Source organism: Phodopus roborovskii, unplaced genomic scaffold (assembly GCF_943737965.1).
Source record: "Phodopus roborovskii unplaced genomic scaffold, PHOROB, whole genome shotgun sequence".
NCBI lineage: Eukaryota > Metazoa > Chordata > Mammalia > Rodentia > Cricetidae > Phodopus > Phodopus roborovskii.
Window position 1 is genome coordinate 27,796,007 of NW_026126558.1, and position 72,089 is coordinate 27,868,095.

Genomic DNA, 72,089 nt, shown 5'->3' on the forward strand with positions numbered 1-72,089 from the left:
AGAGAACAGGAATAATCCCTTGTATCTTATCAGAACACCATGCTTTAAAATTGGAATTCAGCAACAACACAAATAGCAGAAAACCTGCAAACTCACAGAAACTGAACAATGTGCAATTGCACCACACCTGGGTCAAAGAAGAAATAAAGAAAGAAATTAAGGACTTTCTAATATTCAACGAGAATGAGGACACAACACACCCGAATTTATGGGACACCTTGAAAGCAGTGCTATGAGGGAAGTTCATTGCACTAAGTGCCCATATGAAGAAAACAGAGGATAGTCACATAAGGGAATTAACAGCACAACTGAAAACTTTAGAACAGAGAGAAGTGAACTTACCCCCTAGGAGTAGATGCCAGGAAATAATCAACTTGAGGGCTGAAATCAACAAAATAGAAACCAGGAAAATAATACAAAAAATCAATGCAACAAAGAGTTAGTTTTTTGAGAAAATCAACAAGATAGACAAACCTTTATACAAATTAATGAAAGAGCAGAGAGGGAACATGCAAATTAATAAAATCAGAAATAAAAAGGGGACCATAATAACAGACACAGAGGAAATTCAAACAAAATCTCTATTCCACAAATATTGAAAATTGAAAGGAAAGGGACAAATTTCTGGATAACCATCACTTACCAAAATTAATCCAAAAACAAACAAACAACTTAAATAGACCTATAACCTGCATTGAAATAGAAGCAGTCACTGAAATCTTTCCAACCAAAAAAAGAAAAAAAAATCCAGGGCCAGATGGATTCAGCACAGAATTCTACCAGACATTCAAAGAAGAACTTATACCAATACTTCACAAACTCTTTATGAGGCCACAATACCCTTGGTACCCAAGCCTCACAAAAACACAACTAAGAAAGAAATCTACAAAACAATATCCCTGATGAACATTGATGCAAAAATACTCAATAAAATACTTTCAAACCGAATTCAAGAATACATCAGAGAAATCACCCACCATGACCAAGTAGGCTTCATGCCTAGATAGCAGGGATGGTTTAACATAAGAAAATCTATCAACATGATCTACCATATAAACAAACTGAAAAAAGAAAAATCATATGATAATTTCCCTAGATGCTGAAAAAGCCTTTGACAAAATTCAGCACCCTTTCATGATAAAGGTCTTGGAGAGATCAGGGATAACAGGAACATACCTAAACATAATAAGAGCAATATACCTTAAACCAACTGCCAACATCAAACTGGAGAGAAACTTAAGCCAATTCCTCTAAAATCAGGAACAAGACAAGGCTGCCCTCTCTCTCCATATCACTTCAATATTGTACTAGAAGTTCTAGCTAATGCTATAAGACCACAAAAGGAGATCAAGGGGGATCCAAATTGGAAAGAAAAAGTCAAACTGTCTCTCTTTGCAGACAATATGGTAGTTTATATAAGCGACCTAATAAACTCTACCAGGGAATTCCTACAGCTGATAAACACCTTTATCAAACTAGCAGGATACAAGATAAACTCAAAAAAATCAGTAGCCCTACTTTTTTCAGAAGACAAACAGACAGAGAATGAAATCAGAGAAACATCACCCTTCACAATAGCCACAAGCAACATAAAGTATCTTGGTGTAATGCTTACCAAACAAGTAAAAGACATATATAATAAGAACTTTGTGGCTCTAAAGAAAGAAACTAAAAAAGATACCAGAAAATGGATAGATCTCCCAATCTCTTGGATAGGTAGGATAAACATAGTAAAAATGGCAATCTTGCCAATAGCAATCTACAGATTCAATGGAATACCCATTAAAATGTCACCACAATTCTTCACCGACCTTGAAAGAATAATAATCAACTTTATATGGAAAAACAAAAGACCCAGGATAGCAGAAATAACCCTATACAATAAAAGAACTTCAGGAGGCATCACCATTCCTGACTTTAAACACTACTACAGAGCATTGTTCTGAAAATAGCCTGGTACTGGCATAAAAATAGACAGGTCGACCAATGGAATTGAATTGAAAATCCTGATATTAACCCAGGCACCTAGGAACACCTGATTTTCGACAAAACAGCTAAAATTATACAATGGGGCGAGGACAGCATCTTCAACAAATGGTGCTGGCACAATTGGATGAGGGTGTGTATAAGACTGCATATAGACCCATGTCTGTCGCCATGCACAAAACTCAAGTCCAAATGGATCAAAGACCTCAACATCAATCCAGCCACATTGTATCTCTTAGAAGAGAAAGTAGGAGTTACCCTTGAACAAATTGATATAGGAGACCACTTCCTGAACATAATTCCAGGGGAACAGACACTGAGGACAAAAATTAATAACTGGGACCTCTTCAAACTTAGAAGCTTCTGTAAGGCAAAGGACACAGTGGACAAGACCGAAGGCAACCCACAGACTGGGAAACAATTTTCACCAATGCTACATCTGATAAAGGGCTGATCTCCAAAATATACAAAGAACACAAGAAACTAGTCAACAAAACCCTATTTAAAAATGGGGTACAGAACTGAAGAAAGAATTCTCAATAGAGGAGATCAAAGAGGCTGACAGACACTTAAGAAAAGGCTCTACATCCTTAGATATCAGGGAAATGCAAATCAAAACAACTTCGACATACCATCTTACTTCTGCCAGAATGGCTAAAATTAGAAACACCAATGATGACTCATGCTGGAGAGAATGTAGAGAAATGGGAACACTCCTCCACTGCTGGTGGGAGTGCAAACTCATACAGCCATTTTTGAGATCAGTATGGCGGTTCCTCAGGAAAATGGGAATTAGTTTACCACAGGACCCGGCAATCCCCCTCTTAGGCATCTACCCAAATGATCCACATCCATGCAACAAAGACATCTACTCAACTATGATCATAGCAGCATTATTCGTAATAACAAGAACCTGGAAGCAATCTAGATGCCCCTCAACTGAAGAATGGTTAATGAAGATGTGGCACATCTACACAATGGAATACTACTCTGCAGAAAAAAATAATTCACAGGCAAGTGGATGGCACTTGAAGAAACCATCCTGAATGAGGTAACCCAATCACAAAAAGAGGAACTCAGTATGTACTCACTCATGTATGGATTTTAGACCTAGATCAAAGGATCACCAGCCTATAATGCACACCACCAGAGGAACTAGGATACAAGGTGTATTCTAAGAGATGTATGTAAAGTCCCTCACAGAACCAGGAAGGGAGAAGTCCCCCAGAGCACAGGGGTAGTGGGGGGGGCCAGCGGATGGAGAGAGAAGTAGGAGAAAACGAGGGGGAGGAAAGGAAAACATGTGGACCAGGAAGATTGAGCCTGGTTAGGAATAGAAGACAGGAAAGAGAGAGAGGGAGACACACACACACACACACACACACACACACACACACACACACGAGAGAGAGAGAGAGAGAGAGAGAGAGAGAGAGAGAGAGAGAGAGAGAGAGAGAGAGAGAATATAAAGGAGGGAGCCAGTATTGGTTTGAAGATAAAATTGAACACAAAGAAAGGTCTAGAGAACTGCAAGACTGCTCCCAACTAACAATTTGAGCTTCCGTGGAAAGGCTATCATAAATGCCCTTCCTGGAGAGTGAGATCAACAACTAACTTATCCATGGAGCCCTCAACTAATGCCTGTTGGAAACAGAAGCAAACACCCATACATAAACACTGAGTCGAAGTAGAACTCAGATGCAGAGGGAGAGGACAAGACCAGGAGGCAGAAACACATACAGACAGCTTACCTGGTTGAGACATTATTATCATTCAATTTTTATACTAATTTAATATAATAGCAATCTCTCTCAGTATCACAATATCTAGCATAGGAATTTTGTTTTACATGTATTCGGAAAAAAAACAAAAAAGAAATGGAAGGAGGAAGGAAGAAATGAAGAAAGAATTTACTCTGGCAGAAAAAAAGCTTCCTTGTCCAAAATAAAAACTTACAGTGTCTTCCTAAACACACACGATTATCACAAGAAAATATACATGTATTTTTAAATCCCTAGTTCTACAAAGCCATCTTTCTTGAGAAGAGAGCATATTTTGGGAGTCAAAGGATGCCTGTATGAATATCTACATTCACAGATTTCCATAATTTGAAAATCAAGTCAATTAACAAGAGGTGAATTTAAAATTTTTTAAAATGACATCTGACTTATTTATGGTTTCTTTTTCTGCGAAGAAATACCATGACCATGGTAACTCTTACATGAAAAGAAAATATTAATTGAGTGTCTTAGAGTTTCAGAGGTTAAGCCCTTTATCATCATAGCTAAAATTGGAGGGTAGCCTGCAGGCAGGCATGGTGCTAGGGGAGCTGAGAGTTCTACATCTTGATTCACAGGCAGCAACAGGGAATGCTGTGTATATGACTAGACATAGATGAAGCACCAAATAGGCCATACCCACTCCAAAAAGGCTATACTTGCTAATAGTGTTATTTCTTTTAGGCCAAACATTCAAATACAAGCGTTTGAATGGGCCAAACCTACTGAAACCACCACAACATCCAAACACTTTATCTTTTTTTATAACTTTATTAATGACAGCAAATTCAACAGTACCATTTCTTCTTTATACATATGTATGGATATTTTTACTTCTATATTTATATTTTCAATTTGTTACAAAATACCAATGAAAATACATATTCCACAAACTGTATCCAATAGCAGCATCTGCTGTAAGCAAATTTTAGTGAAAATGAGTTAAGAGTAGTTTTTAGATTATTTTGTGAAAAAAATAATAATCTTGGTTAAATCATGCACAAGACAAACTTTTTTTATAAAAATCAGTGTATAATTTAAAACACAAAATTTGATCTAAGTATTCATATCCTGTCCATGTATGACTCATTATTTTAAGGGAATGAAAATTGTTTACTTCTTTGCTACTGAGCAATGAAATGGGACTGTACTAAACAGTAAAACAAAGTCAGCATGTCAAATCACTTTATATAGAAAGAAAAGACACAGGGATTGCTTAAGGGATCAGATTCTGCTAAAATACACTCAAGGGCTAACAAAATAACATTGTGATTATGTGAACGCAATTTCTCATGGATATGTATCTCTGTGGAGTACAGCAAAGCACCTCTGCCTATTGCTTCTGATAAAGAAATTGTCTCACTAACGCGGTTTCCTCCTTCTCCTGGCTCACTGCCTCTGAAATCCCCTTTATCCTCCTCTGATAGACAGACATAAATTGAATTACTAAGAAAAAGTGTTGTTTCCTCTCCAGCCTAGACACAACTGTCCTGCCACCACACACTGTCTTTCCACTGCCATCTTGTGGGCAGGATGGTACCATGCAGCACTTTTTTCCTTTTTCTTTTTGGCAATATTAATGTGTATAAAGCAGGAATGAGTCACAAACTGGTAATAAACAGCTATTGTGAATGAGCAGCAAAGCCCTTTCATAAGTTTTATTCAGAGTTGCATTATGGGATTAATATGAACACACACACATACACACACACACACACTACAAATTAAGTTGCCTCTTTCTAAACCATGATGTAAAACGAAGTGAATAAGAGTCATCAATTATTTTTAAAAAATCTGGGCAGTCATACAGTCAATTATAGCTTATGAGCCTATAGGGGTTTTCAGATTTATAGTGGTACTGGTTTTTGTTCTGTAATTGAATCACTACCTCCCAATTTCTCATTACCTCAACTCTCACATTTTATTTAAATGACCGTAAATTACATATACATCAAGCAATTTAGGCTTAACAATCCAGGTTCCTAAGAATGTGGCCTTGCTGCAGTCTCTGTTGGAGCTGATACCTGTTATTATCTTTGTTGCTTCCTGGCATCTTAGGCATCATCAGGGAAGCAGTTACTCTGTCCAGGCTCTTCCACAATACTCAGCCTCAGCACAAAGCTGATAGCAACCAGAACAATAAACCTTGGACCCACATTTCTGAAAACCTGAGTCACATTAAACATCTCATCCTTATAGCTCTTTGTCTCAGTATTTTGTCACAGTGATGTAAAGTAACTGTGGTCTTGACAAATAGAAGATAAGTAAGTCCTGCTGTCCTTTGGCTAATTGAAGACATAGACCTAATTGTCCTGATTTTTTATTTTTTTTGGGGGTGGGTGGGTATACACAAACACTTTAATATCTCTTCTTTCTTATTTACATGTCGATCACAGTTCTCTCACCCTCCCTCCCGTGTCCCCCCACCCTCCCATTCCACCCCCACCCTCACCCTGACTCCACAGGGAGGGTGGTTGCCTTCAAGGAGGAATCAACAAAATCTGTCAAGTCATTTGGAGAAGGGACTAGGCCCTCCCTCCTGCCTCTAGGTTAGGGGAGTATCCCTCTATGGGGAATGTGCTCCATAAGTCCTTTCATGCAAAAGGGATACATCCTGGTTCGACTCTATGAAGACCCTTGGACTGCCCAAGCCTTCTCACTGAGACCCATGTTCAGGGGGTCTAAGTCGGTCCAATGCTGGTTTCCCAGCTATGAGTCTGGGGCACATTACCTCCTCCTTGTTCAGGTCAGCGGTCTCAATGTATTTCTGCAGCCAGGTTTTTCTTCCCTCTCTGCTTCTGCATTCCAGTTCTGCTCAGTGTTTAGTTGTGGGTGTCTGCTTCTGTTTCCATCAGCTACTAGATGAGGGCTCCATGATGGTGGATAAGTTAGTCATCGATCTCATTATTAGCAAAGGGCATTTATGGTAGCCTTTCCACTGTTGCTCAAATTGTTAGTTGGGGTCAGTCATATAGGTCTCCAGACATTTCTCGAGGTTCAGCTTTCTCTTTAAACCTATAATGGCTCCCTCTTTTATGCTCTCTCTCTTCTCTTGTCTATTCATCCTCCTACTCAATCTTCTTAGTCCCAAATGTTCTCCTTTCCTCCCCTTCTCTTTCTCCTAGTTCCCTTTCCACTCACGCCCCCTCCCCCCACTACCCCTGTGCTCTGAGACCTTGTTTCTTTCTCCTTCTGTGAGAATGGCTTCCTATTTTATGGTATCTTTTTTTCTCTCTCTCTTATCTATTCCTCCACTGACTCAATCTTCCTAGTCTCACATGCTCTCCTCTCCTCGTCTTTCTGCTAGCTCCCTCTCCACTCACTGCTCCTCCCTCACTCCCAATATGCTCAGGAGATCTTGTCCCTTCTGTGAGGGTCCTTGTATGAATCTCTTAGGTTCCTTCTTGTATCCCAGTTTCTCTGGTAGTGTGAAATATAGGGTGGTGATTCTTTGCTCTGTGTCTAAAATCCACATATAATTGAGTACATATCATGTTCCTCTTTGTGTTATTGTCCTGAATTTTGAAGTTCTAGACGTTGACTCAGGTCCAATTCACAGCTGGTGTACAAATCACCAGTGCTACATAAGAAAGCATTTCTCAAGCATACAAGTATTGACTATTTAGGGAGATAAGTCTGTGTTATGGCCTGTGTCCGTGACAGACCCTTCAGGTCACTTGATAGTATACTTAGCCTCCACCCACTAAATATTAGCTACACATCCATCTCAGTGAGGCAAGGAAGGTATTATCATGCCTTGTCACATACCATGGAGTCAGTAGTGTCACAGGGAGATGAATCATTCCTTGTTGAAAATCATTGCCCACAAAACCCAAACTTCTAGATATTTGTAAAATATGTCTTCTGTTCTTTTTCTTAAAAAATTTCCTAGTTGCTCAGTTCCAAACTTACTGAAGATATTCAAATGCCCATTTCTAAATGACAATCTGTTATTCCAGATTGTTGGTTCATCTTGAACTTTTTATCAGCTTTATTAGAATATAATTTTAGTATGATGACACTCTTCAGAGGGATACTTTTTTTTTTTTTAATTTTCTCTAAAACATAATTTTCCCAAATGAATTTTGCTAACAGCTATTTGGTCTATTTATAAATTGCTGTGTGTACAGTAGATGTATATATGTGTGTAAGTAATGCTTTTTGTCAAAGTTGGAAGAGTGGCAAACTATTCTCTACAAGAACATTCACAATCTACATTACTATCATGAACAGTAGATGCTTTCAATAAATACAAATATTATTAAAATATATTTTATTTCTCTCAAATATTTTGACTTTTAGCTCTTAGTGCATGATAAGGTAATTCTTTTGTTTAAGACTTCTGTTTTTTGTTTTTTTACTAACTTTTTCTACCTTTTAGCGTTTCAAATATTACATTTACTTATATCTGTTTTTTGTGTGTATACACATGCACATATGTGTATAGAAGCCAGAAGATGACTTCTAATTCCTCTAATACCATGGGACTTGGGACTCTAATTTACATAATCAGGGTTGGGAGGAAGTTCCTTCACCCACTAAATGATCACATTAGGCTGAGTGCTTTTTTATTTAGTATCTTATTAATTCTTGTTGGGTGGGGAAATATACTATTGATAAAAAAAAAGGCATTGTCATAAAATCTGGCCATTGGTCAAGTAGGCTGAGTTTCATGACCTTAGTGTGTAAAGAGGATACATACTGAGAAATGATTACAGGAAAAAAATAGTAATTTCTTTGTTAGAACAATGCCAGGAGACTTGGAATGGACCTCTTTTCATCTTTCAGTATTTATCTATCTCCATTTATCTCCATTTATGCAGGCCATGTCCATTTCTTAGCCAAACTTTTATATTTGGCTAATACTAAAGATAAAATTCAATAATGTTAGCTTAAAAGCTATGAACTTTAACCTGTAAGAGGATAACACTTCCATTGGACTCTCAGATTTTTTATTTAAAAAAAAAGTTTCATTTTACATATCAACTCCAGTTCTCCCTCCCTCATCATCTCCTACCCCCTGCCTTCCATCCTTCTGATGCCTGATCCAGTCCTCAGAGAGGGTAAAGCCTTCCTTGTGGAATCAACAAAGTTTGGCATATTCAGTAGAAGCAGGACAAAGCCATCTTCCTGTATCAAGACTGAGTCAGGACAGTGACTTAAGGTTAAGAAAAATTATACTCCATCTACTCATAGCAGGTAGTGTCTGTATACTTGTTTGTTCAATATGGAATGGTTCCCAATTTTACCCAGAGATTTAGGGAAAAGGACCATTTTGCATGCAATTATTATAATTATGGCAAACTACTGATAAGGCAACTCCATCTCCATAGAGGAATTTTAAATATAACTCAAGAACACATCACATCTTCATATTGATCTTATAAATTAATAAATGTATACACATGAATACAAAATGAAAATGTTCTCTATAAACAAACCATAAATGGCTATGCTCTGCAAACTAGCTCAGTGCAGATGAGAAAAGTGAGGAATCCTACGCTTGCAGGTGGCAGACAGGTTATTACTTCAAGGGCAGAAAATACACATGAAAGAGAAAGGAAGAACTATTTTAGAAGAAAAAGTACACATTCGTAAGGGAGATGGGGAAGTGGTTCAGTGTGGGTGAACACATTGGCCTGAGTGAATGCCAAATTTCTCATGTAACAAAGGTGAAAAAAATGTCTCAGACGAAGAAAACAGTTGCAATAATATTAAACATGTGAAAAGTAAGACTTCAAAGAAGAAAAGAACATTACTGCTAAAAGGCATAGGATTCAGAAAAGTGGGAAGTATATTTATCTTTAATATTCATGTTCTCTGTGATGTTTGCATCATTGAGATTCAGTGTTTCATGAAAACAATTTAATAGAGGAAAAACTGATTTTCTTTCACGAGTTGAGATAGATTTCAATCCATCATAGATAGCATCTATGGTGGCATGGTTGCTTTTTATGTTAACAGGACACGATTTGATCATATGGTAAGAGAAACCTCAATAGAGAAAATACCTACAGATCAGCCTGTAGACAAGTTTGTGCATCATATATATTTTTTTAATTAACAATCAAAGTAGGTGAATCCAACACCAGTTAGGTGGTGCTACCCCTGAGTAGGTTGTTCTGGATGCTATAAGAAAGCAGTTTGAGCAAGCCATTGGGAGCAAGCCAGTAAGCAAAACTTCTCTATAGCCATTGCATCAGCTACTGAGTCCAGGTTCTTGCCTTGAGTTCCTTCCCTGATTTCCATCCCTGCATGATGGACCTCAAGCTATAAGATGTAATAAACATTTTCCCCCCAAAATTGATTTTGAGCATGGTGTTTTATCACTGCTTTGGGTACCATCTTTCAACCTGCACTCCTAAAGATTTATATGTAGAGGATATCTTTAGATCACTGTCTCACTTTTTAGCTGTAATGAATCAGATCAGATGGACAGGAAAATGCAGAGCTATGTACTAGAATAAATTCTGGAGTAAACTCTACATCACCATTATCCAAAATAAATATAGTCAAGGATTTCAGTCATAAATGTACTTAAAATGTTCAGATTCATTAAAATAGTTGAAACTGAAATAAATAAATTAACATTGGAAATTTTTCCATAAAATACCAAGAGATCAGTTTTCTTCCTTAAGTTAACATGAGTTTATTTAGATATTTTGCTGTTTTTCAAATCATGCTATAGTTTAAGCTATCTCACTTCAACTTTTTTTTCTTAACTCATTTTGTTAAATCTCAGAACTTAAACATTTATGAGATCTGAAGCAATTTTCACAAAGCAAGTTTGTGATATTCTGTTTAATATACATTGTAGGCAGATTGGTACACTTTGAGTATTATACTGTGCAAATGATATTTAATCAGTTTCTCTTCCATGTTAATAGCCATATCTATTGCACATAATCGATGTTTGACTTTACTCCTTCATGTTGTTAAAATAATGAGTATTAATAAGAGAAAAAAAAGCCTTACTTTGATCATATTATAGATGAGTGTGACGTCTGATAAAATGAGAAGCACATGGGCAAAGATGGGTCAGTGGGTGAAAGGGCTTGCCACCAAGACTGAGAAGTTGAGTTCAGAACCTGGATCTGAAAGAATAGAAGATGAGAAATGACTGCAGCTGACATTCACATGTGCCCCTTTTCTCTCTCTATTTCTCTCTCACACACACAAATACACACACACACATACTTGAACTCAGTTCCCTTAGGTTTAAGGGTTGGGCAAAAAAGAAGGCATTTTAGCCAATTTCAATCCCTGTTTGCTTAAGGATTTGAAGTTACTAGATGACACTCTAATTCAAACTATTGAGTCATTCATATTGGTCATTGAATTTTTAAAAAAACATATTAATGGAGTTCAAATATTACTCTTAAATGCTTGCACACCCCATTCGGAAATAAGTATGTCATTTGAGCTTAGTCTCAAACAAGCTATGAGTTTTGAGAATGAAAGAGCATACACAGTAAACAAGCTTGTTTCACTTTTAAATTTTAAAAAATTATAAAAGAAAAAAAGGGCATACATAGTAGAGAAAGAATGTGGAAAGTATTTGAAATAAAACTTACCCATTTAAGAAAACTCCAGCAAATTAGAAATTTGATAGAATAAAATTGAATAATTAGGGGAAAATGTTCTCAAAGTGTATAAAGGGAAGCATTGAGCCCAGCCAATTTAGTGTGTGTGTGTGTGTGTGTGTGTGTGTGTGTGTGTGTGTGTGTGTGTGTGTGTGTTCATAAGACCTTTCATTTCTATACCAGCAACTATAACCATGGTTCTTACATTGTTAGAAGCACCAGATGTTCTCTCTTAATTTCTTATACTTAATTTCCTTCTTCTGAGCTCATCTTTCCATCAATATCCAGAGACTCTATCACCTTGGAACAGGCCCATCGAAAGCACCATTGGAAATGTCACTAGGACACTTTGCAACTTAATTAATCTATCTTTGTGGTGCTTCAAGCCCCCCCACCCTCCAACACACACACTATCTTAATTGCTACCACCTCACACCCACTGGGATCACAAGCAGAGAATAAGCAGATTCTGATGCCCCCTGCCACTACTGTATTAGCATCATTTACTGCAAGATTGATGAGAGAAGCTGAGGCAACCAGAGGGAAGCATAAAAGTATAGGTTTGGGCCTTAGAAAACTTCACAGGCCACTTAAATAGAGTAACATCCTATCAATACCAACAGTTTTTGATAATAATATGAGTTTTATATATTTTTTATGTTCTTAAGCTGTAATGCTCACTGTCAATGAGGTGTACAACTTGAAATGTGATATTAATAAAGCTAAATAAGAAACATGAAATGTGAAACTGTTTTAATTTTTAAAATGTAATTTTATATAAGGCAATCAAATTATGTTTTTATTCATTTTGTTAAGTATATAATTTATTATATTTGTATGTCAGACAAAGTGATTACTTGAAAATGAACTGTTAATATTTGCAACATATTTCAAGATAATTATAATAAAATTGACATTGCAAAGAACATAATTATGAGCCAGCCATAAAATTTATCCATGAATTTCATAAACACATGAATACAACAGAAGAGACAAATATACTTGTATGTTTGATTTCAAGTCCTGGATAATTTAAATTTTATGTATTAAATGTATTAAATTTGATCATATTATCTTTTCTGTATGTCATTATTGTGTTTTTTTATATGTGTGTGTTGTGTAAATCTGGAAATGTACATGCTATCTGAAGATATACCAGCTCACTCTTTTTGAAATAAAGCAATGAATTATTGTTTCATGAACCATATTCTTTGCAAAACTCCTACAAGGATGCCAATAGAATAATATTATATGAAAATGTCTAAAGTGTTTGATATGATGTAAACCTTTAAGTTATCTGCTGCTGTTGATCTTAAATTACTGATGTTTAGTGATCAGGCAGAAAATCTTGGTCTATTTCTGTTCCTCTTACCAGCTAAGCCATGTTGATACTGCAGGTTCAAATTGCTGAGCCATTTATTCTAGTCACATAATTCTAAATTTTTTTTGTTTAATATACCCAGAAAATCAGGCCACATGTATTAACATGGATCGCAATTTATAAATTGGCAGATATGTTTGCAATGGCCAAATTTAAGATGTTTATTGCTTTTAATTAAAATTTATGATTATTTATTAGCTATGTCTGTCACTTTTTTACTTATATGAGTAAATAGCAAGAAATCAGAGACAGCAGTGTAGAAACCTTGTCGATAAAGCAGAAATCAAAATGAATTATAAAATCTGATAATGAAAATGGTCACCTAGAAGGAAAGTGATTTTTTTTTATTTTAGTGTATGTATGCATGTTCAAAAACACACACATATAAAAAAATCATGTTTACCTGAACATAATTAAAGATGAATTAAATAAAGATAGTGATGTGAATAACATACATTAAGTACTTTTTTAGGAGGAAATTCATAGTACGGTAATTTTTCTCCTTTCTGTGACAAAACATCTCATCACCAATCCTACATCCAACAAAGAGATGATCTCCAAAATATACAAAGAACTCAAGAAACTAGTCAACAAAACACCAAATAACCCTATTAAAAATGGGTTATTTGAAACTGAAGAAAGAATTCTTAGTAGAAGAAATCGAAAAGTCTGAAAGACACTTAAGAAAGTTCTCAACACTGAGTCGAACTAGAATCCAGATGCAGAGGGAAAGGACAGTTGTAGAAACACATACAGACAGCTGACATGAATAAGGAAGAGCTAACAGGCCCCCAGACTGATAGATGAGAACCCAGCATGGGACTGACTCAGGCCCTCCTGAATGTGGGTCTCAGCCAGAAGGACTGAGGAGTCTAAGGGACCTCAGACAGTGGAACCAAGAAGTATTCCTGGTGCACAAAATGACCTTGAGGACACATACCCTATTGAGCAATACTGCTTTCACCTAGAGACAGGAGAGACATCCTAGTCCCTACTTCACATGACTTGACAGATGTACATGACTCCACTTGGATGGCATTGCCCTACATGTGGAATTGGGGTGAGGGGGATGTGAGCGGAGGGTAGTCAGGGTGCATGTGAGGGGTCAGAGAGGATAAGAGGGAGAGAGGGAAGGAAGGAGAAGGAACTGGGATCGACATGTAAAATAAAATAATAAAAAAAAAACAAAAAAACAAAAAAAACAAAAAGAAACTTGAGGATCCAGTTATACTAGCACGATTTTTGAAGATGCTTTCTTTTTTCCACTGTATAATTTTGTCTGCTTTGTAAACTCAGGTGTGTTCATAGGTGTGTGGGTTAATATCAGGGTTTTCAGTTAAATTCCATTGGTCTTCCTGTCTATTTTTTTGCCAATAGCAAGCACTTTTCAGGATTTTAGCCCTATAATACAGCTTGAAGTCAGGGATGGTGATGCCTCCGAAATTTCCTTTATTGTACAGAGTTGTTTTGGCAATCTTGGGTCTTTTTGTTTTTTGCATATAAAGTTGAGTATAGTTCTTTCAAGGTCTGTGAAGAATTGTGCCAGGATTTTTATGGGGATTGCATTGAATCTGTAGATTGCTTTTTGGCAAGATTGCCATTTTTACTTGTTGATCCTACCTGTCCAAGAGCATGGGAAAACTTTCCATTTTCTGGTATCTTCTTTAATTTCTTTAAAGACTTAAAGTTCTTATTATACAGGTCTTTCATTTGTTTGGTTAGCATTACCACAAGATATTTTATGTTGGTAGTAGATATTGGAAAGGGTAATATTTCTCTTATTTCTTTCTCAATGCGTTTATCATCTATATAGTAGTGCTGCTGATTTTTCCTTTCCTTTTCTTTTTTTCTTTCTTTCTTTCAGTCACTTTGCTGAAGGTGTTTAACAGGAGTTCACCGGTAGAGTTTTTTTTTCCTCAGGTCCCACAAACAGAGAGAGAGAGAGAGAGAGAGAGAGAGAGAGAGAGAGAGAGAGAGAGAGAGAGAGAGAGAGAGAAGGAGGGTGGGGAATTGGAGAGAAAAGGAGGTGAAGGGAGGGCAGGAAAGAGGGGAGGAGAGAAGGGGTACTGCTCTTGTCCTCAGCTAGCTTCCTCCTTTTATTCAGTTTCAGACGCTAGATCACAGAATGATGCTACATCAAATAACCTAATTCAGAAAGTCTCTCACACACATTCCTTAATTTATATCTTCTACGTGATTCTTGATTCTATCTACTTCAACATTTATGTTAACCATTACACACTCACAAATAACAGTAGAAAAGCTACAGTAGAGTACATTTTAGTGATTCTAAAGTGGGGGTGGCCATGTTTTGATAAATGAATTATAACATGTGTGTTTTACAGCATTGATGATATATTTTGGAATAGGCAAAGTGATTTATATGGCAACAATGAAGGACCTACAAGGATAAGTAAGATGGAACACAAAGCTTAAAAGATACAAGTCTTATGCTATATTCATTCAGTATTCTACTTAGAGTTCAGAGTAAGTGTTCATGCAGTGGAGTGTCATAACATGATCCCATTATTTGTTACTTTATTTCTTTTTGTGAGCAAATATCATACAAGTAACAAATTAAGAGAAAATTGATTAATATTTTTAATGGCCCATGATTTAAAGGAAGGCTTGTTTGTTGAGGAGCTTTTGATTATGGTGGCAAATGAAGAGACAGCTTTCTTTATCTGAGTGGATAAGGTAAAAGATAGTACAAGGAGACTAGTTTATTTCCCTCAAAGCTCAATCCAGGAATATAGTTACTTTAGTTAATTCCCACCATCTACATTCTTCAGCCTTGTAAGATAGCACCAACAGGTAGGGACCATGTGTTAAACCACCACAACCTGTTACAGAAATTTCTCATTCAGTTCATGACAATCATTTTTTTTTTTTTTACCAACAATATGGACAAAGACATTAGGTAAAGTCTCAGTTTATAGAAAATGTTGTTTATATTCTGAGTTGAGACACCATGGCCAAAAATATTAACTAAACAAGGTGTTTAATTTGAGCTTACATTTTCAGAATGTTAGAATTCATTATGTCACAGCAATAGCATAAAGAGTTGAGAATTTACATGTTGATGTGCAAGAAGGAGGCAGAGAGAATGAGGCACACAGGAAATATGTCAGTTCTTTTAAACCTCAAAATGGTTCCCAGTGGCATATGTCCTATAATTTGGCCACACCTCCCAATCCTTAACAAAGAGTTCCACCAGCTTGAGACCAAACATTGGCATATATGAGCCTTCCAGTCATTATCATTCAAACTACAAGTAATAAGAGGCCATTGTATATTACATTAGTTTAGGCAACAATGATATTTATCTTCTCAAAAAGTCAGTTGAGTGAAAAAATGCATACAAAGCAGCCTGATTCAGATAATAAATTAACACCAACTGCACCTTTGATTTGCAGATACTCCATCATAAAATTCCTCCAAAATAAACAAGGTTGTTTGAATTACAACACAAGATAACAAGATACACAAAATCTTCATGATAACCATTATTCACTTGATCCTTCTGGAAGTGTTTTTCCATTTTATAAGTGCAAATTCTAAGATGTTTCGTGTGAAAATTACTGACATGGGGTGAAGAGACCAGGAAATGATAAGTACTCTAAGCAGAAAAAAAGTTGAGCTTCATTTCTTTCTCTTTCTTTCTTTCTTTCTTTCTTTCTTTCTTTTTTTTTTTTTTCATTTACAATTCAGCAGCTTCTAAGCACGAAGGAAAATGATTGCATGCCCCACATAATGTGGGTGTTCTGATAGTACAGTCAAGTTAGATTAATTGTAATAAACAAAAATTGTCACTAAAGTTGCTAGCTTATGCCTCTAATGTTGTGTGAATACATTTTATTTCCTAAGATTATGAAACAGCCAAGAGTATAATAAATTACTTACCTAGGCCCTGTGAGGATTTCTGCATAATTTACCAAAACAAATTGATTTTAGTGGAAAAGCTGCTAATTTACATGGGTAGGAAGTGTTTTCCTTGGTGTGATGAATTTAATTTCAATTTCCCTGTTTACATGAATTCACTCCAGTAATTCATCACTGTTAGATTAAACTGCAACTATGTTTTACTTCAGAAGGACCCTAACATTCAATATATATGAATGAGAATAAATTGTATTCATGGTATGGCTGCATATTATATACAATACAAGATTGTTAATGTGTTTTAACAATAGAATTGATTTTTAAGATAGTAAACATTGCAATGTAAAAATTTTAAGTAGGAACAAAGCAAATTTGTGTTCTCATTAAATTATTTTCATAGGGTTTTATTTATGCTGGCTTTGAAATACAATTTTAAAAGAAAGAGAGGCACATTTTTAGGGCATTGAATACATAAGAGTTGAGCAGTAGTTGCATTATATATGTTTTGGTATTTTATCACTTGATATATTTATTTTTGTAATGCTTAGATAACAAGTAAGAGAAATAACTTTGGACCAGTTAAAACTGTTTTACACAGGTTTTGAAAAACTTTGAATTTGGTCATTGTTCACAGATTCTGAGTTATAATATCTCACAAGGTGTACCTGCTGGCTGGTGTTATAATCATCAGAAATTTTGAACTGAACTGAAATTATCTGCCAAGTTCTGTATGTGGTTTTGAAAAGTCTCTTTTCCTCACCAGTTTGGAATAAATATTTCACTTTGCTGCCATAAATATTTCTCCAAAGGTAATATACTCACAAAATAGAAATTTTGCTTTGTCCAGAGTAACCTGAGTTGGAGGAAAGAATGGGTAGCAAGATAACACTCAAGACAGAAATGCTACCTTTACATAGCCTGCATTAGAAGAATCTAAATCTGTTAGTTCTGCTGTATATCACAACTAACACAGTCCAACACATACAGCATGTAAGGAAACATTTAAAATATATGAATGATGGTATACAGTCATTGTCATGGAGTGGGGAGGGCACAAATACCAAATGTATGCATTTCTGTAGCAAAGCTGATCTGTCAAAGGCAATGTAGAAGAGTACAGAATGAGGGTAAATTTCACTTTGGAATAGTCTGTTTACTCTAAAAGATCTGTTTTCTAGAAGCTATATTAAAAAGTATCTGTGAAATATCATCCATATCAGTGTATTTAATAAACAGGAACTATTTTGCAATACTCTAATCACAAGACTTGGTTATCACAAAATCATCACGGGAATATAGGGAAAGATACTTTAATTTACTAGCATAAAAGTTGATGACAATATTAGCTTTAAGGGAGAGAAGTATGATCATTTATTTGAATTGAGCAGCAACTTTATGTAGAAATCTTCAGCTATTGAATATCCTCCCCATACTGTATACTCCTTTGTTCCAGCACTACAAACTATTTCTGGATTCACTATAGCTAGAAAGAGTAGATGGAGGGCCAGGCACAATGTTTGATATTATTAAATAAGCAAACATTTATTTTACTGTATTTTTAGTATGTGTCTGTGTGTGTTTGTATGTGAGTGCGCATGTGTGTGTGTAAGAAGGAGGTTGGGAGTGAGAAAGAAAGATAAGCATACACACAGCCACTTGTGTCATGGCATCTGGATGGAGGTCAGAGGTCACTTTCCAATTGTCTATTTTTTTCCTTCCAACATGGTTTTGGGAATTGGTTACATCAAATGAGATGGCCCGGTATACTGTTAAGGGATTTTTACCCTATCTTGCTCTCACATCAAATCTTTGTCTTTTATTAAACTTTATTAGTTTTTGAGAAATTTGGACAATATGTTTCAATTATATTCACCCCTCCATCCTCTAAGATTTAATCCCCATTGCTATTGACTCAGATGATTTTTTGTCCCCATAAATTCCATGTTGTGCTGCCCATATAGTTTTTGATATGTACCCTTCCACTGCAGTATTGTTGACTGTCCAGCATCAACACTCAAGCAAGCTAACTCTGCCTTCCCCAGAAGTTATCAATGGCCAATGGCTCCTCTCCTTGGGGTGGGAATCGTTTCTTAATGTCAGAGTTGAAAATTGATGCTAAATTTTCAATTGGAATTAACAACAAACAAAAATCATGGTTTATCTATAATAATAGATGCCATTAATTTCCTGAATATTTTATATCAAGTATTTTTATTATCTGATGTACTGAAACGCTGAGTTACTTAGGTGTATTATCGCTATTCAACAGAAGCAACTGAGAAGTAACAAAACTTTTTCTTCAAAAATTTGACAGGTAGTATATAGGAAAGATGAGATTTAAATTCATAGAAATTCCTCTAGAACCCACAAGAGAAGCAATAGTTATAGAAATGTATAATTAATTCCACTGGTTGGGTGATGGATTTGTGTGTACATACTTCTTCAGACAAGAGTGGAACTTTGTCTGATGGGGGTTACTGCCAGACACAGAGACATCTCTGATTATTAAAGGGAAGCAGAAATAGAATGAGGGGTATCAATTCAAAATCCTATAATCTATTCAGTTTCTGTTTAGATTTCCTCACACATAATGAAAAATTCCATTCTTGACATTTCATCATGTAATTCATACTTAGTTTATTTAATGTTCTTCAGGTTTGATGAAATCAAGATTTAAAATATTTAAATAATCATAGAAACACAAAATCAGAGAAAACAATATAAAGTTGTAGTCTAATAAGGTTTAGTTTATGTTCTTAAAGAAATAATTCTGTTAATTTGTCTTTTTGTGTAAGAAATAATTATTATGTTGATGACTAGAGTTTTGTTAAAATATTATTTTTTAAAACCATTTTCTATTTTTTAGGGTGTTCTTACTTGCTGTTGTTTTCCTTCATGTATTATAATTTTATCATTTAAAAATTAACTTTAAGTTATATGAGTGGGGCTCAGGCAAAAAAATAATATAGTAGATCTATTTTATACAGTAGTATATCTCTATCAGTCAGAAAATAAAGAAAATATATCTTGTTTAAGGAAAAAAGAATAATCTGGCAATGTAACTTCATTGACAAAGTGCTTTCATAGCATTTATAAAAGTCTGGATTCAATGCCAGAGACAAGAAGGGTACTGCATGCTTGTGATGCTAGCCCTTATTAGGTAGTGATTGGGGGATCAGAACTTCAACGTCATTCCATGGCTACATAGTAAGTTTTTCTGGGATCAACCAGAAAGAGAATGTCAGTTATAGATAGATAGATAGACAGACAGATAATATGTAAATGGTAACTGATGAGAGATGTCATTCTGTAAATATGTTTCTTGTATTGGTTAAAGAACAAAGCACTGTTTGCCAATAGGTAAGCAAGATAGGCAGGAATAGGAGTCAAGGAAGAGAGAAGAAGTAGTAGGGAGGAAATCCAAGATAGAAGAAGGAGAGAGAAGAATGCCAGGCCCTCTCTCCGGTAAGATGAGACCACGTGGAAGTACTTAGATTGGTGGAAATGGGTTAATAATTAAGACAGAGCTAGCCAATAAGAAAGTAGTAACTGGCCAACAGAATTATATCTAATACAGTGTCTCTGTATGTTATTTGGGGCTGGCACAGTTCTGGGACCAGGACTGGCAGGGGAAACCTACTCCTAACATAATGGCATCTGAAACATGGCTGATAAGAAATTCCACTTAAAACTTAAGAAAACCTTAAGAAAGGGATTTAGAAACAAAAGAACAAAGACATACAAGACTACTTGGTAACAGCGTCTTTCTCGGATAGACCTGTTTTGCTAGATTCAAGCAGAGATGTGCACACCTCCTTTAAGGGAGGTTTCCTGACTCAGGATAAGCAGCAAAAAACCACATGGTTTTAAAGAGCTCTGCCAACAAATGAATGGTGTATATGAGAGCTGGCAATGGCATTGACCACATCTCCAAGCTGGCAGCATGCTGCTGGATGGCAACATAGACCAAGGCAGTGAGCACAGCTCTCATTTCCGGTGGTAAAACTACCTGCAGCCATCTTGGATAGACTGTGGCTAATACAGCTGTGGCTTTCATTTTAGCAATGCTGTTTACCAGATAAAGACTCATGGCCTCAAAAAAGATAAAGGGTTACAGTAAAGACAGAGTCAGATTAAGAAAAAGCTCTAAAGGTTTACAATGTATTTTAAAATATACATAGACTTGGGAGAGCAAAAGAATAAAATGGTTTTATGTCGAGTGCTATCGCCTTGCCTGCAAGAACGACGCTCAACAACAGGATTCTTCTGCAGCTATGTTTATTGCGCGGCTTATTACAGCAAGTTGAGGGAAGACCCCGAGGAGGAAAAAGGGCTCTGCTTATATAGAGGAGCTGTGTCCGTTACTGACAGTTGCAGAGGAGCTGTGTCCATTACAGACAGTTGCAGAGGAGCTGTGTCGGTTGCTGACAGTTGCAGCCTGCCACGGTCGTAACGGTCACCCCATGACGTGGATCGCACATCCGCACCTTGCTGGCTTATGGACAGGAAACCGGTACCATCTTCAGGAATGGCACCGGTGGCTCTCTACAGTTTTAAAAAGACAGAGAATAGATGAGTGTGGTGACATACGCCTTTAATTCCAGCACTTGGGAGACAGAAGAAAGCAGATCTCTGTGATTTCAAAGTAAAACTGTTATACAGAGTTAATTCCAGGGCAGATAATAGTTCCACAGAGAAACCCTGTCTCAATTAAAAAAAAAAAAAAAAAAATGAAAAAATAGAAGTAGAAGAAATAGAGTAATAAAAATGCATAAAGATGGAAAGCACAGAGAAACTTGGGATACGTATGCTGTTCTGCTATCTTTGAATCATTTGACTGCTGAGGAAATAACAACTGTTAAAGGAAATGCATGCTCCTGGATTAATTCAATGTATTTATTTTAAAAATGCTTTGTCTCCAAAATTTAAGTCTAAGGACATGTTACTGGGGAAAAGGATTTCTATTTTTGTTTCCACAGAAAATGAAAAGCTATGGATTCCTTCCAGACTAACCTGGTTTGATCAAACAAGACCCCCTGAAACAGTGTTCCAGGTGATGCTATATTCAAAACAGTTGGGACTACAGCCAGGATTTCTGCATTTTCTTGGGATCCCCATGACAGCACCCCTCACCAACAGGAAGTAGTTTGGAAAGAACGACACCCAAATTCCCAAATATTGTTTATAAAAGTTTATTTTCACTTAAATGAGGTTGGTTATAAATGGTTAATGACCACAACCAATTTTTTTTAAAGGTAAAATAGGGGATTATGGTATAGATATGAATACTTTGTCTTGGAATAGATTTTCATTTATTGATACAAATTTAAGGTCAATTTTGTGATAAATATATTTGTTCTTTTGTTTAGGTATTGTGTTTATATAGCTCATTTAAAAATGTAATGTATAATTAGTATAGATTTTAGATAGTTATCTATGATAGTCAAAACTTATATCTAGTTGAGTTAGGTTTTCTAGATATATAGAGATGTATTTGAGATGAATAGGCATTCTTCAAAACTTTCAAAGACCTACAGAATATGGCATTTAAAATGGTTCAGGGGTTTTCTTAAAAGTGAGGCATAACTGTTTCTGGCACTGCCATCTGCCTAAGAAGGAAAGATGGGCATCAAAGAAACTTGTTATGGAGTTTGCTTTCAATATGGCAGACTAACCATTTGGACAAGATACTGCTCTTGTCTGGATAGTTTGACTTTATGCTGTATAAACTGAACAGGCAGGACCCACAAAGTGACTGCTGAGCAAGATGGACATTGCTACAGGGTTCCTACTTCATGGAAGAGTATGCCAGACATTCTGCAGGACACAGAGAAAATTGACTGACAAACTGCCAATACAGATGGACAGTTTAAATTTTCCTGCTTTGCTGAGGAGTCTGCCAGACACACTATGGCCTATAGGCTGAAGATGGAACATAACAGAAGAACTTTGGGTGACTGACCAGGCAGTGAGTTGTCTCTATCATTTCCAGAGTGTATATTTACCCTTTTATAGTCTTTGATGGAGTTGAAGACAGATGGTTATGGTTATAGTTTTCCTTAGTTAAGATTAAAGATAAGTTACATATAAGACTTTAGACTCACAAAGATAAAATAGATGATAGAATATTTTCTATAAGTTGAGCACCATTATATTATGCGCAGGTTTTTCCCTGACAGTCTGGACTCACCACCAAGCCAGCCCCAAATATCACACAGAGACTCTGTATTAAATATAAAGCTGTTGACCAGATTCTTGTTTCTTATCGGCTATCTCTTAATTATTAAGCCATTTCTTTTAATCTAAATACTTCCATGTCAACTTATCTTACCTGAGAGAGAGGCCAGTGTTCTGCTCTCTCCACTCCTCCATCTTGGATCTCCTCTCTACTACTTCCTCTCTCCTCCTTGTCTCCTCGTCCCACCTATCTTGCTTTTCTATTGGCCAGCATTGCTTTGTGCATTAACTAATACAAGAAACATATTTATAGAATGACATCTCCCATCAGGTGACTAACATAGAGTATTCATCTTCATGAGAAGTTATACACAAGCACATAATTTTATAACTATTTGTCTTCCAGTTGACATCATTTCAGACTATACTGTTCTAGGGAGCAAGCAGCTAGCTTTTTACTAATGTATCTTACAGGGCATTCTAAACCTAAACAATGGCAAATGGGAAAGGAAATCTCAATTATAGATTATAACAATGGCAGAAGATGAAGAGAGTATTCAATAGGGACTAGTGATACTGTTTTTGTTGAACTACTCAGTATTGGGATGTTGAAGAACATGAGGAAGAAGAAAAATGTCACATCACATGAAATGTGTCTCTTGTGTTACTTGTGCATAGTAACCCTAAGTAGCAGAAGTTTAACAAGGTTATCCTAAGTCCTGTTTATGTTTCCTTACCCCAGAATGTCATCTCTACTTGTACTTTACATCTAGAAAAACATTTTATATTGGCTTTTACATATTCAGATCAATCATTATTACAATAATATTTTAGAGATGGCAAAACATATTGATACAGTGCATCTACTTTCCTTCAACTCAATCACAACAACAGTTAGAAATAGCTAGCCACTGTGTAAGATGATCATTCACTCAAAGAGGAGAACTGAATGTTTATATAGAATAAAAATTTTAGAATTGTGAGTATGCTGACACACATATTTGTTTAAGAAAATGACAGAAACATTTTTAAATTAAATGAGCCCTCCTACCAGTCATTAATCTACAAAACACTTCTTCATGGGTATGTAATGAGATGCATACTTTCAGAATGCCAAGTTTATTTAACATTGACCTCATGAAGTAATAATCATTTGCATTTCTCTGTTAAATATTATACCAACATCTTTAATTAAAACTAGAAAGGGCATGGACAATATTTCATTCTCTTAATGAATGGGGAGACATACTATATAGTTCAGAATGTCTCTCTGCTTAATTTATATATTTTTTCTCTTCTCAAACTGTGTACCCTCTATAAATGTTGTCAATTAGGATAAAAAGAAGGAAAATTAAAGTCACACTTGAAATCACTTGTGTTTGCACATGGAATTTACATACATTCAGAAGGCAGTATTTGCATATTTTTTTTTGCTTAATTAAAACCAGAAAAAATAAACATTTGAGAGGTTAGACTGCATTCACCCTCTTACTAATGCATTCTTTTTTTAAATTTGGGATTTATATCAGAAATCATTGTATTTTCTACAAAAATGTTGGATTTTCCCCCCAAGACAAACTCTGTATTGATTATATATATACATATATATATATGTATGTGTGTGTGTATAATTTTTTATTTTACATATTGATCCCAGTTCCCTCTCCTCCCATGCCCCTGCCCCCCCATCTCACCAACCCCACTCCACAGGGAGAGTGATGCCTTTCAGGAGAGATCATCAAAATCTGTCAAATCATTGGGAATAAGATCTAGACCCTGCCCATTGCCTCTAGGCTAAGGGAGTATCCCTCCATGCAGAATTCGTGCTCCCAAAGTGCTTTCATGCTCTAGGGATACATCCTGGTTCCACTGTCAGAGGTCCCTTAAACTGCCCAGAACTTCCTGCTGAAACCCCTGTATAGGGGTCTGAAATCTGTCCAATACTGGTTTCCCAGCTATCAGTTTAGAGGTACTTGAGCTCCCCCCTTGTTCTAGTCAGCTGTCTCTGTGGGTATCTGTAGCCTGGTCTTGCCCCCATTTTCTTATCACTCTTCCCTCTCTACAACTGGATTCCAGCAGTTCAGCTCAGTGTTTAGCTGTAGGTGTCTGCTTCTGTTTCCATCAGGTACTAGATGAGGGCTCTATGATGGGAGATAAGCTAGTCATCGATCTCATTATCAGGGAAAGGCATTTAAGGTAGCCTTTCAAATGTTGCTCAGTTTGTTAGATGGGATCATCCTTATAGGTCTCTGGACATTTCTCTAGAGTCAGTTTTCTCTTCAAACCTATAATGGCTCCCTCTATTATGGTATCTCATTTTTGTTGTTGTTGTTCTCCTCTATTCGTCCCCCTTCTCAAAATCTTCCTGGTCCCACATGTTCTCCTCCCCTCCCCTTCTCTTTTTCTTAACTCACTCCCCCACTCCCAATATGCTCAGGAGATTTTGTTTGTTTCCCCTTCTGTGAGGGACCTTGTATGAATCTCTTAGGTTCCTCTTTGTATCCTAGCATTGTTTACTTTAAATTAAATCTGTGTACATTCAAATATTTGTGGACATATGTAATGTGAAATTGCTGAGATAATAAATGTGAGATACACTTGGTAAAAGCAAATGTAAACTGAAGTTGGAATCTCGAAAAAATGAATATCTCCCAACCCTTTTCTTATATTCATAAAAGGTTTCTATGAGCCACTGTTATACCATCAATAACATGAAAATAATATCTTATATGCTGTTGGCTGTCATAGCAATGGAGGGTGCCAAACATACATATTGTAAATTATTACATGTCAAATAAATATGAATGAAATCTTATTTTTATAAACTTAGAATATCTTAGACAGCAAAAAAAAAAAAACAAAAACAAAAACAAAAAAAAAACAAAAAACAAACAAAACAAAACATGGTGGTCATTATCCAAAACAGTCTCACAAATCTGGAACAAAAGTCAAATAAGTCAGCCACCATAATTGAATTGAAATTGAATATGTAATATGCTGGAGAAATAAAGCTAGCATATAAATATGAGAAATCTAGATACAGTCCATTGTGCTTTTCTGAGTATTCTTTTAAAAATAAGACTAAGGAGAATAGATTATGGCAGAGGAAGCAAAAGTCCAATGCTGGAATCAAAACTGGACATATTTTATGGAGTTAGAATTTCAATACACCCTTAAACAGAGAAAGGAAATGTTGCATTTTATTTCCTAAGGGGGGAAAATGTATTTCTGATTCACTAATTTCAAGTGCAGCATGTTGCTCCATGGTTGCTTTTGGTTAGTGTCATTACCCTTTGAAATTAGAGTTCAAGGTCAACCAGAAAATATTTTCAATGAAATCAACTAGAAATCAGTGATACTTAGATATCTGTGCCTCTTGCTATCTCTTTCACCTCTTATAACTTTCATTACCCTATATTTAGCACACCATGTATCAATTAATTAACAGAAATATAGAAAGCTTTCCTCAGGTTATATTTTATATTAGTTATAATCAATGAGCCTACCCTAATATACTATTTCAGTCACAATCCTTCACTTATATAAAGTTTTGATTTTGGGGTGTGTTTTCTATGGACTAGGGTGAACACAAAATGGCATGTACTTCCCATTTACAATATATCACACAGAATAAATTCAATATCCTAAAATCATCTGTATTCTTCCGCACATCATTTACTCTTTCTTGACTATTGAATATCACTTATTCTTTACTATTCGTGCTTCATAATTTTATCTTTTCCAGAATGTCATCTGATTTAAAACCACATAAATAAACCCTTTTCAGATAGGATTCATTAACTTAGTAATATAATTAATGTTTTTCTTATATCTTTTCATAGCTTAGAAGCTTATTTATTTTAAGGCAAAACAAAAACCCATTGAATGGATATACCAGAGTGGGTTTGTTCTTACACTTACTGACATTTTGTCTTGTACTGTATAGTTTGGAATATATATATATATATATATATATATATATATATATATATTCCTTATGGGCCTGTTTCTTTGGTAAATAATAAAGGATATGATTACTTTTGTATGAAACTATTAAGCTATTTCCAAACATTTCAACAGATACTTTGCCACTCATGACAATCAAAATTTTCTACTGCTGAGAATTTGCCCCAGCATTTTGTGTCACCAATGTTCTTCAGTTTGAAAATTCTAATTGTTGAGAAGATGGTTAGTTGGAATTTTCCTGGTGCTTTGCAATACAGAAAAACTCTTCATGTGTTTGTGACAATGTACTTGTCTTTGGTAAAAATTACATTTACATTTATATTATCTTGCAAGGGGTGGACATTTATGTACTTTTGGTCCACTTAACATTGACATATATGTTTACCTGGTAAGTTTTGTAAGTGGACTTTCATGTGTATGCTATCCTTTGTGAGATGGGCATTAGATATACAGTATTTTTAATTGAGTTGGTTGATTTAGTATTGTTGACTTTTGTCAGTTGATTGACTATACAAGTTGTTGACTTCCATATGTTTAGTACTTTTTTCTCTCAATATATAACTTCTCATTTCATTCTCATGTAATGTCTTTAAAAGAGGAAACATTTGCATTTTTTATTTTATTTATTATTTTTTCTTATTTTACATATTTATCCCAGTTCCCTCTCCCTTGCTCCCTCCCATGCCCCCGATTCCCCTTTCCACCCCATTCCCCACCCACTCCACAGGGAGGGTGATGCTTCCAGGAGGGTCAACAAAATCTGTCAAGTCATTTGGAGTAGGGTCTAGGCCCTCCTTCCTGCCTCTAGGCTAAGGGAGTAACCCTCCATGGGAGCATGGGGAACATGCTCCCAAAGTCCTTTTGTGCACCTGGAATACATCCTGGTTCCAATATCAGAGGTCCTTTAGACTGCCCAGGCCTTCTAACTGTGACCCATTTTCAGGGGATCTGAGTCATTCCAATGTTGGTTTCCCAGCTATCAGTCTGAGGGGGTCCATAAGCTCCCCCTTGTTCAGGTCAGCTGTCTCTGTGGGTTTCTATAGCCTGATCTTTACCCCTTTTCTTTTCTTTTTGTCTTCTTTTTTTTCATTTTTCTTATATTACTTATCACTCCTCCCTCTATGCACCTGGATTCCAGAAAGTATGGTTCAGTGTTTAGCTGTGGATGTCTGCTTCTGTTTCCATCAGTTACTAGATGAAGGTACTAGGGTGGCATATAAGTTAGTTATCAGTCTCATTTTTAGGGAAGGTCATTTAAGGTAGCCTTTCCATGGTTGACCAGATTGTTAATTGGGGTCATCCTTATAGGTCTCTGGAAATTTCTCTACAGTCAGTTTTCTCTTCAAACCCATAATGGCTCCCTCTATTGCGGTATATCTTTTTTCCAGTCTCATCTATTCCTCCCTCAACTCAATCTTCCTCATCCCACATGTTCTCCTCTCATTCCCTTCTCTTTCTCCTAATTTCCTCTCCACTCACTGCCCCATTTCCTGTTCCCAATATACTCAGGAGATCTTATCACTTTCCCCTTCTGTGAGGGATCTTGTATAAATTGCTTAGGGTCCTCCTTGTATCCTAGTTTCTCTGGATATGTGAATTGTAGGCTAGTGATCCTTTGCTTTATGTCTAAAATTCACATATGGGTGAGTAAATACCATGTTCCTCTTCTTTGTGACTGGGTTATGTCACTCAGGATGGTCCCTTCAAATTTCATCCATTTGCCTGCAAATTTCAAGATTCCATTTTTTTCTTTTTCTTTTTCTTTTCTTTCTTTTTTCTTTCTTTTTTTTTTTTTTTTTTTTTTTTTCAGCTGAGTAGTATTCCACTGTGGGGTTGATGAAGACTTTTGCCCAGTCTGTGGGCTGCTGTTTGTTCTTGTTGACTGTGACCTTTGCCTTATATGAGCTTCTCAGTTTCAGGAGGTCCCATTTATTAATTGCTAATATCAGTGTCTGTGCTAATAGTGTTATGTTCAGGAAGGCATGCTGTGGGTAGTGTATGTACAGAAGTATTCACGCCAAGGTTATAGGATGTGTGAGATGCAGAGCTAACCCAGGGAGTTCCCAGGAAGGGATGTGGGAGGATTAGGCCAGAACTGGTCCCAGATCACCTCAGGCAGAGGGCAGGTGATGGGGCCCAAAGGTAAGGTGAGTGCAGGCTCAAGGTGGTCCAGCATGGATAGGCAGGTCCAGTATTTGGGTTCAGCTAAGCCAGGAAGTGCCAAGGATATGGAGGGGGTGTTGGACCTGGGATCTGACCCAATATTCATCCCAAGCAGTGGGCTCAGCAGAGCAACATTTACAATTTTTACAATTTTGAGGAAGTTCACACTTACAAATACTCATTCAATGTGTCAGATTTTGATTTTATTTTGGAAAAAAATCATGACTACAATATATATATTTATTTCCCCTAAGCAATCTTGTAACATTTTCATAGTTTTGTATTTCCTTTTTAGTCTAGTCATCCATAATGAGTACATTTTGGAAATCCGTGTATGTTCTGTCTACATTCTGTTCTTAAAATGTGACTGTGTAGGTATTCCAGAATTTTTTTTTAAACTTAATACTGGAATATGAGTAGGTGATTAGCACTTAAGGACTGATGTGTAAGTATAGTTTCTTAGAACATAATATTGTTGATGATAGGAAAAGAAATGCCTGATGAGTTCCTTATCTCAGAATGCCATGCTATTGTCAATTACTGAAACCTGTAACATTTTAAGGAAATGTTAAAAGGAATTCATCTGTGTAAATAAAAGTATATTTCATTGAATTAAAATAACAAATTGAAATAGTGACAAAATAATACCATTATTTATAATTCTCAAATGTATCCACATTTTTTCTCAGTTGAAGTACACACAAAGCAACCCTTTTAGTAGAATATGCTATTCTTTGTTAGTATTAGAGATAAACAAAAACTTAGATTAGTTAACTGGTCTGTTCTGTTCATTACAAATTGGCACCAGCAAAATTTAAATATGTTTAGACTAATTCTATTCATTATTGTACCATACATGGTCAACTGAAGATACCATAAACAAGTCAGTGAATTCCTAAGAGCCAACAAGGGCATAGAATTATTTTTATTGGTGTCATTATGCATTTTCTGTGCATAAACATCTTACTTTTATGTAAATTTCATATGGGAATTATGCTTTGAGGAAAAGGAATCAAATTACATTGATAAATTCTACATATAAGATGCTTAGCTTAAAGCAGAAAATAAAGAAATGATAGCTACATTCTTAAATGATGACTGATGGAATTAGACAATGTAGAATCCATGTGTATCAGAGTCATGGCCCATTGAGGCACTGGGACTTAATATGGTTGTGTCACTTCACAGACCTGAAACATCCCAGTGGCTGTGACCATCCTTGATGTAGCATCACTTTAGTTATTTATCCATGTTATTACAGATATTGTAATAAACAAACATGTTTTTCTGTACAGGGTAATCTGATACAAGCATATTTAATCATGTAGCATACATGATAATTGTTAATGTTAGTAATATAATTGCTAATTTATGTACTTTGTATATAATATTTTATGAATACTTTAGTGTGTTCACATGTTGGAATACTAGTAAAAGAAATAAAAGAAAAAGAAAAAAGAAAAATAGTCTCTTCTTGCATGCACATGCTAGGGAAAACACCATGATATTAAGTACATCTATATTCACAGACTGAATTGACCCTTCAAAGTTATGAGCTAAAATGTAATACCACCTCATAAAATTTTTCATTCAAACTATTGTCATATCCAAACTGAATTAACTAACACAGCATATTTCTTGGTCACTGTAGCTTTAAAATAAATCTTAAAATTTAATAATTTCAGTCTTTCAATATTATCCTCCATTATTGTCTTGCTGTCTCTTCCTCTTTGGGCCTTCCATATGAACTTAGTGGTACTTTTTCAGAGTCCACAAAATAATAGCTTCAACACATGCAAGTTGACAAAAATTATCATCAAACACTTATTCTAAGAAAGAAAGTTAAGTTAAATGTACTTATATACAGCATGAGTTTTTAAATCTTGCTTCTTAAACTTTGTAGATATATTCCATGATGATCATCTGTTCTCTAAAGCTTTCAACTATATGACAATTAGCTATTTGGCATTATTTAGACAGTCCCTGGCTCAGCTTTACTTTTCAATATAATGAAAAACTACAATATAAAATAGGATGCTATTTGAAGAAACCATAAATCTTTTTTTCTCAAGTTATAACATCAACATGTTCCAAGGTGGAAACCACTATCTTTAATCTCAAGTCTATGTACCTATCCTATCACCTCAACTAATTTGCTCTGATATGTAGGTAAAGGTGATATAACTCAAATGTGAGACTCTGAAGTGATGATATCAGTGTTTTTTTGTGTGAAATGATTGGGTTCTTCAAGTACTCATGATAGTACTGTCAATAGTACCTATTCACAAATGATTGGGAAATTATTTTGAGCATTGTGAGCAAAGTTTTGCTTAATGATGCTTAGAAATTTGCAAAATAGAATCTTAACTCTCAGTAAATTGAGGGTTTGAAATATCATTCCATGTCAATGAAGAATAAACTCAAAAAGGAAATATTCAGAACTTAGATTTCACTTTACAATTTCTATCTAGATAGCTACTTAATTTATATTTCTGTGAATTTTGACTAAAAATTGCATAAAATATTCTAATCAGCCCTTTAGACCTACTACACCTTCAATGTCATGACCCTTTCTTGATTTAGGTGCTACCTTATTTTTCTACCTTCACTGACACCCATGAATCATGAATCAAAGTGTTTCATTCCACTTGAAACTAGGAAATGTGCATAAAATTTCCCAAATTTTAATTGGAGCTACAAAATATATCATTAATGCCATGAATCACACATATTATGTAATGAATAGGTCAAGTACTAATTGTTATATTGTTTTAATTTATATGTCAGCTGAAATATTGCCAAAATATTCATGGAATGTCAGTGAAAGGGTGATATACAATTTATATAAAATAAAAAGTATGGCAACCAAAATTTATGAATATCAATAATTGTTATTTTTTTTTACTGAATAATGCCATGGTTCATATTTTCAGTTATTCTTTTGATATGGTTGCATCATAAAAAAGTTTTCTGAGAAAAAGGCAGTGAAACAAAATAAGTTTAGGCTGTTATATTTGACCCACTGAGTTTCCTGAAAAGTGTATGTAATCTTCTTTGAGTAACATGCAAATCTATCCATTTAGATTGTCATTGATACATTTACCTGTAAGAGCAATGTTTCTTCATTTACCAACAAATAGCATGTGAGAAAATACTAACTTCAGTGTAAATGAGCCTTGACCAACAGTAAATGGCAGGTACAGTGGCTCCATAAGCAGACTTCCTCACTTTCATTTCTCCTAGTTTCCCTGTATTCTACAAAGGTTAGCAATTAGAAGTGGTAAAGGACATTTTAGACATGTCAGGCATGGGCTCCAACTTCTGGAGTGGGTCTCAAGTTCAATCAAAAAGTAGTTAGTGGCTATTACACTGTTTGGCCACTATTATAACACCGTGCCTTGCAGGTGAGTCTCTGTTGTAGTTTACATGCTTTGTTGCTGTGTGAGATTTATGACTACTTTAATCCTTTCAAAGTATCTTCAGGAAACATGAACACTAGTTAGTAAGGAATACTAGAACAATTTTTCCTTTTTTGGCAATATAAGTAAGTTGTGTCTGTTGTAGAGGCCGAGAACATGAAACCGTATATGTCAAGGCCCTAGAGAAAACCTAATTATCATTCTGCTAAAGGAATATAGTAGTAAAATTACTTATAAACACTTTTTTCTATATCCATAGGTTAGAGCATCCATTGATGGTAATTAATGACATAAAAAACTGAACAAGGTACAGAGAATGAGAGACACTGAAGAATTCATCCATATATATATATATATATATATATATATATATATATATATATATATATCAAACTCAGGTATTTATGTCAGATCCAGAAATGATGGGTGACTCCATGGAAATGACATCTTCCAAAATGAAGAGGACTGATGTACATATGTACTCACAGTCAATAGATCCACAAGTTCAAACCAGAAAAAATCCTTTCATTTATAAGAGAAAGTGAGTACAGAATACCAAACATAACCAAGAAAATATTTGCAACTGATACACAGTGGGAAGTGAAAGTTTCCTGCAGTGGGTATCACTGGGTATATTACCCAAATTCCAGGATAGGCCTTAAGCCAGTAGTAATTTTTTTATTTTATTTATTTATTTTATATAACCAAGTCCATTTATAGACAATATTTGGGAACTTGGGTGTCCTTCTTCTCAAACTACTTCCTGCTGGTAAGGGGCGCTGTCATGGGGGATTCGAAGAAGATGCAGAAATCCTGGCTGTAGTCTGTAAGGCTGCTTTGTCCAGCTGTTTTGAATGTAGGATCACCTGGTACTCTGTTTCAGGCGGTCTGGCTTGATCAAACTACATTAGTCTGGTAGGAATCCACAGCTTTTCATTTTCTGCGGAAACAAAAATAGAAATTCTTTTCCCCAGTGACTTGTCCTTGAACTTAAATTTTGGAGTCAAAGCATTTTTTTTATTTAATTTATTATTTTACATGTCGATCCCGGTTCCCTCTCCCTCCCTCCCTCCCTCCCTCCCTTCTACCCTTCCTCCCTCCCTTTTTCCCTCCCTTTTAATCTCTCTGCCCTCTCAAGCAACCTAACCACCTTCCCCTCCCATCCCCCCCAATTCTGTATGTAGGGGAATGCCATCCAGTTGGGGTCATGTAGATCTGACAAGCCAGTAGTAATTAACCAATACACAATTGCTTCAATTTGTTGTTATTACAATTTTGCATACTATTTTAGTTTTGTGTTTGGTAATTTTTGTCTCACTGATTTTTTTTTTATTTTCTTTTATATTCTGGACAGTTTTTATTGAAACACACTGATCACCTTGTTTTTCCCTCTTTTTAAAATTTGAATTAGAAAATAATCTTCTTTTACATATCAATCCCAGTTCCCTTTCCATCCCTTCTGCCCATGCTCCCCACTGATTCCCTCCCATCCATCTTCTATCTGCTCCCCAGGGAGGGTGAGGCCTTCCATGGAGGATCATTAAAGTCTGTCACATCATTTAGAGCAGGACCTAGGCACTCCACCATGTGTCTAGGCTGAGAGAATATCCTTCTTTGTTGAATGGGCTCCCAAAGTGTATTCATACACTAGGGATAAATACTGATCCACTACCAGAGGCCCCATAGACTGTCCAGGTCTCCTAACTGACATCCACATGCAGAAGCCCGGGTTGGTCCTATGCTGGTTTCCTATCAGACTGGAGTCCATGAACACTCCTTACCCTTTGTTCAGGTCAGCTTTTTCTGCTGGTTTTTACCCCATTGCTCATGGCTCTTCTCTCTGTCTGCAAATGGATTCCAGGAAACATCTACAAGGATGACACCAAGTAAGAAACTAAGCAATAATGGAGAGGCTACCTTAAATGCCCTTCCCCTATAATGAGATTGATGACTACCTTAAATTCCATCCTAGAGCCTTCATCCAGTAGCTAACAGAAGCAGAAGCAGATACCCACAGATACAGGTGAAGGTGGGTCAGAGAAAGGTTAGGGAGAACCTGAGAGGAGCTGGAGGTGAATTAAGATAAAAATATTTTCTGTAAAATAATTAAATATTTTTATAGAACAATGGATATTGTTTATATTTTCTCCCTGTGTTTCTGATAATTTATAAAGATTGGAATTCATCATGTATTATACTTAGTTTTAATGTCAAATTCCTAGAAATTGGAATCACCAAAGGGAGGAAGCTTTATCTGTTCCCCCATTGATATCAGAACACATGTTTCCAAGCTTCTATTGTGGAATAGGGATCATCAGCTCTTAAGAAAACTTCCAAAACTTTAGTACCAGATTTTAACTGTAAGAACAGTAGACTTTTATTGTGAGACTATTACAATTGTTAATGAATCCAGAGTAACTATGGGGTTCTTAGATCTCAGTTGTGATTCTGTTATTACTATTCTAAAGTTGACTTAATAAATTCTCTTAGGAAGATTAGATAGTTGATAGATAGATAAATGATTGATTGATTATAGACATTTGTTCTGGTCCCCTAGACAACCCTGAAAAATACAACATATAATTTAACAGTGAGATAGGACAATTGATGAAACTCTGACAATAGAACAATCTGTATTCCCAGATTATCCCAATGACAGCTTTCTTTCTTTTTTCTGTGTGTGTGTTTTTTTTTTTTTTTTTTTTTTTTTTTTTTTTTATCTGTGCTATCACTCAGAGGTGATTTTTCTTGTTGCCTGTCCAGATGAAGTTCAGAAAATCACATAAACACATCATTTGGAACAATTTATAAAGAAGTTGCTACAAGTTAAATGTAAAATGTATAACACTGGAAACTGAGCCCCTTTACCCCTAATGTAAGCAGTGTCCACAGTTTGCACTTGCCTTGTTCCTTGCTTTCTCTTTGTTCAGGTTCTTGTGATCTCCAATGAAAGAGTTCAGATAAAACAGAGTATAGTGAATAGTGGGGGAAATGGGTAGAGATTTTTTTTCAGAGTAAGTATATTACACTCTCAGAGGATAGGGTTAGGCCATGGTTAGAGGGACTATTCCTGTGATCTACTTTTGAAGCATATTTTTGTTATTTTTAAAATCACACACACACAAGCACATACACACACTTCATTTCCTAAGGATTTTGTCCTATCAAATTGGTTAACTCCTACATCAGATACCAATAGAATGTCTTTTTTTTTATCAGAAAATTTCTCACTACATGGTAATCTTACACTGCTTAGTTACCTATTAGTAATGTTTTGAACAGTATAACAGTATAAAATGGCACAGTATTATCCATATTATATCAATCAGTGGAAGCCAGATCCCTGTCCTCTGACCAGTACATAAGGCCCTTCAATTTTAATCTTACAAGCTCTTTGTTAGGATACGTATCTAACCCCAATGTCCTCCAAACTTGCTATCCTCTATTGTTAACAAGATAATAATTTTATTGCTGTTGTTGCCCTGGGTTTGAACCATAGCAACATAGTTAGCATTACTGTGATGATTGTCTCCCTTATCCTGATATATTTCAGGAACATTAAACTGATCATATTTCTCAGCTTTTAGTATCTTATGAAGCTTCTGAAAGTGGTTACTATTTGATTTTTTTTTTTGCTTCCAAATTAAAGAAATGGCAGTATAATTGCATAGATTAGTCTTCAAATGACTCTACCCCAATGCTATTTATTTGCATGTTGGTTTTCTAGTATTAAAATGTCTAAAAGAATCAAAACATCAGATTAATTATTAATTTCTAGCCATTGTTTTCCTCTAACATCAATGCATGTATTTCTTATATCAGTCTTACAAAATTGATGTGAATGTACTTGTTTTATGAAGCTTACTACTAAGATAAAAGTGAATATGTTGAATGCTAGTTTAGATACAGAAAATGCGCAATTTGTAATTATATTTGAATTCAACTGATTATTTTCCAACAGGGGTGAAAAATGAACAGTTCATTATCACAGTGTTACACAGTATACACTGTTAATAATTTGCTTACACAACGGTTTCTAATGATGAGCTCCAAATGATGAATTAGTTCACTCATTATATAGAGTTTGGTCTGCCACACAGGGCAGATGGAAGAGACTGCCTCCTCCCTCATTCAGTGTTCTTATTGAGCATCCAAAAGCCTTCCCACTGACTTCTGAGGGCAGAACACACAGAGCATTAAAAGGCAACAATCTGATCTTGCTTTACCCCCTACTGTGCTAATCTGAACTCCCTGGAAGCTTCCTGAATTCAATATGAGCTCAGAGTTCATTTCACTTCTTAGAGAAAAAAGATGTGCTGTGAATTCAGATGGCCACCTCGGTGTTTCTGCTTGGTGCAGTTCATCCACTTAAAAGTTTCAAGTCAATGTTTAAGGTTGAACTTCTCAATCACCAGTCAATATCTCTCTTTGCTCTCCATTCGAAACACTCCCTTTAAAGTGATGTGTTATTGCAACAGCGGTTGTCCTCATTTTTATTTCAGAAATCTGTTTGCATAGTGATTCCAGTTTAAAAATCACTACTAGTGACAGCCTTTGATACTTCCCTTGTCACAGGTCAGATTTCACAAGGGCGCAAATGACTTCTGAGGGTAGAACACACAGGGATATACCACCATATGCAGACTTTCTGGAACCTTCATTCTGAATCAATACGAAGTAAATAAGTTGTTATAAATTAGAGTTATGACAATGTACTTTCAAATAAAATAACATTTCTTCTAACTTCTTTAACTCCCATTATATAAACACCTTTCATCATGTTGCTCTTCCTGGTCTCCAGTTATCACTATTCAACATTTAAATTAACATTTTTAGGTTTATATGAAAAAGACTATATGCCACTTATGTTTCTATCTCTGTATATTTTATCTAAACAATGGCATTTAGTTATTTCAATTGGTTTGTAAATGACAGGATTACATTTTTCTTTACCACTGAATAATATTATATTGCATGTGTATCTGTATTTCACATTCATTTTGTCCATTTATTTGTTTTTGTGCTCTAGATTTATTCCATAACTTAGTTGCTGTGAATAAATAATCATGGTAATGTAAGCATGTTTATATTTATTGGGTGTGGGTTTTTTTTTAGAAATGTAAGATTTTTTTTTCTTTTCTTTTTTTTTTTTTTTTTTTTTTTTTTTTGAATACTAAATACTCTGGCACCTAAGTGCTGAGATAAGAAAAGAAATCCTTACTCTTACTGGGTAAGGAAATGAGCATCACCATAACGCATATATAACACCAAAGTGCTTCTTCAAAATGTTTTCTTTGCTTTGTGTTTCCAGTCATTGAACTATTTTATATGTTTTCATATCAGTTAAACTTAGAAATTAATAGGGAAATGTTTTAATTTGTGAATTCCATCATCAACAATATTTGTTGAAGGCACACTGATGAAACAATATAATTTGTTTGAGGAAGACTGAGTGTCCTGCAAGACCATGTAACAATGATCATATTTGGAATCACGTATGCTAATAATATGCTTGTATGACAAAGTTTCCTGAAAGTATCTGATGAAACAATGATGGTGGTTGGTCAAAATGAATACCGGTATCAATTACTTCAAGGATATGTATATACACCACAAAATATTTTATTAGCTCTGGATCAGTAATATACATAGGCATTTATGAGGGTAAGTGAGAGTTAGATCTTTTTTTCTTAGATGTTAAACTGTAAAGTATTGAAGTTAGGGTGGGTAATTATGCAAATTTTATTCTTCTAAGATAATTGAGTATAAAAATTGTCTAAATTAGGTGTGTGAAATAGCTAAGCAGGTAAAAGTGCACTTTGACTGGCATAGGGATGTGAGTTTGATAAATAGAACCCGCATAATGGAAAGAAAGAAAACTCACAAGTTGTCCTCTAGCTTCCATACTAAGCTGTGACTCACAGTGTTGATACACCTATGAATACTCAGAAATATAACTATCTACAGAACATTAAAAATGCTATGACATACCTATTTTTCCCACTGATACTCATAATTTTCATTTTAATTCATTGAAATATATTAGATATTTACAACCATAATCATTTCAAAAAATACAACTTTGACAATGTCCTTGCTAACCACAGTGGACATTTTTAGATAATCATCAATTTTCTGCCAATGTCTTCTTTTTCTATTTCAAGATTCAATGCAGAATACCACAGAGCATTCATTGAGTTATTAAAATACAAAAATTCAGCAGTCATTCTATAAAATACTGTAGATTAAGAAATCAGAAAACAGCTCCTCTTAAAATTCCTCAAAAATATAAAATATCTTGGAGTAAACCTAACTAAGCAAGAAAAAGGTTTGTATGATGAAAGCTAACTTCATGTCATTGAAAAAAGAATTAAAGATGATATCATAAGATAGAAAGATCTTCCATGGTTTTGGATTGATAGGATTAACATACTAAATATAGGCATCTTATGAACACCAAGTCTACAGATTCAATACAATACTCATCAAAATCTAGCACAGTGCTTCACAGATCTTGAAATGACAGTCATAAGCATCTCAAGGAAACAATGACTGCATAATAGCTAAAATAATCCTGAATTATAATAGTTTAAAAAAAATCCTGAAGATATCACTATCCCCAATTTCAAATTCTACTGCAGAGCTATAGTAATAAAAACAGCATGGTATTGGCAAAAAAGAGATACATTGGTCAATGGAATAGAATGGAAGACCAAGACAAAAATATACATAATTATGAGCACCTGCTTTTTGATAAAGAAGGCACATTGAAAAAATGACATCTTCAACAAATGTTATTGGTAGAGCTGGATGTCTACATGTAGAAAGTTGCAAATACATTCAAAGTTATTACCCTGCACAAAACTCAACTTTAAATGGATCGACAACCTCAATATAAAACCAGATATACTGAACATGACAAGAGAGAGTAGGGAGAACCCTGAACTCTTGGGCATAGGAAAACGATTTTCTTAAAAGAATACTTAGCATAAGCACTAAGATCAAGAATAAATAAATGGGCCCACATGAAACTGAGAAGCTTCTACATGGCAAAGAACACTGTTATTTGGACAATGCAGCAGTCTACAAATTATTGAAGGATTTTTACCTGCTATATATGTGATAAATGTCTAATATCAAACAATAAATAAAAAACTAAAAACACTAGATAAGTGAACAAAAGGTCCAATTAAAATTAAGATTCAAATCTAAACAAAGAATACTCAATAGTGGTAGCTCAAATGTTTGAGAAACGCTTAAAGAAATGCTCAATATTTATAGACACAGGGAAAGTACAAATCAGAACTACTTTGATATTTTAGCTTACACCCTTCAGAATGGCAATGATCAATAAAACAAATAACAACTTGTACTAGCAAGGGAATATTCAGACAGTTGGTGGAAGTGCAATCATGTACAATCACTCTGGAAATCAGTGTGGTGGTTCATCAGGAAATGTGAATCAGTATGTGTCAAGATCCAGCTATATAATACTTGGGCATATACCCAAAGAAAGGCTCATCCTGTAACAAAGATACTTCCTCAATCATGTTCATTGATGCTCTATTCATAATATCTAGAGCATAGAGAAGTCCAACTCCTGTCTACATAGAGCCTTCCCTCTATGTTATATTGTCTTTGGTATGAGAAGGTACTGGGTGCGCTACCAAAAGAGACAACTAAATACAAAGCCCACCACAAACCCTTTGATCTATAGTGGTTCACTGCCTGCATAATATTCTAAGCAATGGTGGCACAAAACTTGTGTGAGTAAGCTAAGAATTCTGTATTTGACATGATGCTCACTCATAACTCATAGTATGGAACCCCTGTTTAACACTGCTTGGGAGAACAAGCACTAGACACTGGATAGGCAGAGACCTCGCATAAAACAAAACACTACCCAAGAACAACAACAAAAGGGAAAAAAAAAAAGGTAGTGATATACTTTGACTTCTAAAGATATTCTGGTGCACTCGTAGATCAGTGCCTTGCCTTGCTCAGCCATGATCAGAGAAATTTTTCTTTTCAGGAGATGGGGACAAATATGAAGATTTTTAGCCAGAAATGATGCAGAAAATGAGAGACCTTTGAACACTTAGCCATAAGATGGATTTCTCCCTCACATCTATCATCCCAGAGCTCAGGGAACTCTGGGAAAAAGCCAGAGGGAATAGGGGACTCCAAGAGAACAAGGCACTCTAAATAATCATTACCAAAGCTCATCTGAACAAACAGAGATTGTAGTAGCATGCCCAGGGCTTGCATGTGTCTGCTTCACATTATTTGCTGATTTATTAGTGTTTTACAGGATTCACTGAGTGTGTGAATGAGTAGGTTTCTGATTGTTGTGCCTTCTCTACATTCTTTTCCTTTGTCCATTTGTTTGCCCAACTATTGTTTTGCTTTCGTGTAATTATTTTTTGTGTCATATTAAAATCAAGGAGATAAAACATCAATACCATATGAACACAATATATCAATCAACTTATTTTGATCATCTCATATCTATCTTTCCAAGAGGATAACTCTCTTGAGTAATAATCAGTGAGATTTCAGTGCCAAACAAATTCATGTGCTTTGTCAATGTTATAAACAAATACACACGATTTTAAACATCAGCAAATAATTAATTTAACTGTCTATTTATTAATAATTTGTGAGTGTTAACAATTAAAATATGTTCCTTGTTAGTTATTTTAAACATAACACTGTTAAGCATAAAATAATGAAATTCTTTTTCACAAACCTTACTTGATACAACCCTATAATTCAGATCTTAACATGGGAATGGATTTAAATTTGCAACCATTAAGGCATGTCTCTAGTTCATATTAGGATTTTAAATTAATATTTATCACTGAGGAAAACTGATTTGCATTTTAATGAGAAAAATCACTATGCAAACTTTTGAAACATTTTACCTAGAACTTGGCAGCAAAGTCAAAAGGAGAAAGTTCATAATTTTAAAGTAAGTTAAACTCTACAAACTGGATTTATCTTATCTTTAAAATTAGGAATTTTATTTTGGGTCAAATCTATGTTTAAAATTCTCCCAATGTGCAAATTATTCTATACATTCAGTTTTCTAAATATGGTAGGCAGTTAATTTTTCTGGTAATATATACTTACACATCATTTGTTTCTTAAATATGTATCCTACAAACCTTTAACTTAATGTAAATTATCAAGACCCTGTTTTGTTTTTTGATTTTGTTAAGAAAGCTTATTAAATGTCTAGAATTTTTCTCATATGTTCAGCTTCTTCAAGAGTTTGAGAAATATCTTATTCTGTTGTTGTACCTTTATATAGGGTAGAATATTTTTCTTTTTCTTTGTATATTGACTTAAATCTAGCATTAATAACAAATATATCAAAGGTGATTATAAATGTGACAAATATAACACTATGAGCAATTTATAAACAACATGATCAAAATAGGACTTTTAACATTTATTGAAAGACAGTCATTTCTTCAGTCATATGAACTAAAATCCCTATAAGTATCTAAAGTAACCTCTTTTTTTTTTTTTAACAAAATGTGCATACAGGGACCCAATAGTTGTCTTTGGTGATCAATGGTTTCAATTTCATTTCTGAGTTTTCCTCTAAACACTCACAAAGAAGAAAAGTGGTAGAGTACCAGTGGAGCTCCATCAGCCTTTGGTGAGTACTGCACCCATGCTTTCCAACTATATGGCTGTGGGATCCACTGTACATGTTGAATTAGATCTAGCTTTTGTTGATGTTTTGTTATTTTATTTCCATAACACAATTTGAGATGTTGATGCTAATGATCTTGCAGAGTTCTTAGTTTGGATGTGGTTTTATGCTCCTGATGTTTGGGTTCAAGTTTACATCCATTTTGTAATGGCACATCCTTTCCCAGGTAACACACATGACACATGTCATCTGATTCTCATTGTGATATGTAGTTTTACTACGTAGACCAGGCAGGACTCCAACTCATAAAGATCCACCAGATATTTCATCCTTAGTAGGACTGTAACCATGAGCCACTGCCCATTGTAATTGGTTGCTGCCTTAAAGGTACACATTTATCTATTTATTTTCACTCTGTATTTTTTTTCACACTTACTCCCAGATTCCAACTTTGCTTTTTAAAATCATATAATTGTCTGTATAAATTTTGATGATGTAACAATCCATATTTTGTGTGTAAACCAACTTTGAAAGGTTTTCATGTCCTTCCCTTTCATTGCTCTTATTATTTCATGGTTCACTTAATACTTTTATATAGTCTAGGTTTCTGGCCTCATTTTTTACTTTCCTTGTCTTCTAACAGAATTGGCTGTGCCAACAGGACTTGTGTGTCTTCTGTGAGATAAAAGATTCTTAGAAGCCATGATAGGTTGTTTATTATTACTGAAAATGATGTCATTTTTGTGCTATTCTGGTGAGCATATTTAATATGAACATACATACAATTATGAACCCAGACTTATAGTACTCTTCAGCATAAACCTTAGCTTTCAACATGAGTAATCCATCTACAAAGTGAAAGCTAGGCTTACATAAATTTAAGATATGATATTCTGCTATACTCATAGATTGTGCCTTTGGTGGTTGTCATCAGAGAGGATTCCTACAGTAGCAAATGGAAGCAGGTGTGGAGACCCACAACCAGAAATTTTAAGGAAAGAGGTCTAAATTGAGGACTCCATTAGGTGTCTCCCTTTGGTAATCCAGGAATGCTGGTAGAAGATAGGGAGGAAAGATTGTAGGAGACAGAGCGGATGGAGGACACCAGGAGAACATAGCTCACTGACTCTACTAAGCAGAGTTCACATGGGCTGAGAGACTGATTTTGGGACACTTTTTCTCCTATTGGGTTGCCTTGTTTTGTATTGATACAAGAGCTTTTCCTTGTTATATTTAAACTTGTTTGTCCTGTTTCAGATCTCTCACTACAACTCTTTTCTCTTGGAGGGCTATCCTATTCTCTAGAGTTTATAGTTTATAGATGCTTATTTTCAAAGAATTTCGCATGTTACAAGTTATATAAAATAATTTATTCCACAAATGTTTTTGATTTGGCATTGTATATTATGTTTAATGGATGGTATTTATACAGAATGTTGCAGAGAATATCCTACCTCATTGTTTTCCAACTGTTGACATTGTATCTTCAGGAGAAATTCTTAGAAGTTGTATGGATTACCTAAAAGATAAAAAACATACAAAATTTTGTTAAATCTACTCATAGATGTGTGTGTGTGTGTGTGTGTGTATGTGTGTGTGTGTGTGTTTACCCACAAGCATATATGTTGCGGGTACATTAGTGCACAACTGTGAGTATGAGAAACCCAGTGGTAAACTTTGAATGATGTTCTTCCAGTACCATCTTCCCTTTGAATATAATTTCTCATTTGTTTTCAATGTCATTGGCCCATAATATTTAAATATCTTGGGGTAATACCTAACAAACAATTGCAAGACATATAGAATTAGAACTTTGAGACTTTAAAGAAAGAAATTAAAGATACCAGAAAGTAGAAAGATTTCCCATGCTCTTGGATAAGTCTGATCAACATGGTAAAAATAGCAATCTTTCCAAAAGTAATCTACAGATTCACTGCAATCTCCATCAAAATCTCAGCACAATTCTTCACTGACCTTGAAAGAACAATCCTCAACTTTATATGGAAAAACAAAAGACCCAGGATCAATAAAGGCACTTCCAGAGGCATCACCATCCCTGACTTCAAACTCTATTATAGGGCTAAAGTCCTGAAAATAGCTTGGCAGCTTGGTATTGGCACAAAAATAGACAGGCAGACCAATGAAATTGAATTGAAAAGCTTGATATTAACCCACACACCTATGAACACCTTATTTTTGACAAGGAAGCTAAATTTATACAGTGGAAAAAAGAGAAAGCAACTTCAAGAAATGGTTATGGCATAACTGGATACTGGTGTGTAGAAGACTGCAGACAGATCCATATCTATAACCATGCACAAAACTTAAGTTCTATTGAATCAAAGACCTCAACATAAACCCAGCCACACTGTACCACTTAGTAGAGAAAGTATGAGGTACCCTCAAAGGAATTAGTACAGAAGACCACTTCCTGACCATAACACTAGTAGCACAGACACTGAGATTGCCAATTAATAAATGGGACCTCCTGAAACTGAGAAGCTTCTATAAGGCAAAGGACACAGTCAACAAGGCCAAACAGCAGCCCACAGATTGGGCTTTACTAACTAACCCCACATCTGACAGAGGGCTGATTTTCAAAATATAAATAGAACTCAACAAGCTAGTAACCAAAACACCAAATAATCCAATTAAAAAGTGGGGTACAGAACTAAAGAGAGAATTTGCAATGAAGAAATCTAAAATGGCTGAAAGACACTTAAGAAAGTGCTCAGTATCCTTAGTCATCAGGGAAATGAAAATCAAAACAGCTGTGAGATACCATCTTACTCTGGTCAGAATGGTTAAAATCAAAAACACCAAAGACAGTTTACACTGGAGAGGATGTAGAGAAAGGGGAACATGTCTCCACTGATGGTGGAGTGCAAACTTGTACAGCCACTGAGGTGGTTCCTCAGGAAAATGGTAATTAGTTTACCTCAAGACCTCGTAATTCCACTCTTAGGCATATATCCTAAAGATGCACATTCATACAACAAGGACATCTGTTCAACTATGTTCATAGCATCATTTTTCTAAGAGCCAGAACCTGGAAGCAACCTAGATGCCCCTCAATTGAAGAATGGATGGAGAAAATGTGGTACATTTACATAATAGAGTACTACTAAGTGGAAAAACACAATGGAATCCTGAAATTTGCAGTGAAATGGATGGACCTAGAAGAAACTATCCTGAGTGAGATAGCCCAGTCACAAAAAGACAAACATGGTATGTACTCACTCATATATGGATTTTAGACACAGAGCAAAGGATTACCTGCCTACAATTCACACTAACAGAAAAGATAGGAAACAAGAAGTGCCCTAAGAGAGACATACATGGCTTTGGAGAAGGGGGAAGATCTCCCTAGCAAATTGGGAGCATGGAGGGAGAGGAGCAGGAGTTAGGAGAAAGAGAAGGGAAAAAGAGGAGGGGAGAGGTGGGCATGAGGGAACAGGAAGATTGAGACAGGAAAAGAATAGAGGGGGACATGAAAGGAGATACCATAATAGAAGGAACCATTGCAGATTTAAGGAGAACCATGACACTAGGGAAATGCCCAGGGATCTATAAGGATGAACCCAATTAACAATCTAAGCAATACTGGAGAGGCTGTGTTTAATGTCCTTCCATGATGAGATTGATGACTACCTTATATGCCATCCTAGAGCCTTTATCTAGTAGCTGATGGAAGCAGGAACAGACACCCACAGCTGAACACTAGCCAAACTCCTGGAATCCAGTTATAGAGAGGGTAGAGTGATGAGCAAAGGGGTCAAGACTAGGCTGGAGAACCAACAGAATCTGGTGACCTAAACTAGGGGGAGCTCATGCATCCCTGTCTGAAAGCTGGGAAACCAGCATTGGACAGACTTTGAAGACTCCCCCTGGAAGGTCTCACCCTCCCTGGGGAGCAGGGTTTTGGCTGGGGTTTGGTGTGGATGATGAGGGAGGGTGGGAGAATGAGAGTGAGGGTGAGGGAATTGGGATTGACAAGTAAAACAACCTTGTTTCAAATTTAAATTAAAAATAAAAAAGAAAAAGAAAAAACAAGGAAACAAAAAAGGTAATATTTGTATCCCATTGTCACTTTGTACTCAAAGATTGTTCATCTAGTAGTGCTATTTTTAGCTTGCCACATCATCTCTTCTCTGATTAATAAATAAAACCACCTTTTACTCTCCATATTGACCCTACCATCCCTCCCTTCCTTTCTCCTCAGTCTCAAGTACATTAGATTTAATTTTTTTAATTACATGAGAAGTAGATTGAACTTGAAAACTTTCATCATTGCTATATTTTTTCCATCACCTTTTCATTCAGAAAGTTCATAGTTTTGAGATATTTATAATATATTCAATTGCACTGAGAGCTATGTTTTCTTTTGGATGCTATTTCATTTTTTTTATGGAAAAATTTTTATCTGTCCCAAATCTAATTACAGACAGTTATAGCATGGATTGGAGAAGTGACATAAAAAGAGAAGTAGTTCACAAATGAACTTTCAAAGGACACTCTGTTTGTGTACACGCATAGCATCATAGCCTCTTACAATAGTGCATTAAGCTTCTACCAATTCAGCAACAATAGCCATTTCTCTCTATGCACCCTCTTCTAATAAGGAACCACCTCCATTCTATAGAATCATTTTTCTCACACATACTTTTAATATATACTCACAGAAAATAAGCCCTGATTTTAACATCCAATATTCACTTTAATATAGATGAGCCTTTCTCATCTGGTAGAACTGTTTCTGACTGTACCCAGGGTTACTTCTGGGAACTCTGAGAATGCTACCATAACATAAGTTCTTTGTTTTCTTGACCAACTTAACAAGGCTATAAAAAAATTCATTTCAGAAATGCCTCAATTTCAAGTGTTACTTTAACTACATTGGTGGTTTGGATTAGAATGGCTATCATAGGATAATATGTTTGAATATTTTTCCACAGTTAGTGAAACTGTTTGGGAAAAATTAAAGGGTATGGACTTTATGAAGTAGGTGTGCCTTTGTTTGGAGGAGGAGTGTAACTGGGGGTGGTCTTTGCAGTTTAAGAAAAGCCCATGACAGCACAAGGGTGGAAAAGTGAGCATCAGAGGAATGAGAAGTATATGCAATGGGGTTCACTGTATGAAATTCCCAAATGATCAATGAAATTATCATGTAGGGGAAAGTATAATTTTAAATTAAATTAAGGAGAAATAGAACTATAATATTTGGATGCTGCAGCTAAAAACAAGAAAGGCATTCAATTTTCTTGAATTTTTTTTAAATGCTCAGAGAATGTCTTACACCATACTCACAAACCCACATGTAAATGTGAATGCGAGTGCACATACATGCTCACACGAACACACACACACACACACACACACACACACACACACACACACGGGGAGAGGACAGAGAGAGGTTAGGATTATGGTTTATGTGCATTCTCATTTCTTTATGTCAGTTACAACCTACAGGTAGTTCCATATGATGTGGCACACACCTTTTGTTCTAATGGAAAGCACAATGGATTATTTCTCTTTTGATTTTTTTCCACAATTATTTCTGTCATTTATCATTACACAAATTAATTTTTAAGATTAAGATATTATATTAGGTGACTTTAGAAATGATTTCAAAGCCCCAGTAGAAAAGGATATGTTTTTTAATTCTAAAAAGGAATCTTTCAACTCAAAGATTTAAGCCATATTCTCTTTGTTTTTCCATTTGCTTAATTACTCAGATCATAGGCTGGCAGGCATACAATCACAGGATGATAACTTACACAAATGAAGCCGTTGCCTATTTTGCTATTGAAGTTAGTGCTTAAGTTTCAAAGTACATGTTTTTGCTTAATTTACTAAGATGAATGGTAATTTTCCCAAACTTAAAAAGATAGCCTGTAGGGAAATTGCTAATTATCCTAAATTTATTTAAAAACTCCCACAAGGAAATAGAGGAAAACCTATTTTCAATTGAGTCTGTCAGAACAGCTTAAATGTCCTTTGATAAACTCTGGGTTCATCACAATGATGGGATTTATTAGGACCTTTTATGTATAGCTCCACCAAGAAATAGAGGCTTTATTCTATGCAGAAACCTGTAAGTGCAAGGGGAATAGACCATTTAAATGCAAATCTTCTAATCCAAGGATTCACTTTCTAAATAGAAGTGAGTCTTCAGGGTGACTCAGAAAGTTAATAATATATGGTCATTCTTCTGGGGTTGCTTATTTTAGGGAATTTAATAATCTGTTTTATTATGTGTGCATACAGACTTCTGTTACAGATCCTTAGACCTTCCCCAGATACAACTGCTTGTGATATGTGGTCGTCCTGGCTATTAAAACTTTTCCAGCTTCTTTAGTTATAAATCAGGTGCCAAAAATCCTCCCATTATAGCTACAGTATGAAATTGTCTATATTAATTGCATAATATACATTTTCCAGGTGTAAGTATTGGAAACTTGAAGGATCACATGCTAAGAAAAAAGAATGATGTAAATATTTGAGGGGCAATAATCTCTCATAAGAATAATTCTGCAAGATGCACTGCTTTGAGCTGTCTTCATATAATTCACACTAATTATCCATTTTCCTCTTATAGTTATGGCAGAGTTAACTACTCATTAGCCATGCTGGTTAGCTTCCAATTTCTGTGGCAAAATATATTTAAAAATAAGCTTTAAGGAGAAAAAAAAGCATTTGGGCCAGCATTACAGAGATTTTATTCTATTGTCACAGGTCTCCCTTGAATCTTGGTCTCCTGTATGGCAATACAGCCTAGTCAGAAGCATGTGGGTGGGAAAAAAAAAAAGTGTTCACTATTGGCAGGGAGGAGGGAAGGAGAAAAGGAGGTGGAGATAGAAAGTAAGAAGGAAGAAAGAGAGGGAAGAATGGAGGGAAGGTGAAAGGAAGAATGAATTGCATAGCATATGAAAATATAGAGCACAGAGCCATGCTTCTAAAGGCCCACAAGATCCAACTGTTTATTACTTGCCAATTAAGTATAGAACCTACCTATGGATAGGACTATTAATGAGGTCTGAGCCTCTATAAACCAGTCATTTCTCCAAATCCCATCTTCACAAGCAGGTAAATAGAAATTCAAGCATATAAACCATAGCCCCTTGTGAGCATTTCAGATCTAAGGAAGAATAACCATTTATGAAATTCTAATACAAAATCAAGCTTCCTGTGATCAATCCCTGTACTGAAGGAAACTCTAGTCTCAAGATATACTTTTCTGATTACTTATTAGTAGCCAATGACTCTGTGATTTTAGGGAGAAAGAATTGGATAAACTTTCAAGCTAGGATAAAATTCACTTAACATAAGAATTTTGTTAAACAATAAAAAAGAAAAAGTGATTAGTAGAAATGATCTCAAAGGTAGAGACAGGTATAGAAGAAGGAGGAGGTAAGCAAGAGAATAGAAACAACAGGTCAGCTCTAATTATGAGACAAACTTCATTTGTAAATTTAAGGAAATTTCGATATTGAAAACAGTTCTTCAGAATGAAACTGTTTTGATGCTTATGTTACTATTTGTATAAAACAGGCTTTAGTGTAACTTTTACTCCAGACAAAACTGTTCTAGAAAGATGAAATGATTTAGGACACCATTGCATTTGACATGTCAGGTTTCATTTACTAAGTTGAGATGGAGAAATAATTTTGAAATTAAGAATATAGGCCAGTGAGATGGAGCAGTGTGTAAGATGGGTGGTGCCAAACTTTCAACTTGAGTCTGTTCCTTGGGATGCAGATGGTAAATAGAAGAAACAAAAAACTGCTTTAAACTGAAAATAGCCTTATGATCTCCATATGTGCCTTGTACACATAAACATGCACATGCATTTCATGTACACACAGACATAAGATAATAAATATAATAAAAAGTGATTGTCTTGTAATTTAATACAAAGAGATGTCACTGACAGTTTTATACCTTTGCAGTCTAAGTAGGCAGAGACATTACTTGTTAAAAATTTTAACCCATTAAATTCTGCACACAGAACCCATAGTTGATTTATATGAGATAAAGTGTGAAGTTTTCAATGAAAAGAACCAGAATCTCACCTGACTGGAAGAAGGTAGCCTTTGCCTTCAGAGCTAGTAAGAAAATCAAGGTATCCTTGCTCATGTGTTGACTGAATTTTCATCAGCTTATACATCACGCTGCCTATGTATTAGAATTAACCAAAAGTAAAAATCACAAACAGAACATATAAAAGTTGTTGCCACCACCATACTACATCACAATGTCCTGGACCCAATTTATTGGTTACCTTTTGCCCATGATTCATCTACAGAATATCCATTTCCTTAGCCTGTCCTAAAATGCATTTGTAAACATTAAGAAACATGAGAATGACTGTGTAATGACTGGAAAATAGATACATATTTTGTGTACTCTATTTTTAATATTTATTTTATATAAACAAGTCCATTTAAACAAAAACAAATATTTATAGAAAATATTTGGGAATTTGGGCATTGTTCCTTCCAAACTACTTCCTGCTGGTAAGGGGTGCTGTCACGGGGAATGCAAAGAAGATTCAGAAATTCTGGCTGTAGTCTGTAAGACGGCTTTGTCCAGCTTTTGGAATGTAGGATCACCTGGTACTCTGTTTCAGGTGGTCTGGCTTGATCAAACCACATTAGTATGGAAGGGATTCATAACTTTTCATTTTCTGTGGAAACAAAAATAGAAAACCTTTTCCCCAGTAACTTGACCTTGAACTTAAATTTTGGAGTCAAATCATTTTTTTAAAATTTAATTTATTATTTTACATGTCAATCCCAGTTCCCTCTCCCTCCCTCCCTCCCTCCTTGCCTCCCTTTTACCCTCTCTGCCCTCTCACATGCACTCTAAACACCCTCCCTTCCTTCCACCCCCCCAATTCCATATGTAGGGGTATGTCATCCAGTTGGGGTCATGTAGGTGTGACAGGTCATGTGAAGTAGGGACTAGGGCTTCTCTCCTGTCTCTAGATTAAGGCAGTTATCTCTCCATAGGGGATGTGTTCGCAAAGTCCTTTGTGCAAAAGGGATACATCCTGGCTCCATTATCTGAAGTCCCTCAGACTGCTCAGTCCTTCTGGCTGAGACCCATATTCAGGGGGGCCTGAGTCAGTCCCAAGCTGGCTTCCCAGCTAGCAGTCCAGTAGCACATTAGCTCCTCCTTGTTCAGGTAAGCTGTCTCTATGTGTTTGTGCCACCTGGTCTTTTCCTCTCCATCTGCATCTGAGTTCTACTTCGACTCAGTGTTTATGTATGGGTGTTTTCTCCTGTTTCCAATAGGCATTAGTTGAGGGCTCCATGGATAAGTTAGTTGTTGATCTCACTCTCCGGGAAGGGCATTTATGATAGCCTTTCCACGGAAGCTCAAATTGTTATTTGGCAGAAGTCTTGTAGTTCTCTAGACCTTTCTTTGTGTTCAATTTTATCTTCAAACCAATATTGGCTCCCTCTTTTATGTTCTCTCCTCTCTCTCTCTCTCTCTCTCTCTCTCTCTCTCTCTCTCTCTCTCTCTCTCTCTGTCTCTTTCTCTTTCCTGTCTTCGATTCCTAACCAGGCTCAATCTTCCTGGTTGCACATGTTTTCCTTTCCTCCCCCTCATTTTCTCCTACTTCTCTCTCCATTCGCTTCCCCCTCCCCACTTCCCCTGTGCTCTGGGGGACTTGCCCCTTCCTGTTTCTGTGAGGGACTTTATATGAATCTCTTAGAATACACCTTGTATCTTAGTTCCTCTGGTGGTATGAATTATAGGCTGATGATCCTTTGATCTAGGTCTAAAATCCATACATGAGTGAGTACATACTGAATTCCTCTTTTTGTGACTGGGTTACCTCATTCAGGATGGTTTCTTCAAGTGCCATCCACTTGCCTGTGAATTATTTTTTTCTGCAGAGTAGTATTCCATTGTGTAGATGTGCCACATCTTCATTAACCATTCTTCAATTGAGGAGCATCTAGGTTGCCTCCAGGTTCTTGCTATTACAAATAGTGCTGCTATGAACATAGTTGAAAAGATGTCTTTGTTGCATGGATAAAATCCTTTGGGTATATGCCTAAGTGGGGGATTGCCGAGTCCTGTGGTAAACTAATTCCCATTTTCCTGAGGAACCGCCATACTGATCTCCAAAATGGCTATATGAGTTTGTACTCCCACCAGCAGTGGAGGAGTGTTCCCCTTTCTCCACATCCTCTACAACATGAGTCATCATTGGTGTTTCTAATTTTAGCCATTCTGACAGCAGTAAGATGATATCTCAAAGTTGTTTTGATTTGCATTTCCCTGATAGATAAGGATGTGGAGCCTTTTCTTAAGTGTCTTTCAGCCGTTTTGATTTCCTCTATTGAGAATTCTTTCTTCAGTACTGTACCCCATTTTTTAATAGGGTTATTTGGTGTTGTGTTGACTAGTTTCTTGTGTTCTTTGTATATTTTGGAGATCAGCCCTTTGTCAGATATAGGATTGATGAAGATCTTTTCCCAGTCTGTGGGCTGCCGTTTGTTCTTGTCTACTGTGTCCTTTGCCTTACAGAAGCTTCTAAGATTGAAGAGGTCTCATAAATTGTTTCTTTCAGTGTCTGTGCCCCTGGAGTTATGTTCAGGAAGCGGTCTCCTATACCAATTTGTTCAAGGGCACCTCCTAATTTCTCTTCTAAAAGGTTCAATGTGGCTGGATTGATGTTGAGATCTTTGATCCATTTGGACTTGAGTTTTGTGTATGGCGATAGACATGGGTCTATCTGCAGTCTACTACACACCCTCATCCAATTGTGCCAGCACCATTTGTTGAAGATGCTGTCCTTGCCCCATTGTATAATTTTAGCTGTTTTGTCGAAAATCAGGTGTTCATAGGTGTGTGGGTTAATATCAGGATTTTCAATTCAATTCCATTGGTCGACCTGTCTATTTTTGTGCCAATACCAGGCTGTTTTCAGAACTATAGCTGTGTAGTAGAGCTTAAAGTCAGGAATGGTGATGCCTCCTGAAGTTCTTTTATTGTATAGGGTTATTTCTGCTATCCTGGGTCATTTGTTTTTCCATATAAAGTTGATTATTATCCTTTCAAGGTCGGTGAAGAATTGTGGTGGCATTTTAATGGGGATTCCATTGAATCAGTAGATTGCTTTTGGCAAGATTGCCATTTTTACTATGTTTATCCTACCTATCCAAGAGCATGGGAGATCTTTCCAATTTCTGGTATCTTCTTTAATTTCTTTCTCTAGATCCACAAAGTTCTTATTATATAGGTCGTTTGCTTGTTTGGTAAGTGTTACACCAAGATAATTTATGACACTTGTGGCTATTGTAAAGGGTGATGTTTCTCTGAATTCTTTCTCTGTGTCTTTGTCGTCTGAAAAAAGTAAGGCTACTGATTTTTTTGAGTTTATCTTGTATCCTGCTAGTTTGCTGAAGGTGTTTATCAGCTGTAGGATTTCACTTGTAGAGTTTATTGGGTCGCTTATGTAAACTATCATATCGCCTGCAAATAGAGACAGTTTGACTTCTTCCTTTCCAATTTGGATCCCCTTGATCTCCTTTTGTTGTCTTATAGCATTAGCTAGGACTTCTAGTACGATATTGAAGAGATATGGAGAGAGAGGGCAGCCTTGTCTTGTTCCTGATTTTAGAGGCATTGGCTTAAGGTTTTCTCCATTTAGTTTTATGTTGGCAGTTGTTTTGCTGATATTGCTCTTATTATGTTTAGGTATGTTCGTGTTATCCCTGACCATTCCAAGACCTTTATCCTGAAAGGGTGTTGAATTTTGTCGAAGGCTTTTTCCACATCTAGGGCGATAATCATATGGTTTTTCTTTTTCTGTTTGTTTAAGTGGTGGATCACGTTGATAGATTTTTGTATGTTAAACCATCCCTGCATTCCAGGGATGAAGCCTACTTGGTCATGGTGGATGATTTGTCTGATGTATTCTTGAATTTGGTTTGCCAGTATTTTATTGAGTATTTGTCCATCTATGTTCATCAGGGACATTGGTCTGTAGTTTTCTTTCTCAGTTGTGTCTATGTGAGGCTTGGGTACCAAGGTTATTGTGGCCTCATAAAAAGAGTTTAGCAATGAACCTTCTGTTTCTATCTTGTGGAACAATTTGAAGAGTAGTGGTATTAGTTCTTCCTTGAATGTCTGATAGAATTCTACATTGAATCCATCTGGCCCTGGACTTTTTTTGGTTGGAAGGCTTTTGATGACCTCTTATATTTCATTGCGGGTTATAGGTCTATTTAAGTTGTTTGTTCTTGATTTAATTTTGGTAAGTGACAGTTATCCAGAAATTTGTCCATTTCCTTTGAATTTTCAATTTTTGTGGAATACAGATTTTCAAAGTATGACCTGAAAATTGTCTGGATTTCCTCTGTGTCCATTGTTATGTTCCCCTTTTCATTTCTGATTTTGTTAATTTGCATGTTCTCTCTCTGCTTTTTCATTAATTTGGATAAAGGTTTGTCTATCTTGTTGATTTTCTCAAAAAACCAACTCTTCGTTGCATTGATTTTTTTGTATTGATTTCCTGGTTTCTATTTTGTTGATTTCAGCCCTCAAATTGATTATTTCCTGGTGTCTCCTCCTAAGGGGTAAATTGCTTCTCTCTGTTCTAAGGCTTTCAGTTGTGATGTTAATTCTCTTATGTGACTATCCTCTGTTTTCTTCATATGGGCACTTAGTGCAATGTACTTCCCTCGTAGCACTGCTTTCAAGGTGTCCCATAAGTTCGGATATGTTGTGTCCTCATTCTTGTTGAATATTAGAAAGTTCTTAAGTTTTTTCTTTATTTCTTCCTTGACCCACGGGTGGTGCAATTGCACATTGTTCAGTTTCTATGAGTTTGCAGGTTTTCTGCTATTTGTGTTGTTATTGAATTCCAATTTTAAAGCATGGTGGTTTGATAAGATAAAGGGGGCTATTCCTATTCTCTTGTATTTGTTGAGGTTTGTTATGCCTCCTAGTATGTGGTCGATTTTAGAGAAGGTTCCATGTGGAGCAGAGAAGAAGGTATATTCCTTTGTCTTTGGATGGAATGTTCTATAGATGTCTGTTAATCCCAGTTGAGACATAACTTCTGTTAGTTCTTTTGTTTTTTTTTTTGTTGAATTTCTGATTTGTGGTCCTGTCTAGTGTTGAGAGTGGTGTATTGAAGTCTCCCACTATAAGTGTGTAAGGTTTTATATGAGCTTCGAGTTTTATTATTGCTTCTTTTACGAATGTGAGTGCCTTTGTATTAGTGGCGTAGATGTTCAGAACTGAGACTTTGTGTTGATTGATTTCTCCTGCGATGAATATGAAATGACCGTCTTCATCTCTTTTCATTAATTTTGGTTTGAAGTCTAACTTGTTAGATATTAGGAAAGCTTTGCCTGCTTGCGTGTTATTTCCATTTGACTGGAAAATCTTTTCCCAACCCTTTACTTTTGTTTACTCTTTTATGAAGTTCTTTTGTTTAAGGATTTGTTTAATAATTTCTCCTTAGTTATTCATTCTATGGAGTACAAGATCTGCCTCATTCTCATGTTCACTTCCCAGAATCCCTTGCTCTTTGGTGCAGACTAAACAGGAAAGGAAAACTGCATACTGTACTCATTCATTGCTGCTAAGTAATTTTGGTGACAGCTGCCAGGTTTACAGTGATCAACAAAATCTCACTTCATGTTCACTTCTCCTGAGTTGTCGCTCTATTTATAAAAGGAGAAATGAAGCAAGAAACATGAAGTTGGAATTTTCTCACCCTGGATTAAGTTCATCTTTATGTCTTAATAATAAGCATAGGTATGGGAATTTCAAGAATCATTGAATAAATAGAAGTATATTTTGAGCAGTAAAAGCTCTTTTGCATATTTTTGTAGTTTATTGAAAAGATGCTTGCTACTTTATTTTGTTTCTTTTATTTTGCTATTAAGGTAAATCTAAGAAGAAATATGATTATTCTGAATAAAAGAATAATGGTAGCTAGGATGTTCACATTCTTTACTATTTTTGAGTTAAAAACTTAATTACAGTGACCTTCCTTTCCTCCCTCTCTCTAAACCCTTCCATATAACCCTACTTACTTTCCTTCAAATTTATTGCATCTTTTCCCATTAATTGCTATTGTGTATACATAATTATATATACATTTATATTTCTAAATATAGCCTGTTGATTCCTTATAATCTTACCTGCATATATGTATTTAGGGCTAAATGTTTGGCTTTGGATAATCAATTGATGTGCTCTTCCCCGAGGAATACAGCTTCATCCATCCCCATCAGTTCTTTGTAGTTTCTATTTTTGTAGGCATAAACTCATTCATTTATCTTATTCAGTGTTGTCATTCTTGTCCAGCTTACATTTGGATGGTTGCATTGATGAGGCTTTGTGTGTTTAGCTTCTGACATTATTGACATAATCACAGAGCAAACTCTGATTCTTATATTCTGTCTGCCCACTCTTCCACTGTGTTCCAGATCAGAGGCTCCTAATGGTTATCTACACAGCATCCTGATTCCTACTCAGCACCCTAGGTTATCCACTTTCGGTGTGTACAATTATTCACAATCTGGAGCAGCTTGCTTCAAGTGGATCTGATTCTATCACTTTGTGGGAAGTACTGATTTTTTCCATATGTGGCACATGTTAGACATCTGTTTCATGCTTTGTTGCTGAAGAATGCCCCATAATACTAACATTTTAAATTTAAAGCTGAAGAAATTGAGGTTGAGTGAGGCAACACAACTGCCTGGCATCACTACAGCAAAATTGGAGCACATGTATTTGCTTTTTCCACATATGAACTTGACCACTTCCATTGTGGCCACTATAATACCCTCACCTCTTCTTGTACTCACTGGTGTGAGAGAGATCAAAATGCATGGCATGTTGGCATTTTTTTTTCATGAGTGACATTTATACGAAGTGCAAGAAAATTGTCATTTCACTAAGCCAGGACACTTGGGCTCCTGTAGCTTCAAGGTCTTTGTTGAAAACTTCCATCAACAAATAATCATAGCTATAGAACAAGAATATCTCAAAGAAAACAGGCACAGATACTCTGCTAACAATTCAATTTATATCTCTTTCTCTCCCAACCAACCTTTATGCACTCTGGTAACAGGAATATACCAGTTCTTGGAGTCATAACTGATACACTCTGGCATTAGACAGAGAACAATATTTCCTTACAAACTATTTTTGGAATAAAGGAATGTGTAAAACATAAATTTTCTGGTGTCTTTTAGGTTGTGAGTAGCAGAAGGAAAGATTGCAAGAATTATTTTCTTCTTCATTTGAAACTTATTGGTAAACTGTAAGTTTTCAATATAATGAAGGCCTTCATTCTCTTATCCAGGTACAATTGATTTTGTCTTATAAAGAACATCATGGTAACCCATAACTACACATTCAGATATTTTAACTAAGTATCATATAACACAGGTAAACTATTTGACAATATTTAAAGGATGTAATCTGAAAGAATAGAAATTCATACAAATCTGACTGTACCACTTATATAACAGGATATATATTAGCCTAGGACAGTTTTCTAGTGCAAATAAAATATGCTTTTCCAATAAAAGTGAATTACCTGTCCCAATAAATAAATACTTACAAAGTAGATATAAAAGTACAAATATGAGCCTTCAACTAGTAGCTGGTAGAAACAGAAGCAGATACCCACAGCTAAACACTAAGCCAAACTCCTGGAATACAGTTGCAGAGAGGGAGAAATGATGAGCAAAGGGGTCAAGACCAGGCTGGAGAAACCCACAGAAACTGCTGACCTGAACAAAGGGGAGCTCATGAACTCCAGTCTGATATCAAAGAAACCAGCATTGGACTGACTGACTCCCTGAACGTGGGTGTTAGGAGGAATAGGTAGTCTATGGGGCCACTAGTAGTAGATCAGTATTTATGCCTAGTATATGAATGGACTTTGGGAGCCCATTTCACACAGAGGGATACTCACTCAGCCTAGACACATGGGGAGAGGGCCTGGGCCCTGCTCCAAATGACTTTGAAGACTCCTCATAGAAGGCCTCACCCTTCCTGGGGAGCAGATATATGATGGGATGGGGGTTGGTCGGGGGAACAGGGGAGGAACTGGGATTGACATGTAAAACAAACGTTTCAAATGTAGATTAAAAAAAATATAAAAAAACTCAAAATAAAAGGCTGTTTTAATTATTGAAACCCCATATTTTTGCCACATCATTGACAATATTTATATGTTGACCCTAGAAATATTTACTCATTAATCCAAATGAGAAATAAATCATATTGCTTAGTAAGAAAATAGAGTCTTTGTCGACAGGATGTTGAGTTAATTTCATTATAATTGGATTCCATCCATGAATGAGATGATATTGTAAGGGATACTATGAAAATACTCTTTTACATTGTTGAAATGAGATATAAAGTATCTCTTAGGGAAGTGAAATGTTTGGAAAATTGCTCTCTCATCTTGAAAATTATATTTTTTTTTCAGGAGGGTATCTTACACCAGTAAAATTAAGTTTTTTTTTTGAAGGGAAGAGGGAGGAATTCACAGATATAAATTGAGAATATATGCTCATATTCATAAGGTACAACTGTACCTACTATACATGTAACGTTTCTTACTATACATATCATGTAGCTTACCATTGATATTTCATTACAGGTATATTTACATTAAATAGTTCTATAAACTTAAAATATTTGTCTTTAATCTACCATAGATTTGAATTGCTCTTACATCTCTCTGTCTCTCTCTCTCTCTCTCTCAATCTCTCTAACATGTATCTTCGTGGGCACATGCAGAAAGTTTCAATTTCCTTAAGAAGTATTTGGTACTTGATCTTACTTAATAAGAATTGATTTATAAACCTCCTATAGATATAGAATAAATTAATTATTAAAAATCTCTCATAGGAATTATTTAAAAATATTGTCTACCTCAAATATGGTAAATGGGTTCAATCAATATAATTTTTAAAAAGTGATGCTTTGCCATTCAGCTCAAACACACAGAGAGCCTTTCATATTCAGTCAAATAATTTATTAAGCTTTTGAAGAAGGGCATCATAGCTCTATATTGTCTATATCTTAAACAGTACAAAAGCAAATGTGAGTGTAGTCACACTATGTTTGCCTCTAAAGACACACACACACACACACACACACACACACACACACTCATCAGAATATGGATCTGGTGAATGTGACTTTTCTTTGCCTCACTATAAGCAGGCTCTGCTTCTTAGTAGGCTCCTTTCTTCCTCTTGTCAACCTTCTCTAAGCATCTGTCATTATTTCAACATCTGGAAGAGAAGATAAGCTGCTTCAGTTAGAACACCACAGTCAGCAACTTTCTCCAGGAAACTAAATTTGTCACTTTTGCAGAGCATCCATCTCCTGCCAGTTTTTGACTTCCTATCCCCAGGCCAAACTTGAAAATCAGGACTCCACATTTGTGAGGCTGCTGTGTGCTGTGACAGACTAATGCAGCTCTGAGAGAGAGAGAAAAAAAAAAGCCTGACAAAGGGTGGAGAGATCATGATTAATTCAAATTAATTTCTGTAGCAGCAGGGACCCATCTAAATATGAAATAGAGATTTAATCTCAGTCTGACTTTGGCACAGCTATTACACATGACTTCCTTCTTAAAGAAATATTCAACACCACTCAACACAGCTCTCTCCATTCTTTGAAGATACTTTCATGGTTTTGTTTCCTCTGTAGTGAAGGCAAGGCCATGTTTTCAGATTAGCCAGAACACTTCTGGCTGGCAATTTTGAGTGTTATGTTAAATAAATTCACATAGAAATCATTGGAGAGTCTTTATTCTGTCTATAATGCATGTCCAAGATAGAACAGGCCTCTGTGAAACACAGTACTCCAGATTTTATCCAGTCTAACAAGACTTTGAGGTGAAAACCAATCTGGATAAAGCTATTAAAAATATCTGGAAATATTCCACAAGGACAAGAAACATTTTCTTTGAACTTCTTTAATGCCATATAATTATGAGGATGTCAAAAATCACATTTCAGACAGTGAAAATAAAAGACATTTTTGTTAGTTTTCTTCAGTTTTGAGACAGTCTTGCAACATAGCCCAGACTGACATAGAACTTACTGGATTTTACAAGATGGCCTTAAACTTGTAATCCTATTGCCATTACATCTGTTATAGTAAATACAGAAATAGTCCACCATACCTACAAGATACTGCATTATATAAGAGAAGGTAAAATGTGTAGAGTTTGATATAGCATTCTGCAATAAAGAGAATGCTTCCATTCTGAACCTTCACCTAAGATATTTTAAAATACTTCATTTTGAGTTTTCTTTTCTTTTTTTTTTTTAAGTGTGGTAATTTGATAATTTGATACTGTAAAACAAAAATGACTTGTTTACTACTCAAACCTCAGGATGATGGATATTAACTTCTGAGAACTCCTCAGATAATTTTTCTTCTTGTTTTTTGAAAGAGTTATCTCTCTGAATAAAAGGTCAAAGGGGAATATATTAAAAGGATTAGATTATTTTTGTTCAATGATTTCAGAATCACACATTTCCATATGTGTGTCAGAATATTTTACTTGGAAAAAATAACTCTCAAGTTGCCATTTTTTTTTCTCTTTGCTTCATTCCCTATGATCACATTGGGACTTCTTATACTTGCTTCTTCATATAAATTCATTAATGTATGAGACTTTAGAATTAAGAAAGAAAATGTGGAATTTTCATTCAAAAAGATAGATTGGTAAAATTGCACTCTAAGTAGCAGTTACTGCCTTTACACAAATAATAAGCCTGTTTGAATCAATATTATCATCTCTGAAAGTGAGCTAATACAAGATTAAAGAAGGCAACAATTAGGAAATATATGAAATAACAAACATAGTTTATGAAATAGAAGGTAATGATGACTTACAGTTCATGTACTGCTTTACACTCAAAAATATTTCATTGAATATTTTATTTTTTCAGCATTAAACAAATATTTCACAGCATACATGATTGTAAGACATCTTTTTTTTTTTTCTTATTTTACATACTGATCCCAGTTACCTCTTCCTTTCTCCCTCCTTCTCTTCCACCCTCCCATTCCATCCCCTACATTCCACAGGTAGGGCGATGCCTTCCTAGAGGGGTCATCTATATCCCTCAAGTCATTTGGAGTAGGGACCAGGTCCACCCTCCTGCCTCCAAGCTAAGGGAATATCCCACCATGGGAAACATGCTACCAAAGTTCCTCTGTGCAACAGGGACACATCCTGGTTCCACTGTCAGAGGTCCCTTCAATTGCCCAGGCCTTCTAACTGCAACCCATATTTAGGGGTCTGAGTTGATCTAATTCTGGATTCCCAGCCATTAGTCTGAGGGCCCATTAACTCCTCATTGTTCAGGTCAGCTATCTCTCTGGGCTTCTGTAGCCTAGTATTTTCCTCCCTATCTGTGTTTGGATTCCAGTTCCTCTCAGTGGTTAGTTGTGGGTGTCTGCCTCTGCCTCCATCAGCTATTAGATGAGGGCTCTATGATGGTGGCTAAGTTAGTTATCAATCTCATCATCAGGGTCGGGCATTTATCGCAGCATTTTCACTGTTGCTTAAGTAGTTAATTGGTGTCAACTTGGTAGGTTCTAGAGTCAGTTCTTTAGGACCTATAATGACTCCCTCTCTTATGCTCTCTCTCTCTCTCTCTCTCTCTCTCTCTCTCCTCTCCTCTCTCTCTCTCTCTCTCCTCTCCTCTCCTCTCCTCTACTCCTCACCTGACTCAATCTTCCTAGTCCCACGAGCTTTCACTTCCACCCTTTTCTTTCTCCCAGTCCCGTCTCCACTTACTGCCCCCCCCATCAAAATAGGATCAGAAGATCTTGTTCCCTTCCCCTTCTGTGAGGGGCCTTGTAAGAATCTCTTAGAATCATCCTTGTGTCCTAGTTTCTCTGGCAGTGTGAATTATAGGCTAGTGATCCTTTGCTCTATGTCTAAAATCCATAAATGAGTGAATACATACCATGTTCCTCTTTTTGTGACTGGGTTACCTCATTCAATTTGGTTTCTTGAAGTTCCATTGTGTATATGTGCCATATCTTCTTCATCCATTATTCAGTTGAGGGGCATCAAGGTTGCTTCCATGTTCTTACTATTACAAATAATGCTGCTGAGAACATAGTTGAATGATGACTTTATTGTATGGATTTGGATCATTTGGGTATATATTAAAGAGTGGGATTGCCAACCTGTGGTAGACTGATTCACATTTTCCCAAAGAACTGCCATACTGATCACCAAAATGGCAGTACAAGTTTGCACTCCCACCAGCAGGGGAGTAGTGTTCCCTTTTCTTCACATCATCTCAGCATAAGTTGTTGTTGGTGTTCCTAATTTTAGCCATTCTGGCAGGAGAAAGATGGTATCTCAGAGTTGTTTTGATTTGTATTTCCCTGATAGCTAAGGATGTGGAGCATTTTCTTAAATGTCTTTCAGCCTTTTTGATTTCCTCCATTGAGAATTCTCTATTCAGTTCTGTACCCCATGTTTTCATAGGGTCATTTGGTGTTTTGTTGACTAGTTTTTTGAGTTCTTTGTATATTATGGAGATTAGCCCTCTGAAAGATGTAGGATTGGTGAAGATCTTTTCCCATCCGTGGGCTGTCATTTGGTCTTGTCAACTATGTCCTTTGCCCTACAGAAGCTCAGTTTGAGGAGGTCCAGTTTATTAATTGTCCATTAATTAATTAATTAATCTTAGTGTCTGTGCTACTGGTGTTACATTCAGGTAGCAGTCTCTTGTACCAATTTGTTCAAGGGTACCTCCCACTTTCTTTTGTAAGAGGTTCAGTGTGGCTGGATTTATGTTGAGGTCCTTGATCCATTTGGACTTGAGATTTGTGCATAATGATAGAAATGGGTCTGTTTGTAGTCTTCTACACACTATCATCTAGTTTTGCCAGCACCATTTGTTGAAGATGTTTTCCTCCTCCCATTGTATTTTTTTAGCTGTTTTATCAAAAATCCGGTGTTCTTAGGTTCTTTGGTGTGTGGGATTTTCAATTCTACTCCATTGGTCTACCAATACCAGGCTGTTTTCAGGACTATAGCTCTGTAGTAGAGCATAAGTCAGGGATGGTGATGCCTCCTGAGGTTGCTTTATTATACAGGGTTGTTTTGGCTATCCTGGATCTTTTCTTTTTCTATTTAAAGTTGTGTATTATCCTTTCAAGGTTAGTGAATAATTGTGCTGGGATTTTAATGGGGATTGCCTTGAATCTCTAGATTGCTTTTTGGTAAGATTTCCATTTTTACAATGTTTATCCTACCTATCCAAGAGCATGGGAGATCTATCCATTTTCTAGTATCTTCTTTAATTTCTTTCTTTACAGACACAAAGTTCTTGCTATATAGGTCTTTCACTTGTTTGGTAAGTGTTACCCAAAGGTATTTTATTTATGTATTTTGTGGCTATTGTATAGGGTGATGCTTCTCAGATTTCTTTCTTAGCCCCTTGGTCATCTGTCTATAGTAGGACTACTAATTTTTTTTTAATTTATCTTGTATCCTGCTAGTTTGCTGAAGGTGTTTGTCTGCTGTAGGAGTTCCCTGGAAAAGTTTTTGTGTCACTTGTGTAAATTATCAAATCATCTGCAAATATTGAAAGTTTAATTTCTTTCTTTCCAGTTTGTATCCCACTGATCTACCTTTGTTGTCTTATTGCTTTAGGTAGAACTTCAAGTTCACTATTTAAGAGACATGAAGAGAGAGAGAGAGAGAGAGAGAGAGAGAGAGAGAGAGAGAGAGAGAGAATGAGAGAGAGCAGCCTTGTCTTGTTCCTGATTTTAGAGGAATTGCATTAAGCTTCTCTCCACTCAGTTTGATGTTGGCTGTTGGTTTAATGTAAATTGCTTTTATTATGTTTAGGTATATTCCCTTTATCCCTGACATCTCCAAGACAAAATTGTTAGATTTTGTTAATTTGCATGTTCTTTCTCTGTTTTTTGGTTAGTTTGGATAAAGCTTTGTCTATCTTGTTAATTTTCTCAATAAACTAACTCTTTGTTGCATTGAGTTTCTTTCTTTTTTGTATTATTTTCCCAGTTTCTAGTTTATTGATTTCAACCCTTAAATTGATTATTTCCTGGCATCTACTCCTCTGGGGTGAGTTTACTTTTTTTTGTTCTAAGGCTTTCAGTTGTGCTTTTAATTCTCTAATGTTACTACCCTCTCTTTTCTTCATATGGGCACTTAGTGCAATGAACTTCCCTTGTAGCATTGCTTTTAAGGTATACCATAAGTTCAGGTGTGTTGTGTCCTCACTCATTGAATTCTAGGAAGTCCAGATTTTCTTTCTTTATTCTTTTACACATGAATGATGAAATTGTGAATTGTTCAGTTTCAATGAGTTTCTAGGGTTCCTGCAATTTGTGTTAGTGTTGAATTCCAACTTCAATGCATGGTGGTCTGATAAGACACAGGGGACTATTCCAATTTTTTATGTATCTGTTTAAGTTTATTATGTTGCCTAATAATTGGTTGATTATATGAAAGATTCCATGTGGAGCAGAGAAGAAGGTATATTCTTTTGTCTTTGGATGGAATGTTCTATAGATATCTGTTAAACCCAATTGAGACATAACTCCTGTTAGTTCTTTTGTTTCTTTGCTAAGTTTCTGTCGGGTCGTCTGTCTAGTAGTGAGAGTGGGAAGTTAAAGTCTCCTACTTCAGTAAGTGAGGTTTTATGTGAGCTTGGTCTTTTAGTAGCATTTAAATTATGAATGTGCCTTTGTATTTGGGGCATAGATATTCAGAATTGAGACGTTGTGCTGATGGATTTCTCCTGTGATGAATACAAAATGACTATCTTCATGTCTTTTGGTTGATTTTGGTTTGAAGCCTAACTTGTTAGATATTAGGATAGCTACACCTGCTTGCTTCTTGGCTCCACTTGATTGCCAGATCTTTTTCCAACCATTTATCCTGAGGTAATGTTTATCTTTGAAGCTTAGATGTGTTTCTTGTATGCAGCAGAAGGATGGATTCTGTTTTCATATCCATTCTGTTAGCCTGTGTCTCTTTATAGATGAGTTAAGACCATTAATGTTGAGGGAAAGTAATTACCATTGATTGTTAATGATTGATTGTTTTAGATTTGTTGTTGGTGGTGGTATTTTGAATATATTTTTCATGCTTTACCCTTGGGTTCTGGTAAAATGGGATTATTTGTTGTGTATGTTTTTTTTTTTTTTGAGCATTGTTAACTTCCTTGGGTTGGAGTTTAAATTCCAGAATTTTTCTAGGCCTGGATTTGGAGATACTTATTGTGGAAATCTAGATTTGTCATTAAATATCTTGGTTTTTTTTTCTGTCTATAGTGATTAAGTGTTTTGCTGGATATAGTAGCCTGGGCTGGCATCCGTGCAATCGTTGTCCTTGTAGAACATCTATCCAGGACCTTCTGGCCTTGAGAATTTCCATGGAGAAGTCAGGTGTATTTTTGATAGGACTGCCTTTATATGTTACCTGTCCTTTTTCCTTCGCTGCTCTTAGTATTCTTTCTTTATTCTGTATGCTAGGTGTTTTGATTATTATATGTCGAGGGATCTTTTTTCTTTGGTCCAGCCTATTTGGGGTTCAGTATGCTTCTTGTACTTTCATGGGCATGTCCTTCTTCAGATTTCGAAAGTTTTCCTCGATGATTTTGTTGAATATGTTTTCGGCACCTTTGACCTGGGCTTCCTCACCTTCGTCTATGCCTATTATTCTTAGGTTTGGCCTTTTCATGGTGTCCCACATTTCCTGGATGTTTTGTGTTAAGGATTTGTTGGATTTATGATTTTCTTTGGTCGATGAATCTATTTCTTCTAGTTTATCTTCTGCGCCTGAGATTCTCTTTTCCATCTCTTGAATTCTATTGGTTATGCTTGTGTCCGTAGTTGCCAATTTTTTGCCCAGCTTTTCAATTTCCAGCATCCCTTCTGTTTGTGTTGCCTTTATTTTCTCTATTTCAGTTTTCAAGTCTTGAAATGTTTGCTTTACCTGTTTGTATTTTCTGGGATTTCCATACTTTCTTTAAGAGATTTGTTCATGTTTTCCATTTTTTTTTTGTTTGTTTTCTTTCATTTCTTTAAGGGATTGATCACCTCACCTTCTCTTCTGCTTCATCTGCTTTGGTGTTTTTCAGGTCTAGTTGATGTACACTACCTAGATTCTCGTAGTGCCATGCTTATCTTTCTATTGTTAGTTGTTTTCTTCTATTGCTGTCTTCCCATCACTTCTTCCAGTGGGTACAGGTGGGGTCTCTCTTGCTCTATGATACTCCCATGGGCTAGATGTGTTAGGAGTTCGATGTCTGTATCTCTGTGGTCCAAACTCTCTAGGAGGTCTCTCCTCAGGCAGGGGCCCAGCAATTGGGGTCAAAGATCAGGCAGGCTGGGACTCAGGTGGGTCTAGTATGCTCAGAGCAGATCCAGGAAGTTCCTTGAAGGTGGTGGGTTTGTTGGACTCCCTCTGTGGCTCAATCAGAGCAGAGCAGTGGGGCAGTGGGCTAGGTAGGGCACAGGATGGGGGGAGGGCAGATAGTGATTTGGGGGGGTTTGTGGACCAGAGTATTAGCATTGTTCTCAATGAGAACAAGATGCGGGGAGAGATTCGGGGCTAACCCAGGGAGGTCCTAGGGAAGTGTGCGTGTGGGTGTTGGACCTGAACTGGTCCCAGAGTCATGTCAGGTAGAGGCCTGCAGATAAGGGTAAAAGATCAGGCAGGCATGGACTCGGGGACTCATTGTATATTTTATAGCAGTGATTGTATACTGCTACTACAAAGAACATGGCCAACTACATCACTAATTCCTAATTCTTTTTTCATTGTTTCAACACTGTTTCCACATGGATCAAATATCCTAAGGTCTGTGTCTCTGTCTAACTGATTTCCAAAATGTTGCTTCTGGTCTACTGGAATGGTAACTACAAATGTTATAGATGAACAAATTGAGGTACAGAAGATGAACAGACATCTTTCAGGAAAGGAGAACAACTCCCTGACAAAGAAATGGCTGAGATATATTATAAATCACTACGTTCTGATTTCCATACACTTCTATTTTAATTAGAAAATGTTTTAATAAACAGGGAATAACACATCAAAATATTGTATATATTTGATAATAGATGGCATAATGTATAATATAGTAGATGGTATGTCTTCATGTTTCATTTTGTAAACATAGTACACGCACACACATATATATGTATATATCCATATTTTATAGTTAAGCATGCAAGCAAAACATTGATGTACATAAATACATAATGTGAAAATATACATAGGAAAACAATGAACCCTTTGAATAGAATGACATTGTAAATCTTTAGATAAATCAAATGGCTAGGTATAAAACTCAGCCTATAAAGTAATTGATGTGATAGAATGAGGAACCAAATTCAACTTCCTAGGATCCACTTAAGGCAGAAGATTGGAGTGAAGAGTCTGTAATCCTCCTGCTCCTTTGAGTTGGGAAGAAAAGAGAGAATGAGCTACTGAAAGTCCTCAGAGAGAGAATGATCTACTGAAAGTCCTCAGGCCAAGTGAACTGGCATACATAAAAGCAAATGGCCAATGATGTGGACCCAAACTAACATCTTCAAGAATGCTGGAACACACACATGGAAATTTATGTTACATATACATACATACATACGTACATACATACATACTTGAATATAAATGATTAGTGCCAACATATTTTGTGTGTAGAAGTCAGAGGACAACTGATAGTGTGTTTGTGAGTGTGTGTGCGTGTGTGTGTTTCAGTCCATTTTAACCTAAGCTTGCATTGAACACAGCTTAAAAAAGAAAGAAAGCTCTAAATCCTGTCAAGATATGTAATTTAGTTTGTAGAAATTATTCTAAGGGATCTACAGGTAAAAGTTTTAAAACTATAAAATACGAGTTTCCAAAAGGCAGAGACAGGAGCAGTGTGTGTCTTCCTGTAGTAAACAGTCCTTTAGCCACGCTTCATAGGCTCTTCTTCCTTTCACTGCATTTTAAACCAGCCAACATGATCAGTAAAAGATCTTTGAATCTAAGAGCAAGTTGCACTAATGAGTCTCCTGATGCTGTCCTAGGGATTGCTGCAGCCATATCCCATCAATAAAACATGAAGATGAAGCACCCATGGCTATTAAGATACCAGCAAAATCTCATTCCAGAAGTTGCATTTTGTGTCAATTAAAGAATAGACTTCAAGAGATGAAATTCACTTTGCTTGGGCCTATAGGACACCTCTGGCAAGCATTAGCACAACAATGGCTGTCATACATTCCACACCTCCCAGGCCCCTGTGCAGTGAATATCTCTCTCTATTCTTATTGGTGGATGCTTCTAATTTACTCACTGAGGCTTGACTTTAAGTACCAATTGAGCTGTACAACACTGTAGTAGCATTAAGCCATACAGCTTTTCAAGTCTGTAAGTGCTATATTGAGTAATCTCATTTCTTTCTGGTGTGTGTGTGTGTGTGTGTGTGTGTGTGTGTGTGTGTGTGTGATGGTTATCACTGAGGCATTTTAAGACAACTATGAAGGAAGATGCGGATTTCCTTATTTATTAAAATAATGTTGCTTCTATACATAAGATGGGCTTCTAAGCATGCCTTCTAGAGCATCTCTTTTCGTATGTTAAGTTCCTGAATTCCAGAACAAAAGGGCAGTGAAAGAAGCTGTATTAACCTTTACTTGCTCTGTTTATTTCTTAGACAGAGACTTATACCACAGTGTAAATATTAGAATACAAGTCAGGGCACATTGACACGCTTCTCCTTCCTTATAACCTGTCAGTTAACTGGAGGGCTTAGCTAGGATACATATCACTGATGAAGTGTAGTTAGAATCACAAAATTCTCTGACTTTACATTCGGGAATCTCATTCACTTAGTTTGCATTAAATTGAATTTATTTTTAATTTCTTCAAAGAATAAGGAAATTGACAAGTCCTATGTGACTTCACCCATCTAAAGTGTATTTGCATATTCAACTTCATACAATTTGTCTTTATTGTGGAGTTACATATGCTCAGCAATACCCCAAACCTTCTTAAGATTTTTAAGTTGTGCCCTGATTAAAGAAACATGAACATGACAGAACAATTGAACATTTTAATCTCACCAAGAGAGCAGGTGCTCCTACCACCTTGCAGGGCAGCAATTCAAATGATAACCATGATGAGATTGGCCCTTGGCCCTCTTCCCCAGAGGCCTGGCCCTGCTGCAAGCAACTGCTCACTAGCAATAGGTCCTTTGCTTCTGACACTCCCCAAGGTCCTGTCACCATCAACAATGACTGCCTGCTTGTACTCTTCCCCTTCTGCCTGATTGCTCAGTTACAAAGCAATTTGAAACCTGGGAACTTTACAAGAAGCACACTTTCTTTATCACCTCTCCTTATTTTATGTGTGACAGAATGCATTTTACCTAAGCACCAAGGATGTCAGGTAATTTCCCAGAATTAAATATTCATTTGGGGGCAGAGCTGAAATAAGGAAAGGTATTTTCTAATTTTCAGTTTAGAAAATCTTCCATTACATTGTTCTACATCCTTGAAAGTTGGAAAATTATTTTGATAGCATATTTGAAACAGTAGTAGAATATGTATAGGCATCAAGGAAAGATAAAACATTTTACAAACATACTAATTATTCCCTATCAGTCCATACTTCCTCAGCCTCTGTAATGACAGAGTTTGAGGAGTCTCTTTCCTCTATATACACCCCAAATAGTACACACATTTGTGAACACACATCCAACCCTCCTCCCCTCCCCCCACACACAGAGGCCTTGTCCAGGTAAGGCTTTCACAGATATTCTTTATGGATTACCCAGGATTACCCTTACATATGATATATGGTCTTATATTTTTGAAATGGTAGGTCTCCATGCCCGTTTTGTGTGTTACTGCATTAAGATCTTATAAAGGGGAAATTAATCTTGGTACTGGAACCAATTCTTGTGCAGTAGAAAGAGAGAAAGACTAAAGATAAGTTTATAAGTAAATATCTAATTATAGATATAATACGCTTTAAGCTTAATGTGCTTTCTTTCTGCAGAATAATTACAACTTGAAAGGAGATAAGGGGCTTGCTGAAGCACTTGTGAAAATCAAGAAAAGATTGATTATCTCTGGCTGGGTGGTACATTCTGTAATCCTAGTACTCTAGAGACAGAGGTAAAAGACAGTAAATTCAAAGCCAGCTTTGGCTACACAGACACTTTTTCTCCAAAAAGAAGGAGAAAGATAAACAAAAATGAGAATAATAAGAAGTTATGACAGTAACAGAGAAGAGGCAGCGAAAACCATGGGTGTGCCAACATGAACAGTAAGTAGCACAGAAGAATTTTAAGCATACAAATAATGATTTAATATATTTAGAGGAGAGAATTACATAAAAAAATATTAACAAGTACTAAGGTCAGTCTGCATAAAATCTTATTTGTAGGCTAGAACCTTTAATTCCATTTTCACAAGTAGAATTTGTTAATTCATAAATCCATTTTCTTTCCCTTATTCGGAAGTACAGAGAAGGTCTGAATCCTGGAGCCACTTTCCATATCCATGCACTTCATATGCCAATTTGCTGATTTTCTTGCAAACTTTTCTTTTTATTGGGTGATCAAAACCATCAATGTATACAGTCAAGTGAATGTAGTTGAACAAATTGAACCACATTATAACAAAACATGATTTTTCTCAGTTAGCACGCAATATCCATTTTCAAACAGTTTGCAGGAAGCATGTATTTTACAACTTTCACTATCTCAATCTGTATTTGCCCTGAAACCTTCCTCAGGCTCTGTCTACATTGTCAAATGGAGAGTTGAGAAATCACCCTTGGAAGGGTATTGATGGAGACAGAACAGGTCAAATGAATCTCCATTTCCCCAGCTTCTACTGGATAATAGCCTCATGCTTCCTCTTCAATTTGCCTGCATAAACAGAGCCTGAGGCCATCTGTGAGCTGGGCCAGTACTCCAAACGTGCCTTAAATAATATTTCAGAATTTAAGGTCTTTTCTACAAAGCATATTTGACCTGGTACATTTCATTGCTGAAGGAGACAGTTAACAACTCCATACTAACTTCTTATTCCTGGGAAACTGAGGCTTATCAGTCATAAGTGTTGCCAGGTGGCATAACACTGCTTGACAGAGCATAACTACATATGCATATCTTCATTGCACTTCAAGCTTTCTTTCTGAGCCAAAGCATTGTGGTAGGTATTATTGTATTACTTTTTGTATTACTTTTTATTTCTCCATCTTTGGAGGACACCCACAAGCCAATTAATCATTCCTAGCTACACTGTACTCTTTGCCATGGATTGTGTTCTTACACACAGTTCTTATAATTGTTACACTAGGGAGAAGAGATGATTTTTACACCCATTCTATTTGTGAAGGGAATGAATATTAAAAGTTGAAATATCTTTCTTCAAAATCACACAACTATTCATTATGTAGAATTTTACCCTCACCCGTAAGTCTCATATATTAGGCTGTATCTCCCCACAAAGAAAAATATTTGCTGACATAGTACATGTAATATACATTCATGCCACATTTCTACTATGCATATGGGATTGGATATCATATAAAAAGGTGTCATGGGATAAAGGATACTCATTATTTCTGAATTCATACAGTTTATTACAGCTTATATTCCAAATATTTAAGCATTGAAGATATGAAGAAGAAATTGTTCCTGTCAGACCCAAAGCAATTTAGAGGCAGGAAACTCTGAAGGAGGACATCTCATACTTGCTGTTTTAAGTCTTTCCTCCAGGATTTTATAAAGGTTCCAATGAGATTTCTAGTTTTACACCACATATGCTATAGTTTTGTGTATTTTTGTGATGGCTAAACTTTGCTTTTAATATAACACACCTGGAAAGAGGGAACCTTAATTAAGCAATTTTCCCCATTATTTTGCTTTTTAGGCATGTCTTTTGACTATTTTCTAGAGTAAAACTTGATATCTGACTGATGAGGCCACCATGGTGGTGCAATCTCTAGGCAGGTAAGCCTGGGTTGTGATAGAAACATATCAAAACATATGCTGGAGC